At 43.4% G+C, this 72,089-nt stretch overlaps 2 protein-coding genes across 2 annotated transcripts; one reads left to right on the top strand and one right to left on the bottom strand.

Moving 5' to 3' along the window:
- Positions 1-39,052: 39,052 nt before the first annotated feature.
- Positions 39,053-41,016, bottom strand: LOC147904240 (uncharacterized). Its single transcript, XM_087394680.1, has 2 exons — positions 40,392-41,016; positions 39,053-40,235 (listed from the first exon to the last, which is right to left on the bottom strand). The coding sequence occupies exons 1-2, from the start codon at positions 40,928-40,930 to the stop codon at positions 39,257-39,259; spliced, it is 1,518 nt and encodes a 505-aa protein (XP_087250806.1). The 5' UTR covers positions 40,931-41,016; the 3' UTR covers positions 39,053-39,256.
- A 22,053-nt stretch (positions 41,017-63,069) lies between these two features.
- Positions 63,070-66,562, top strand: ATSPO22 (Tetratricopeptide repeat (TPR)-like superfamily protein). Its single transcript, XM_087398203.1, is given in 5 exon segments — positions 63,070-64,424; positions 64,660-64,894; positions 64,935-65,000; positions 65,137-65,742; positions 65,878-66,562. Coding segments are annotated over 5 exon segments (2,901 nt in total). The 3' UTR covers positions 66,517-66,562.
- The last annotated feature ends 5,527 nt before the right edge of the window (positions 66,563-72,089 follow it).

Below are 72,089 nucleotides of genomic sequence, written 5' to 3'. Positions count from 1 at the left end.
GGTTGCAAGGATGGCAACCGTAAGAGCAGTCATTGCTATGGCTGCATCAAAGGTATGGTCTTTACATCAGATGGATGTAAAGAATGCCTTCTTGCATGGTGATTTGCAAGAAGAGGTCTATATGGAGCAGCCACCAGGTTATGTGCATGCTGTTCATCCTGAGTTTGTTTGCAGGTTGAAGAAAGCCTTGTATGGCTTGAAGTAAGCACCCAGAGCATGGTCTGACAAGATAGGACAATATCTTGTCACTATTGGCTTTCAGATTTCCAAGGTAGATTTCTCACTTTATGTGAGAAAAACAGAGAAAGGCATTATGCTACTTGTCATTTATGTTGATGATTTGATCATCACAGGTGATAGTGATGAAGATATCCTTCATGTGAAAATGCTATTGAAGCAGAAGTTTGAGATAAAGGATTTGGGAGAGCTGCATTACTTCTTGGGCATTGAGGTGATTAGATCCACAAGTGGGATATGGCTCTTGCAGAGGCAGTATGGATTGGACATGCTATCCAAATATGGGATGACAGGCTGTAAGCCTATTTCAATTCCTTTGGAGCAGAATGTGAAGCTGAGCACAGATGCAGGTGAGCTTGTGGAAGACCAACAGGGATGCTTTGCAGTGGGAGCTGCATGGTCTTGATGATGTTTGTCAGATACTTGGTTGTTTCAATATGGAGAGGGGAAGTTACTAAGTACTCCATTGCCTATATTGGCTCCATACTTGAAACACTGCAGGTTTGACGATCACAGATCAGTTGAGCAGCAAGTTATGGTTGATATGGCAACCATAGTACTTCATGCATCCATGACTGTGTTGAGACTTGGTTCTCACATGTTTGCCATTGGGGCTACACTTCCGGTTCTTGCTTCCGTTGCAGTGGGAGTTGGTAGCATGATTATGGTAGATTTTGGCAGTAGGGAAGCGGTTGTGGACATCAGGTCCTTATGCTTCCAGGAGCAGCATGCAGGTGATAGAGGTTGGGTAGACCAGTAGAGGTCTATTGTAGGGCATGTGCTTATGGTCACAGGTGGTACAGAGACATTTTCTTTGCACAGTGACAGTTCGGGTGCTATGGACTTAGCACAGGAGCACGTGGTGGTGAGAGTTCACTCTCCCAATGAGATCTGGCATGAGATCTTGGTTGACAGGCATCTACAGCTTGTCATTTTCTATCCTGCAAACCTGATGTCTACTAGCAGCTTATCCTCTATGCACTTTGCACATTGTAAAGTGCCGATGGGCATAGGATGACGGTCTGGTCATCTTGTTTTTCAGCCTATGGATGATTGTATTATATGTGTACTATACTCCCTTAAAGGCACATTGCCTTTAAGTGGGAGGTTGTTGGGGTAAAGTGCAGTGTGCCCACCCACTTGTACAGTGCCCATGTATACTCATATATATATGATAGAGGAATAAGCTGGAGTAGCTTTTTCTCCACCACTTTTGGTGTCTCCCCTTATCCCTTTGTGTGTGCTCTCCTCTCCTACATAGACAGTCACTTGTTGCTTTCCATTCCACCCGTAATATAAAATACTCTTTGTGGATGATTCTTTTGTCAAATAGTGTCAAACCTTTAACAAAATTGTGAGCATAATACTTCTGCTATAGGACTATGCCTATTATCCATCATCCTATGCTTGGATCATCAACATCATTGGCAACTTTGATTTCAAAGTTGGTGGGGTACATGAACAGCGAGATTGCCAATGTTTTGGGGTTCATCTGGGACCCTCAAATGTATTCCAGACATAAATTTCTATAGATATTGTCACTCAAAAATCATAGAAAAGACTAATGAATAGATCATAAACATACTTTAGGGTAGTGAAAGTGGTTCTAAGGAAGCACAAATTGTCCTCGTTCATACGGAATCATATGGCAAGTAACCTCAGAAGGATAGCAACCTCCTGAATACGGAGACCATAACCTGTCTCACTACGCATCACATCCTGAGCTCTCATAACGGTATCAAACCTATGAAGCCAAGCTCGAGGGGATTGCTTCTGGCCATGGAGGCACTTATGAAGCAAACATATCAATGATTCCTGCCCATGCGCAATATGACCCGAGTCAATAACTGCAAAAACCACATCTGTCCTGGCATAACCAGCCATGGATCATACCGGGCATCATTAGCCAAGGTATCCTCCTCACCATGCATAGCCTCATCCTCATTTGCAAGAGGCACTCCGCAGCTTGGGAGTAAATTGTAACTGTCCATAGAAGATGCATCAATAATCTCCATAGGAGTATAAACCTATGGAATACTAGAGACATCTGACCGTCTCTAACCAAAATCAGGAAGTAATCGTGGCTGTCCCAACTTTATAACCTGCTCACTGTGGGAAAAACCTCCCACTCCAAGGGATATGGGCTGCCCCTGCAAAGAATTCGGAGGTATCAGTGCACTTACACCCTCCTGGAATACCACTCTCCTGCTATCCATAGTCTTGGGCTATCTAAACATAGCATCCTCTCTAAAATAGACATTATGGCTGCGTATCAACTCTCTAGTTGAAGAATCCCATAACCTGTAGTCCCTACTGTACTCACTATATCCAAGGAAGATACACCTCCTCGATCGGGAACCATGAGCATAAGCCTCACAACCAAACAATCTACATGTCAGACTTTACTGATCAGTCAAGACCCATCGTTTTGCATACGAGATTGCGATGACAGTAGCACCTGGAAGAGTGGGATATAGATACATGAACCATTGAGCCAATAATAAATGAAGAAGAACCCGCAAGGGTGGACAGAAGCACCCCCGGTGTCTCAGGATGACGATGATATGGCTCTATCCAAAGAGCAACTGCAACGTGATTTTTTCTCCGTAATCATGCTACGACATTGTCTAAGTGGCAAACCAAACATCAACTACTGTATGACTCACCAAGTCAGAGGATGAGGAAAATCATACACCATTAGCAAAAGGACTGGAACCCATATCCAAGGAGCTAGTAGAAGAATTTGACGAGGAACAACAATTTAGCAACACCCATAGTAGGCCATGGTATCCAAATCTAAAACACCTCAAGGAGTAGCCAGAACCATCACACTCCGAGAAGTGCTAGAATGCACCAACCAGAGACGTAAAGCCAAAGAGCCACAATTTTAGATGTACTCATTGCCTAAGGATTTAACAAGACCAAGCACAAAATTGAACCCATTTCGAGAATTCAATATTGGACAACCAAACATAGCAATTTCATTGAATCTAGCAAATTAAAAATATCTAGTAAGCCAATTAAATGCGACAACATACTTCAATCTAGTAAATCCAAGAATTTTGATAAGTCAACTAAATTCGATTGCCCCTTGGAATCTAGTAAGCCAATTGAATCCAAACACACAATTTAATTCAACAACTCAGCCAAACCTAGTAATGCAATCAACTCCAAAAGGATTAGTGAATCTAGTAGACTTGAAAGTACTACTAGTGTCGATAGTGCCACCAATGCCAAAAGAGCCAGAAGTGCCACCAGCTCCACCAGCCAACCTTATGAATCCAAATGTAGCTAGACTAAAGTGTAAATTTATGGAATTTAAGGGTCAGAAGAAGGATGATCTAGATAGCCATGTGGTGCAATTTGAAACCCAATGGGCAGGCAAGTGCCTTTGATAATATGTTTGGTGATCCAAAAAAGTGTAGCAATTTGCGGGTACCCTGAGTGGTAGGGCTATGAGTTGGTTCATCCCGTATGGTCTAGCATAGTTTACGAACTATCAGGAACTGAAGATAACTTTCCTACACAAGTTCCATAAGTAGAAGACACTAAATGACATTCGCAGGAAGTTGTAAGAGCTGTGTTAGAAGAAACTAATGGTGGAAGATTACACGTAGAAGTTTTAGAATCTCAATGCACTGTTAGATGTGACAGAAAGACCCACAATTGAGCTATTGGTAGAGTACTTCTTATAGGGGATTACGAAAAGAAATCCATAGTGCAATGAATGGGTATGTGGCTAGAATGCCTTTAATGACCTAGAGGATGGTGCAAAAAGAGAAAAAAGTAGGTGTGGATCGTTCAAAAGTTGATCCAAGGATGATGACTTTGATAGTGGGGTAGACTCGAACACATATGAATCCAACAGCAATGACATGAATGATGACACAGAATCAGATAGTGAAGAATCTGATAGTGATTTAGAAGATGAGGATAGTATGTCAAAGAAAATGAGGAAGCATAAGAAGAGGAAATTGACCAAGAAGGAGTCAAAGAAATCCAAAAGGAAAAGAAGAAAGCCAAGAAGAAGATCAGTACAATGGAGAAATTATTGGGAGAAAAACTACAAAGTTTGGGAACAACTAAGTCATTGTCCTAGATAAGATACCCCATACACGAGCAACAGGATCCAATCAAGTTATGATTGATCAATGCTCGCATAAAATATGGCACAGATTCAGTAGAGAAGTAACTAGAATCAGCAAAGCAATTGGAATCAAAGAGGTAATTGGCATCTGCAAACAGCGTGGGGTCAAAATTCTAGAATGGACTGTAACTATTGTTTAGAAATTGGGCACCGTCAAGGCCTAGATTTCCCATTGTATGTAAGCACAGAACAGAGCAAGGGCTGAAAATTATGCATTGGCCACCAAGACATAGCAGGAGCAGCCACTAGCACAAACAAATGTGATGCTGATTGAGGAATGGAGGGACACATCAATATGTTAGACCAAGTCAATAGCTCACCTGTACAAGTTGCAACAATGTGATTGCTTGACATGGGGGGTTTCCATTTTCCGAGCATAAACCCCTGAGCGACGAGCGGACAAAAGGTGGGAGGGTCCAAATATATAGGCTCAAGTCATTTTTGGAGAGCAAAAAAATCCAAATTATTTCAAGGAATATGTAAGTAAATATGAAATATTGATAAATAGATATAGATATAAATATACCTTTATATAATATACATATATAATGTCTAAGTGGTGACTTATTTACGACTTTCAAAAATCCTTTCTTTTCCTTTCACCATTGGTTGGATCATGAAATTTTGAGCAAATATCCTCTTTATAGTTCCTCAGGATAACCTAAGAAAAATATATAATACCTTTTTAATAGACCCTCTAAGTGTATTTTGCTAGAGGAATATGGTTTGAAGAGCTTGCCCCAACCCTATTCCGCCGGCGGAATATCCTTGGAGAGCCTACGCAGAAGGGGTCATAACTTTTGCTCCTTAGCTCAGATTGAGGAGCTGTAAAAGGGAAAAATGTTCAGAATCTCATGATCTATGCAATGGTAGGCTTAAAATTACACTTTTTATAGTTCTAAAAGAGAAAAATTAAAAATTTCAAGATATATATGAGAGTTACAACTTCTCCCTAATTCATATTATGGTAAGAAGCAGTTTAATAGAGACCACATTTCCTTAAAAGTACTTAGGTTTGGAGAATTGAGAATATTTTGAAAATCCCTCCCTTGCCTTCCCATATTTGATAATGTATTAGAGATTAATTTATGATCAATTATAATGGCTTCAAGTATGAGGTTTCCAATATCTTTTTCCTACTCATCCAAGGAATATGGTATACATTGTTACACGAGAGCTTCAAATATGGGATTGCTAAAGATTAGGGAAACTCTTTTAAATTGATTGAATTACCATAATCCTCAAAAGAGAGTATGGTAGGGAGGTATTTATAGGAGTTTCTAAAGTGTTCACTGTTTGTTCATATATAGATGATGTTCTCTAAAATGAGGGTTATAATGAAAAATAAGTAAGTATATGGTTCCATAAATGAGAAATTAAGAACGAATTATATATTCCTTTGAGAAATATACAAGCATGGTTGGTGTCAAAAATTATCGCTCGGACTTTTCTGCTCGTAGGTTTTTGCTCGAAAACTGTGCACATCCACTTGACATGCACTATGCAGGGAGAGGTACAATACACCTTGGCAAATCACTCAATAATATATGTGACTATAATGGGATTTAAACATAAGGGCATATTTAATTTCATTCTTTCTCACATTTTCACAGAAAAAAGGGTGTTGTGAAAAGGATTTTGGAAAACAAATTATAGATTGAATAGGAAAAGGGTGCATTTTATTAATGAAAAATTCATAGATAAGGGGTTTTATAAATAGGCCTTGAATGCACCTTGACCAAGAAAAAATGCATATCTCTATGTGCATCTATTGGTCTCATGATCTCCGACATACTCATTGTCACAATATCCATGTGACCTTGGATTACTTTCTTTGCATTCAACTCCAAACTGTCTTGTACCTCTCTGATGTATCTCAAGACTCTTTTGGTTGCATTCCAGTGAGACTGTTCATAAATTGTGCTAGTGAGTGTATTGCATAACAAATATATGGCTGTGTGATAGTCATATATATAAGAGATCCGATGAGTTGCCAATAGTACTTGTCATTGACTTTAGGCTTTTCTGAATCTTTTGTAGGTTTCAAACTTTGCTCCATTTGAGTGGCTACAATCTTGTAATCTGTCATATGAAACTTCTTCAAGAGGCTATCAACATATTTTAGCTCACTCATGAAGGTGTTGTCTAAATCTCTCCAGAATGTAATACCAAGACAATAGTGCATAAGTCCAAGATTTTTCATGTCAAACTTTGCAAATAATTCTTGTTTCAATTTCTTGATGAAGCTATCATTACTTCTGGTCACTATCAGATCATCTATGTACAAAAGTGAAATAGTAATGTCTTCCCCTTGAACTTTGTAGTAGAGAGTATGCTCTGCATTGGACTTCATATATCCCAAACTAGCAAAATATTTGTCGATTCTACTATACCAACTTTTGGGTGTGCTTGCTTTAAGCCGTAGAGACTTTTATTGAGATGGAAAACCTAAGTCTCTTTTCGTGGTTCAACGTAACCTTCTAGTTGTTGCATGTCAACTTCCTCATCTAGGTAGCCATTGAGAAAAGCATTCTTGATGTCTGCTATGGTCTTCTTTCCTGGTAGGTCGCATAATTCCCAAGTGTTGTTCTTGTATAATGAAGAGAGCAAAGCATACAAGCTATATGATCCCATCAACCGAAAGGTCATTATCTCCAGAGATGTAATCTTTGATGAAGAATCATAATGGAAGACATCAAATACACAGGAGATGGACACACCAATTACTTAGTCACCTACAAAAAAGGTTGATGAAGTAGAGTAAGAATTACGAAAGACACCTTGAGAAGAGCAATAGCAACTCTACCAGTGAATGCAGACCACTTGCCAAATTGACATATGCTCAGAAAGGCAAAGCAATTCAAGTTGAAACCACCAATTATGATCTTATGACTACCATCATGGCCACAAAAGAGCCAGTGTACTTCGAAGATGCAGTTGACAAGCCAGAATGGAAAACTGCTATGAATGAAAAAATGGAAGCTTTGTAGCTAACTATGATGCATTTACATGACTTTGCATCCAATTTTTTGCGATGATGATCATGTATGTGGGCATATGCTATTCGACCAAATATGTGGAGATTCCCAATGCATGGCTTGTGTCCAGTGAATGCTTCATAAGGAGTCATACCCTGAATTGGTTCTGTGGGAAGCCGATTAAGTAGTTTGCAGTGGCAACTGCTTCTACCCAATACTGATTCAAAAGATGCTTCTCACTTAGCATTGCTCTAGCACTGTCTGCTAAAGTATCATTCTTCCTTTCAGCTCTTGCATTCTTCTGAGGAGTATCTGCACATGTGAATTATTTTTGAATGCCATTACTTTTGCAGAAGTTCATGAATGTTGAAGACATGTATTCACCTACTCTGTCTGATCTCATGACTTTGATATTTCTGCCTGTTTGGTTTTCAACCATGGCTTTGAATTCTTGAAATTGGGAAAAGACTTTATATTTCTCTTCAGAAAGTAGATCCAACAATATCTGCTATAGTCATCGATGAAAGTCAAGTAGTAAAGTAAACCATTGATGCAATAGGTCTGGGCATAGCCCCATACATCTGTGTGATACAAATCAAGAATACCTCATGCTTGAGAGGTGCTTTTGTCGAAATTGGTTCGCACTTTTTTACTAATGCAGCATGCTTTGCAAACTTTTCCAAGAAACTATGGCTTAGGAATTCCAAGAGCCATATTCTGATTTCTGAGTTCTATCAAGCTTTTGAAATTGACATGTCCATATCTCTTGTGCAATATTGTGGAAAGTGGCATCTATTGTGGTTGAGCTGACATGGCATGCAAATCTGGTACTATAGCTAGCATTCTGAATAAGCGTCCTTCCTTGACTGCTTTTCCAACTAGTAGCTGATATCCTCTGGATTTGTCTCTGATAGGGCATTCATCTCCATCAAAGATGATTGGATAGTTGTGTTTCGTCATTTGACCAACTAATAAGAGGTTCTTGGTGAGCTTTGGAGCATAGAGTACATCTTTCATCAATCCTTTCGTATCAGTGAAATTTTTCATAGGGAGGACAATGCCTTTCCCTTGAACTCGATTTGGTGTATTATCTGCCATGTAGATGACATTATTTTGTCCTTCTAATGGTTTCATCTCTATGAACCATTCCTATGTTTTGTCATATGAGATGATGCGCTACTGTCAATGTACCAAGGATCCTGATATGCTTGATCGACTTGGTAATTGCATTCCTCTTTTGAATTGCAATCAATGTCAAGATACACTGTTTTTGTCTTTTGCATATCCTTGCTTGCAAGAAACATATTCTCAGTATCGCGCTGAGGCTCAAAAGTGTGTGATACTTGCACCAAAATGTGCGCATGATGTGACAAACATGTAGAGTATGAGAAATTGAGTTTTTTTCTTTTGGGAGTGCCCTCAAATTCTTCTTGGATCAAGAGTACAGCTTGATCTAGGTGGAGGGACAAAAGGATACAAATGGCACTCATAGTCACATGCAGGGGTGTGCCTACCAAGAGGTGTGCAAGTGGAGCAATGTGCTACGGTGGCAACTATGTTCACATGCAATGCCTATGAAGAGACTAGTGTCTTGGTAGGAGGTCAGTGTGCCACATGGCACTGGTGAGGTGTACATGATGACATGGTAGTCAATGCATAGATGGCAGTCAATACTGACATAGTAGTTGATGTGGCAAAGATGATGTGGTGTCGATGCTAATGTGGCATGTTGAGATGGCCCGCCAACATGGATAGATGACATGTCACGGATGATGTGGCACTATGACCTAGCTGTTGACATGGCAGTCGACTATCACATGGTAGATAAGAACCCTGATGACATGGTGGATAGGAGGCCTTTGCTGACATGGCCAAATAAGAGGGCCACATGTCACAAATGTAACCATCCCTTAGGATGTTTGGGTGATCGGCCACGTGTCACCATCCTTGCTGAAATCTTGAGATGAGTTGGAATCTTTAAATGATTCTGTCAAGCGTCGCGCGGGGTCATCTGTGGGTTGTTAGAGAAGCGAGTCCACCATGCGTGTTTGTTGATTTGAGCTTCATCAATCAATGGAGAGGATCGTTTAGTGGAAACTAGGGTTCATTCGATGGAGAGGCGTTCTCGGTCATTGCTATGAGGAGCTTCATTGTGGAGCAGTCCGTGAGCTCTCGAAAGCGTGGAGGCTGAGGCTAGGTCGTCGTTGTTGGCTGGAGAGCTGTGGGCACTGAAGGGAAGCCAAGGCTCGTAGGTGGCTGGTAGCTATGTGAAGGTTGTGTAGCAGTGCAGGTCATTGTGCCCAAGGATGTAGGAGCCATTGGCGGACTATGCCCATTGTTTGGGTGGCTGGAGGCACAGACCTAGTCGGTTGGAGCTCGGTTTATGTAGTCAACCATCGAGTGTGCTTGTCCCGTCGGGTGGACGATGATGAGATCTATGAACGCGGCTGTTGGAGTCGCTTGTGTTGCTGTATGCAGATAGGGCTCGAGCTGCCTTGCGTGTCTGTTTATTAGTCGCCTAGCTCATTGTTACTTTGTAGATGAGCTACTTACAGGTCGTTGGTGCCGTGAGCCTTTTCTAGTTGGAGCTTGATAGTTGTGATGTGGAGAGTGTGGCCTTGCTAAGTCGTAGGCCGTATGGAGTCATTGAAGTCGTGTCTGAGTGCTGCTTGTTCATGCTTGCCTTGTGTGTGTTCTATGGCTTGAGCGCTGTGGGCGTCTGTGCTAATTGTTGAAGTAGATAGTTGTAGAAGTCAATTGTAGGGCTCATTGAAGCTTTGATGGCTTGATATTTGATACTCTCTCAAGACATGCTCTCATGAACACTTCAAGGAACGCTCTCTCACACGAGAAGAAATGAAGAATTCTCACAACAAGATATGAATGGAAATCCTATGGAAGGAACTTATCTTTCATCAACGGAATGAAAGAATGCTCACTCAATCACTCTCAATCTCTCACACTCTCAAGGGACCCGATGCCTCAGCGGAAGGCAAGGGAGCTCTAACACCATGACAAAATATGAAGAGGGGAGAGGAGAAGCATGGAGATAAGGAGAGAGGGCATAACTAGAGAGCACACTACAAATGACTAAATGTACACTAGATTTAGTAAAAATGTAGAATATATGCTTTTAGGGTTAGGGTTAGGGTTAGGGAATCCAGCCCTTTCCTTTACAGCACTCTATTGGGTTAGTGCTATGCACATATCTAACACATGATGTTGAGATTGTTTCTCAACATGGGGTGTCAGTAGGATCAATGGTAAAAGTAATTTGAACATTTCTATACTGCTGAACTGAAGTAACAATAGTAGCTTGCTCAACTGAAATTTCTACATTGCAATGCTCAATTGAATCAATTCCTTTCTCTGCCACTTGTTCTTTCTCTTCCAAGATATGATAGTTTCCCTCAACAATATCTGTCATACTCGTATCAACAAATTGTTGCAAGTCAAATTTGTCCCCCACTTCTTCTCTAACCAATGTCTCCTAAGCTACTTGAACTAAGGCACAAGTAGCAATAGTCTTCTACTCTGGATGATCAATATTTGGTTTCTCCTATGTAACAACTTTTGGTCCTTTCTGTGTACCAATATCAGGTAATTTTTGAAGCACAACTTCTACTGCCTTTCTAGTACCAATTTCTGGTTCCATCTGAGTTTCCATTTCTGGAGCACTAATCACTTCTTGCTCCTTAGAGGTCCTAGGCTCTTCCTCTATGAAGGATGATTCTCCCAATATAGAACTGATGTAGCAAAAATAAGTTGCTTGGATCTTTCCTCCTGATAGATCTTCTTCTGCAATGCTTCTAGTTGTTCTTGCAAAATTGTGATTTTGATAGACTCTTTATCTTCCGGTGATTAGAGAATGGGTGATTTAATGTTAATATCAATTTCTCCTTAACTTGAATCCACATGTTCTTAATATAGTTATGTAACTATTTTTGCAACTCTTCAAAACTTATGCCACTCAAAAAACGCCTTCCACTTCTAAGGTAGTCTTCATCTGACATGGACTTGATCTGAGTTTCTACATCAATCAATGCATTTAACCTTTCATACTTTCTGTCCTCAATTTGGCATTTTCTTCCATTAGCTAATTTAATAGTTTTGATAAAGTTCCCTTCACTTTTGTCAGCCACTGTTGAACATCTTGCACAATCGTTGTTTTAGCTGTTACTAAATTTTGCAACCTCTGGGTCTTTTCATAAATTATTACATTTTGCTATTGAAGCCCCACCAAGGCCACGTCATTCTATTCTTCCTTCTTATGTGATTCCTCCTGACTCTGAAAACTTCTCCCTTTCTTGCATTCAATGTGTTTTTTCATTTGTCACCTACTTGACCTCTGTCTGCAATTTTGTCAGCTTTATTATCCATGTGTGTCTTGAACCTTTTATGTCCTTCTCTAAAGGCTTTGTGCATCTGCCTCTTAGTATCTAACTCTTCTATTAAAAACAATACATTTTGCAGTTTTCCCTTCTACTGCTGGTGATAACTTGAAAAAATGTTAAAGGAAGAAATTAACTGAGAGATGGACTTATTAGCTCGCTCCTCTAACACTTCAGTAATTTCCCCTGATGATGAAGGCATAGCTGGCTGAAGTGACACAATAATTTTCTTAGTGATTATTCTACTTACTAGTTCTTCTTTCTGGTGATGGTATTATGGTGAGTTCCTATGGCTTTTCTTCCGGCTTCTTATTTAGTTATGTTAGTAGCATTCACCACTTTTTTTACTGGGGTTGTCTTATTTTTGGATATTGCAGCAGCACTAGGTATTCTCTGCCGTGATGTCATTTTGTGATAGATCGTCTCGATTGATCCTTGCAAGAGGTATGTCCCCCTCTAAACTAGGTTCATATCTTCAACTTGGAGAGCTGCACTCATGGCTCAGGCTATGCGTAAACTCGTTGGACTCCTTAGAATGAACATGTTTTGTAGATGACTACTCAAAATCTTCTTGCCAGAACCTGAAAGTCACTTTTTGTTGAAGGCCTCAAGTTTCCCTGGATGACAATTTGGAATCCTCTCACTTGTAGTATTGGTTTGATAGTTAAAAGGCATCTCCCTCCTAGGTGGCCAAGTCTTTGTCTATCTCAAATGGTCCTCTGCTACCTTGTCATGGTCCCAATGTTCATCATGTACTTCTCAAAATTCATGGTAGCTTCTTAGTCTTCCATATTCTACCAACCCCTTTGCTTTGACGTAGCTATTCTTCTCTCCTTGCTGTGCCAATGTTTCTCTCCTCACTGAACATGTTACTTATTGTTTGGATGATACGAAGGGCTACCTGAGAGTGATTATCAATCTAAACATCAATCGCGTCAAACAAGTTTGCAAGATATTGAAATCCTCGTACTCTCCTAAAGAGATATTTTTGCCATAGCAAGTAACTACTCTCCAACTAATGCATCTCCACTCAGGTCAACAAATGCCGATGTTTGAGAATCCATGCAATAAATTCTATAGGCCCCTATATTCAAACCACTCAATTCCCCACTCAACTTTTCAACACATCTGTCCCCAGCAAGATCGCCAAATGTTAATGGATATTTTGCTCAAACCCCAAGTTTGGCTTGAATCCGTGCCCAACTCGGTGTAGTGCACAGCTTGATAAGAAGATGCTCACTCTTTCAGTCTTAAGGTGGCTTTAGTATGCTTCCTACTTCGTACGGGGTGCAAAAATAAAAATTACTAACAAATAGGGGTTAGTGTTGTCTGGGCAAACCGTAGAATAGGAATGGTCTTACATTCCATGTTTTGTGTATATACCTATGTAGAGAAATATCTTCATTTCCTACTATCTTGGAAGGGGTATTATCACCTAGAACTACATTCTCCCTTACATTTCTATTTAAATGTTAAGCACTGAAATCTAAGTTTCTTGTTCTAACTACTAGATATGGTCTTCTCCGAGTCTTGTCCTACACTTTTTTTGGGGGGGAGAAATGCAATTTTTTCATTTATAAGAGTATTATTTAAAAATTTAAAATAGTTATGTGGTCTGATTCCAAAATGATAGCATAACAAGAGTAGAAACTATATGATAGTCTATGAAGAGAGGTTACATCACACATCATGGCTTAAACAACACACAGCATGTTCCATACATCCTTGGTCCTATTGAGACTCTTTACTAGCCTTTTCAGCCAATTTTCATGGATTTGACATTCTTGCCAAAGTAAATGGGAAACAAGTGTATGCCACATTCATAAATGATGGGTTTGAAATTGTTATAAGCTTTCTCATGCATCAGCAGTTATTTGCATCATTGTAATATCCATATTTGGTCTTCTCCTAAAGTTTACTAGCCTTTTCAGCCATTTGGTGGATTTCACTTTAGTGTCCTTTGTTATGCCTAATGTATGAACATTTTTTGACATTGGACACAAGTATAGAAAATACTTTTATCTCAAGATTTTAATCATTATTTGGAATTGGACACAGGTATGGAAGATAATGTGATCAACTGGCATCTTTTGTATCTCTTTCACATGGGGAAAATTCTCTCCTTTACGAATTTACTTTTCATAAACAACCCTCCTATGGTAGTAGTAGATGATGAGATGCGCAAGGATGGTCATCTAGTAGATCAAGCATAGGTTGATTTTCACTATCGTTCCTACATCTTAAGGTGGGAAGCATGCATAAATGAGGTTGACATGGGAAAAAGGAGTGTGTGTGCCATTCATACATGATGGATTTAACATCAAGACAAGAATTAGTAAGCACCAATGTCCATTTTGATTTTCACTATAACAACCACATGGATTTCTCATGCCTAGGAGTCAATCTCACTTGCGAGACAACCTAGAGTGTGGGTAAACCTGAGGCACTTACTAAGCCACTAGTGCTGAAGTTCCAAACAACCTTGGATAGGAAGACCCTCATGAGCGCGAGAGCGACTTTGAAGGGAACCAAGATCTACCTGGATGATGACCTCGCAATTCTACAACAAAGAGCACTGCAGGGAAGGTATGGTACGAGTAATGGCAACGAGAGAAGCGGGAAAACGGTGCACACAACAGACTGAAAATAGCAGTATGGAATTGTTTGTAATGGCACACTATGGTCTAACCCAGGAGGTCTCTCGGAGACATACAGTAATAAAGATATGATGTTCTACACTGACACACATGGGAGTCAGCTCACAAGATAGAGTTGAGGAGAGATAGTGGAGTACGAGGCTCCGGAGGGGTGGCTGTCCTTTTCAAGTCACCCACTCATATCTATGGTTCGGAGATAGGAGCATGCACGACACATGTGGATACGAATTCAACTTCCAGATGCTCAACCTATCTTCATTGCGGTGTGCTACTTTCCTCCAAACACGTCATCATATGCATGACAGGTCACTACAAACGAACACAGCCCATATGAGACGATACAGGATGACATCACGGAGTTAGCCAGATAGGGAGACACCCTCCTACCAGGGGATTTCAATGCACGGACAGGAAAATAGGCAGGTAGGCTTGCTTGACTTCACCGATGATGATAGAGATCCATATATAGTCGCGAAGCAAGATATAGCTGAGCTCGGAATATTGAGGCATGCTGCAGATGCCCCACAGGTGGCAGGATATGGATGACATTTGCTTAAGCTAGGGGCAGTCCAAATGGTCTTCGGAGATGGCCATCATCTGGAGGATTCACTCGCTTCCCACATGGTGGTGGGTCTAGTACATTGGACTATCTACTAGGCCCACTAGATTTTGTTTCACGAATACACGACTTTGTCATCCCCCCCCCAACTTGGAGTTGACCACTAATACTTGGCCTTCCCTCTCTGCCACTATGCCAGCCACAAGGAGAACCCCCCCCAGTCACGCTTGCACGCATCCATATCCACTTTGACTGTGCCCTTGACCCAGTGTACGTGAGTCACTAAGCCAAGAAGCTCCCGGCTCTACTTGGAGATGATGTAGACCTTGCCAATGCCTCCAACGCCCTTGTCTCTCTGGTACAAGACGCTGCTACCAAATCATTTCCCATGAGCCGACCCATGCAGGTGCAAGAAGGGAAGATGCCCCAAAACCCTTGGTCACGACGTGTAGAGAGGCAAGAGCCCATGTGACACAAGAGCGAGCTTTGGATCATCTGACGCCACCTGAGGCACAGAGGATCTTTCAACAATTGACATGTCGTAAGAGGCGAGCCTTCCTCACACATAGGATGGATGAGATTGTCAAATCCTTTCAAGGAAGAGACTCGACCACTAGATGGAGGTTTCTATTGGAGGGGAAGCAACCTATTCCCATCACCAATCCAAATGTGTGGCACACGTGTGCATGTTCCTCTATGATGCCCAGATGCACACACCGCCAGATATTTCTATGCCCAAGCCCACCGCTTGCCACTTGTTCACCACAGAAAATCTACAGGCTGCACTTCAAAGATTACACAATCGGAGAGTGCAAGACCATGAGGGCCTATGGACAAAGCACTTTGCACATGGATAGGAGGTCCTAGCTCCGGTCCTAACACAGATGTTCAACCAAGCTGTGTGCCACAGTTTCCCACCTCCTTGGAGCACTTCCACTATTGTACCGAGATACACAAACCCGAAGACCCTATGGAGACTGGGAACTACCGCACCCTCATGATTGGCCACACTTGGCAAAGATTTATGGATCAGTTTTAGAGAGGGAGCTCAGCAGTAGGGCAGGTAAGATTCCGAAGACATTCTACCCTAGATCACATTTTCACTCTGAGGGCTATCATTGAGGAGGTGAGGTCCAAACACTAGAAGGTCTACACATGCTTTGTAGACTTTCAAAAGGCTTTTGACACTGTCTCACGATCCCGCATGATCAGGACACTACAATTGCAAATTATAGAGACATTGATATGGGGGGTGATGAGCATGTATGAGTCAGTAGGAGGCAAAGTTCATGCCCCAGTTGGTCTATCGGATTGGGTCGAGAGCACAATCGGAGTGAAGCAGGTCTGCCTCCTCTCACTGACCCACTTTGGGCTTTACATTGATGAGATCACTTCCTTCATAGACCGCCTAGGAGGTGAAGGATCACTACTGGCCGACCTCATGATAGCTATACGTTGATGACATAGTCCTTATCTCATCCTCAGCGGAGGAACTACCGAGACATTTGGAAGACCTAGAGGTGTTCTGTAGAGAGAGACCTAACAGTCCACCTTGGGAAGACCAAGGTTATGGTCTTCAACACCTCACATGCAGTGCTTCGTTGAATCAACTTCACTTATCAAGACGAGCCAGTGGAGATAGTGCAATCCTACACCTATTTAGGAGCAGTCTTCATAAGACCCCCTTTCACTATGACACATGCAACCCATGCACGACTCACATGGGGGCGAGGTGCTCTAGCCCGATTGGAGAGACAGTGCTTCTAGGTACACTTTCAAGATCCACTGATGAAGTGTTGGCTCTTCGATAAGCTAGTGCGACCGACTGCCATGTATGCAGCACCTTCTGGGGATGTGACCTACCGATAGCAGAGTGCAGGAGATTTGAGCAGCTATAGGTAACTATGGGATCTAAGATGATTCAAAGCAAGCCCTCAGTCCCGCATGAGATAGTATAGGCAGAGTTTGCCATGACACCACTACAAATTGATGCCATCTTCCAAATAGTGACATTCATTTATATAGTTAAGACTTACACTCACTCTGGAGTCATCCAGATGACTAGCTGAGAGCGGGGCGGACACATGGTATGCACGTATATCCACATGGTTTGCCATACACGAGATTCAGATGGACAGGCTCCCTCCCTTTCAGTGCAGTATGGATGCACCCCCTGAGTGATCCCGCGAGATGAGATTAACCGTATTTTACAATTATACCTTCTCGAGCTCCACACATCTCGGGCTTCGGGGGGAGATCAAGAGCTCCCTAGCAAGACCCAATTCTACCGTGACCATTTCCTAAGAGTCTCAAACAAGGGATTCATCATCAAACCCCAAAATCTCGAGGATAGAGGAGTCTCACATGCACTAAGGATCACCATTGGACAACTTCGAGTTTCATCCCATCATCTGAGGATTGAGACACGAAGAGCAGCATGTATACCCAGAGAGCAATAGATCTGCACGCTATGCACACTAGGAGAGATTGAGACAAAGGAGCACTTTCTATGCGCCTACCCAACTTACTATGAGATCCAAGCATGATATTGCTGCCTCTATCAGGATGGGAGTGGGTCACAATTGATCCACTTCCATGACCAGGTCTACATTGGGCTCTATATGCTTGAGATGTGCCGACACAAGGAGACCTTGCTACGACAAATCAAGGAGCAACAGACCACAAGATACAGAGGTTGACCAGACAGCGGCATATCACAGATTTCTATAGATTTGAGTCAACTCCAAGACACAGTGGGTGAAGGAGAAGCTAGCTAATATGCAAGAAGTATTAATTGTCGAGAGAGGATTGCAAAGGCTACCTGTGACACGAAGAGCAACCAGAGCACACTCAATTGAGGTTCGATCTATCACAACTTTCCTTAGAGGAGACCACCTGAGACAAGGAGTCCTCAAAGATCAAGGAGACCACGTCATCCTCTGCCACCACAATGTGAGAAAGCTCGATAGACACAGATACAAGACATTTTCGCCGCTCATAGACAAGCCACCATAGTGCCGAGTTTTGGATTCTGAGTTCCAATTCTAGTTCCAACTCTCGTCCTACTTCAAGTAGTACATGATATGATATGATGACATGTTTTGTACTTGACTTTGCTTAAGCTATTGAGCTCTTTATTTAAACATAGTACTCAACGAGAACCTTAGCGCACGCTTTGCTCATCCCTTTGTGGCTTGTATGAGATTTTTCCCTTTTGGTGTATTCTGCACTTTGTCCCATGGGCCCACAAGGCCTTCCATGGGCGTCTCTCTCTCTCTCTCTCTCTCTCTCTCTCTCTCACACACACACACACACACATCTACAAAGACCTTTTCATTTGTTTAACATGTAGAAGTTTTAAAGTTTTATCTTCTTATAGCCAACTTTGGAAATGAGTGAGCATGGCATTCATAAATGATGGTTTTGATATTGTGACAAGTTTGCTCAAGAATTTGCCTTGTCATAACTACCAAGTATGGTCTCCTTGTACTCTTTACCAACCTTTCATGGATCCAAAATTACAACCGAAGTAAATGAGTGCCTACAACATTCATAAATCATGGGTTTGACATTTTGACAAGTCTACTTAAGCATGAACATCCATTTGCCTTGTGATAATAACTAGATATGATCTAAGTTACTAGCCTTGTTAGCCATTCTAAGGGTTTAAGGAAATGAGGTCGCCATAGGAAAGGAGTGTGCATCGCATTCATACATGACCAATTGGACGATGTGACATTTGCCCCACCGTGACAACTAGAAATGGCCTTCTCCCACACTCTACCGATCATTTTGCATGGATTTAGGATTGCAACAAGGATAAATGATGTGGGCTTGGAAAGAGAGAGTGCATGTCATTAAGTTGGCTTAAGCATTCATAACCATTTGCCTTGTCTTAACCCTGAACCTTAACCAAGTATGATCTCCTATAATTTACTAGCCTTTTCAAGTATTTCATGCAATTGGGATTATGGAGGAATAAATAGGTGGCTCAAGAAATGCATGATGGAATAAATGGGTTTGACTCGAGAAATGTATAGCGGGCATTGTCACATTTGCCTCATTCTCTAATCTAGCCTTGTAACCCTTTTTCATGAATCTAGGATTATAGTAAGGGTAAACGAGGTTGACTTGTTAAACAAGTGTGCAAGGCAAGCATTCATTCATGATTTGTGAATATGTAAATGAGGTTGAGTTGAAGAATTTGACATTGTGACAAGTCTTTTCAAGCATTGGCATCCATTTACCTCATCGTTAACTACTAGATATGGTCTTCTCATACACTTTACTAGCTTTTTTGCAATAATTTGGGATTATCGCAATAATAAAATAAGGTGACTTGGGAAACAAGTGTATGAGAAATAGGTTTGACATTGTGACAAGTCTATTTACACATCTGGATCCATTTGCATCACCATAGCTAACAAATACAGCCATCTCCTATAGTTTACTATCTTTTCAACCATTTTTCACATATACGTGATGATGGAAGGGGTGAATGAGGTTAGCTTGGGAAGAGAGTGTGCGTGGAAGTAGGGAACTGCTGGGCTTGCAGGGTCCATAATAGATTAACAAATTACTCTGCATGTGCACGCTTCTCAGATTCAACATTTTTTATATGGAATTTTGGGCCGATTCTAAAAGCTTTGGAAAGCTTTTCAAAAGCAAGCTTGTCTAGCTTTCTAGAAGCCTCCGCCCAATATACGTACTACCAAAAAACATCAGTATGAACAGGAAGCAGTCGCAATCAGTTCCTATCAGGTATGCTTGCCAGTAATTCTGCACCTTTATGGTCATCATTATGCAAACCCATAAGCAGCGAATAACTATTACTGTACCAGCGATAGCAGACGAACAGTTGGCACACAGGTCTGTGACACCTGCGCACTTAACGACGAATTCAAAGCTACCCAGGTGTGTTTTGCAGCACTACCCCAACACCTAGCCTTAACTCACAACTAATCTAGGTGGATTTCTGCTTCAGCAACCGGTAATAACAACCAGTCACACTAGACAAACCCCATATTGGCCATGCGAACCGGTTTCAGCAAGTCACTGCCCTTTACAGATCTTCTATTTCAACAGTTTGTTACAGCAGTGATTGTCTCTGGTACCCAACAGACCAGCACAATAAAATTAATCCGCCAAACAATTCACAGGTCATCTAGTGCTTCCCCCCCGCACCCTTTGGAGGTTTCACATTCACACTACCTCGAATCCAACAACTACACCTAACTCCATTAATCGAAATAATTAACTTATGACAGCAACTCGCAAAAGCACCTCCAACAGATGATCACATACCTGTCACCTTTAAGGGCTCTTTTGATACCAATTATAGAGGTGGAAAAGTGCACAAGCCTACGTCAAGGGGGAGAGATAGAGAATCGACACAAATTAGAGGCAATGTGAGGCAATGGCAACTCTGTATTGCAAAAAGGGAACACCCAAATAGAGGAAAAAGAAAGAAAGAAAGAAAGTTTATTAAAGTCTTCGAAAGACCGATGGGTCTATGAGACTGAAAAACCTGATATAATGAGCTGTGGTAGTGGAGCTACTAAACGAGCATCCATACCAATGCAGAATGCAAAAAAATGCAAAATGGCAGTACTAAGTCCTTAGTACAACATAGTCATATCCCGACTATATATATATCCATCTCAGCATCATCGTCAGCATCACCATAACCACCATCATCATCGTCAGCAACAAGACATCAGGATGTATGAGGCTGTAGAAGTGGAGGCATGAGGTCAGCAATAGAACACTGTCACCCCCTCAAGGACGCAGTCCTGGTACATCTCCTGGTCGTAGCTCTGCATCTAACCAAGTCCACTGTGACCCCCTCGGTCGGGCTCCGACTCTAAACAAGGAGGGGATGTCTCCAAGTGTGATCTGTGAGTCAACCCTCTGTCTAAGCTATCGGGTCACAAGCTCCGGGTCACGGTCGTGTCAGGGTCTCGCCTCGAGGGAGTCTATGTGATCTAGCTGAAAGAACTCCGTGATAGAGCTCTGAGCAAAACAATAAGAGAATTAGCAAGCGACTCACCTCCCAACCACCACGAGCACATGGGCTAGAGATCAGACTCCCAAAAGCTCACGCCTATAGATCTAGAGTCCCATACCACCAGAACCCGCGCCCAAGGCACCTTCAGCACAGCATCTCATAATCTGCCACGTAGCACAACAGCCTTGGCCAATCTTATAAAGAAGAGCATCTTGCTTTATGGAAAGCATCATCTGGCCCTTTGCTATTGCCCAAGTCCTCTAGACCCATCCTGCTTCCCTTAATCCCACGACCCCTAACACTGCTGGATAAAGTCTAGTGTCTAGGTATAATAAGACTCACAGACAAGCTCTTATAACATGTGAGGTCAAGTGCTCGATGTAGCACCTGTACGCAGCAGAAATAAACATGATTTCTTTCCAAAAGACACCAAAAGTAGGATGTAAATGAACCAACCTAGAACACTGAGGTGCCGAAGATATAACAGCGAAAAAGGGCTCAATATATTCATCCAGAGAAGTCAAAAAGTGTAGCTCAAGGTAGAGCACAAACTCCAGCAGCTGCTGAGTAAAATACAGCCAAGGATGTTGTGTCAAAACTGAGGGAGATGGAGGCTGCTACTGCTCAGTGTACGCTCCTGCATGCCAAGGCAATAGGCAGGCCAACCCTAAACCTGGCCGACCAGGTTCAGCCAACCAACCAGATCCAGTAGGTGGCCGACCAGACCAGGTTCAGCCAACCTGCCGGACAACATTTTGACCCAACCAAGAGGTTAATTTTCTGTCAGGTCTGCCGATCAGGTCAAGCACATTTTGTGTCTGTTAGATGGCCCTTCCAGCTGCCTCTGTTTTGTCCCACATCTGGAACAGGTCTGACCTTGGCAGGGGTTGCAAACATCTGTCATCTCTACTTGTGTCCACATGTTGTGAGTGAGATCTGCGAGTTGGGAAACCTACCATTCTGCATGGGTATTGAGGTGCTCTCTCAGAATTTCAAGTCCAATGTTACAAATTAATTTTTTTATAAAACAAGAAAAAGTACAAGGGAAAGGGAGTTTGTAAACAACTCTGGACAAAATTATGAGTAAATGAGAAAGATAAAAAAGTAATAATAACTTAGTAAGAAAAGATGAGGCTTATGTTCTCATTAGTACCCAAGCATAAGCTGCCATCTGGGTTTCGAAAGATCCCTGAATATGAACCAACATATAACAATGATTTGCAGAAGGTAGAACAGAAAACAAGAACCCTCGAAAAGAACTCTGTACTGCAGATGCTCTAGATAGAACTCAAAAGCTCTAGCTAAGTGCTGGTCTGCGCCAGAACAGAAGGGGCTCATGCTGTTCACTGCTCACTCATGCTTGCCTCTGTGAAGGAGGTCTTCAGTTGGATGCAAACAGTCAAGAACGGCCTTATAGGGCAATGCAGACCCCAGATCTGCTGACAGGCTGGCCGACCAGATCCCCCACCGACCCAGCCAACCTGGTAGAGGGTTGACCCAACAAGCAGGTCACCTTTTCATCGGCTTTACTACCTTTGTCTATGCATGTCTAGGTGCCTCCATCTAGAGCTAATTTGCTCCTATTGTTGGTTGCAGACAGCAACCCTAGCCTGAATGTTAGAAAATACCCAACAGAGGGTACACGCAGCGGAAGACTAATAGTAATGCCCACGAGCTCACACAGTGTGGTGTGGGTGTGGAATCACAAACTTCTTTACTTATGTGCATACAATAGGTGTGCAGACTCATCAATAGACAATGAACCAACTAGATAGAGAACCCACCAAAATATATATTTCCGTCCACAACTATGGACACAATACAAAAGAGACAGATCCAGAGTCCCACCAATGGTGTGGTCCTCTGATCTAACCACAAGGTCCTTGTAGGCTATCTCATGGGCTATCCATAGATGCCACTTATACCTTGGTATGAGCCTTGTAGGCCTAGTTATAGTCAGTTAGGACTATTGGTACAATTAGTTTATGTACCATCTAGGTCAATTAGGACACTTAGTCCAAATAGGGCAATTAGCCCTAGGGTTTTGTTATGTTGGCTCTCCCTTGAGCCTCCACACTTCAGTTTTGCAACAATCTATTACAGCATCTCGTTTTTCTCCATTGTGCTTCCATTTTTGAGCTTCCATTGCTTCCAACACCCAACAGTGGTATCAGAGCAGGTCGGGAATCCATTCCCTCAGCCATTGACAACTTTCCCAAGCTGTTTGGCAGCCTCTGGAGCTCTCATTCTTGCTGGTCTTGCTGGTCTTCACACTCCCACGAGTGTTTGAGACCTTTCCAAGCAATTCTGTCACGAAAAACCTCATTTTGTCACGAGAAGACCGCACTTTGGATCAACTCTCGCGAAGGGAACTGTTTTTCGGTGCATTTTCCAGCCTGCTGCAGCAAAAAATGACCACACGCGACTATTTACAGCATCTGTACGGAATTCCAAACCTGTTTTTTTTTTTTAATTTAACATACAAGCGTCAAAAATTGTACGGAAATCCATACATGCATCAGAAATTGTACGAAAACCCATACATCTGTGAGGAATTGTACGAAAATCCGTACATCTGTCAGAAAATTTCATACTTCTATTCGGTTTGTCAGAATTTCAGTACATTCACTACAATACGGGCTGCCTCAAGGTGCGCGCCAGTCATTTCTCAGATTTTCCAGCATTTCAGAGCTGTCTCGAGCTGCGTGCCAGTATTTTGGAGCTACCTCCAGCTGCGTACCAGCATTTCGGAGCTGCCTCAAGCTACGTGCCAGCATTTTAGAGCTGCCACGAGCTGCGTGCTGACGTTTGGAGCCATTTGGAGCTGCTGAATTGATCCGGAGACCTCTCTTTGAGCCCTTCCCTCCTCATTTGGCATCCCTTTCCCTTGGGCTGCGAGCTTCTCTCCATTGGATCTCTTTCTCTCCATTTCTACGTGCTCTCCTCCTCGTGGAAGCACTTCTTTTGCTGTAATTCTCATTTCCAGCCCTCATTTGCTCGCTTTCAAACCCTTTCACTGCTGTTCATCATTGAGTAAGCTGTTGTTGCATTGGCTTTTTCCAATTTCTGCTTCATTTGCATTTTGGAAAGGCCTCGTGTTGCCTTTGGGGATTTTTCTTGAAACAGGTACACCTTGGGACAGCAGAGTCTTTTGCAGACATAAGCTTTGAAGCTTGGGCAAATTTTTTTTGGCACTTGATTCTAAGAGGTTGCCTTTCTCTCATTTGCTTTGCCAGTTGGTGGATTTGCCTCATGTCTAGTGGCAAGGATGATTTGTTTGGGCTGATTGGGGCCGATGACAAGCTTGATGGCACCAATTGCCCCATGTGGTCATACATGATGGGACATGTTTTGGTTGCCAAGAATCTATGGCATATTGTTTCAGGTTCTGAGGCCAGGCCTACACGCACTGTTATTGGTGCTACACTTGCAGCCTCTGCTTCTTCAGGTGATGGTTCTACTACTACAGCCAAGACTCTTGCACCTCCTGCTCCAGGTGCTTTGCCTCCTTCACTGGAGCAAATTCAATGGGATGGTCGTGATGCCAAAGCACATGCCTTGATTGCTCTTTCAGTGAAACGGGTTATTATCCCTCATATTCAGTCTTGCAAGACAGCTAAGCAAGCATGGGATCAGCTTGCATCTTTGTATCAGGTGTGGAATGAGGCGAGGGTTGCCTATCTCCGCAGACAATTGAAAGATTTAAAGCTTGATGAGGGTGGTAACATGGATGCCTATCTCACTAATGTGAAGGATTTGAAAGAGCAGTTGGCCAACATTGATGAGATTATGCATGATTCTCAGCTGGTTTCTAATACCCTTGATGGGTTGCCTGATTCATATCAAGGCTTTGCTACTACATTGAGGTTGGTTGCAGAGGGTGATGCCAATCATTTCTCATTTAACCAACTTGTTGCTCTTCTTCTTTAGGAGGAGCAAAGCCATGTGAATCGCAATGCTACTATGGCTAGTGATCAAGCATTTGCTGCCCATCATAAACACAAAGGTAAAGGCAAGGTTTCAACTGGAAAGCCCTCTCATTCCCATGCTGATCATTCACATGGTGCCTCTTCTTCAATGGATAACAAAAAGAAGAAGAGATGTAACTATTGCAAGAAACCTGAGCATGATATTTTTGAATGCACGAAGCGCATAGCCTCTGAAAAGAAAAAGAAAAGAGTCTAGTCTTGCAGTATCTGGTTCTTCTAGTGCTGAAGATCGACATGAGTCCGCTAATTTCGCACAAGACTACCATTGGGCTTTCTTGGTTACATGTCAGTATAATCCTGATGTTCATGATGCTTGTATGGCAGTTTCAGATGTTCGTGATGCCTGATTCTTTGATAGTGGTGCTAGCAGGCACATCACTTCCTGCAAGAAGTTATTCAACTCATTGGAGTTTACATCTAAGGGGAGCAGTGTCACATGTGCCAATAATGCATCATATACCGTGAAAGGTATTCAACAAGTTGCTCTTACTTCTGTCTCTGGTGGTATTGTCACTCTAGAGCATGTGCTTTATGTTCCAGGCACTCGTAAGCACCTCATTTCTATTTCAGCCATTGCTACATGTGGCTTTCAGGTTATTTTTGATGGTGTGAGGTATGCAATGCATGATGTTACACATGCCTCTACCCTGGTTTTGACTGGCACATTGTCTAGCGGTCTTTACAGACTTGATGCTTATGACAGATGTTCAGATGATGATGCTGCAATTGCCGATGTACATGCCTTTGCTATTGATTCTACCATGGCAGATACTCATTTGTGGCATGAGAGGTTTGGACACCTCAATTTTGGAGCCCTGGTGAAGTTATATAAGGAAGATATGGTTGTGGATCTTCCCAAAATGCATATGCCGACCAAACATGTTTGTGAACCATGCTTACTTGGTAAGATGCACCGTGCTACGTTTCCCAAGCATGGGAGAGTTGGTGCTTCACGTAAGCTTTATCTGGTTCATAGTGATGTTTGTGGACCCATGAGGGTTGCAGCTCTTGGGGGGTTCTACTATTTTGTTACTTTTATTGATGATTTCACCAGGTACACTTGGATTTTCGCATTGAAATCCAAGTCTGATGTTTCTTCATGCTTCAAGCACTTTATTGCCTTGGCTGAGAATGAGAGTCGGCTGCACATTGCTCACATTAATACAGACATGGGGGGTGAATACATGTCGAAGGAGTTTGCTGTTTTTTTGGCTTCCCGTGGCATTAATCATCGATGCACGGTGCCTTATACTCCTCAACAGAATCATGTGGCTGAGCGGAAGAATAGATCAACGATGGAAATGGCCAAATGCATATTGAAAGGCAAACATTTGCCTAATAAGTTGTGGTTGGATGCTGTCATGTGTGCAAATTACATCTTGAATAGATGTCCTACAAAGGCATTGCAGACTATCACACCTTATGAGGCTTGGACGGGTCGTAAGCCTCGCATTTCCCACCTGAGGACTTTTGGATGCTTAGCTTATGCTCATGTGCCTTCACAGAGACGCACTAAGTTGGATGATGAGCTGCACAGAATTCAGTTTTCCATGCTCGCACAAAGCACATTGAGGTTCACTATCACTATGTCAAAGAGCGATTATCAGCAGGTGATATTGAGTAGTCTTATGTTCCCACTGAAGACAACTTGGCAGATCTTTTTACGAAGGCTCTACCTCGACCTAAGTTTGAGGCTTTTCGACAAGCTTTAAACTTAGTACCTTTTGTAACTTGATCTGTTGTACTCTGTACAGTCATAGGTTGCTATATCCTACGGGACGAACATGTGCAACCATGACACTAGATATTTAGGTATCCTGAGCCATGTCCAAGATACTTCAGCCCATACCATGGAGGGGGGTTTGTAGGCTATCCATAGATGCCACTTATACCTTGGTATGAGCCTTGTAGGCCTAGTTATAGTCAGTTAGGACTATTGGTATAGTTAGTTTATGTTCCATCTAGGTCAGTTAGGACACTTAGTCCAATTAGGACAGTTAGCCCTAGGGTTTTGTTATGTTGGCTCTCCCTTGAGCCTCCACACTTCAATTTTGCAACAATCTATTACAGCATCTCGTTTTTCTCCATTGTGCTTTCATTTTTAAGCTTCCATTGCTTCCAACACCCAACACATCTGCTTACAAGAAAGAGCATTGGTGAATAAATCGACAGCATTTTCTTTGTTGGTAAGGCAGTAAGTCACCTCGATCAGCCCATCCATGATCAGCTCCCTATGAAGTGGTAGTAAACCTCAATGTGCTTCATCCGAGCATGTAACATTTGGTTCTTCGCAATTGCAATCCAACTCTCATTGTCTATCTTTGAGGATTCATCTGAGACATAAGGACTTGCATTGCCATGCATGCCGCTCTATACTCTGCCTCCATAGACAAAAGAGCACCATTGGTTGCTTCTTACTAAGCCAAGAAATGACCCCTAACCCAAGTAGAAAACAATAGCCAGTTGTGAAACACCGAGTGTCCCCATCTCTAGCCACATCAAAATCACAGTATCCAAAGAAATCATTCTCTATACCATGATATCCTACTATTACCGTATAACCTACAAGCAAGCTTGCCCAATGATTCTCTCGAGATTTTGATGAGAAATGGCAAAGTAGTCCACTGAGAATACAATGTCAAGACCATTGTTTGTGAGGTAGAGTAAGGTCTCCACAAGTTGGCAATACTTGGTCAAATCCACCAGCTCAGAAGTGTTTTCTTTACTGAGTTTATTCCCGACTTCCATGGGCGTCATCGCCTCCTTGCACTCTTCCATTTGGAACCGCTTTAGAATCTCCTGGTGATATTTTTCCTGAGAGATGATAGGCTTCTCTTCTTGCCATGTGAAACTAGCCTCAACAACGTAAAGGGTGGTAGGATCCACTTAATTACAGAATACACAGTAATTTGACAAATGAATATGCACCACAGAATAAATCACAGGGGAGCTAGAGCACTCCTACTCAAAAACAAGGACACCGATTGGCCCCAAACGTTGGCACCCCTTGCGGTATTTATTTAACATTCATGCCCACAGACTCCCGTCCAAACCACCCTTTAATTCCCTGCTCAACTTCAAACAGTGAATGGCATCCAATCACTAGATAATCCTATATCCTCAGCCAGCCAAAGCATGCAACAAAGACCCCAATGGCATCCACTGTCCAAGCCACACCTGCAATCGCACAACCAAGCGCCCAACCAGCCCAACACGGCTAAACAACTGCAAGACAAAGCCCTCAACACCTAAACTCTGGTGCAATCTACAACCGTAATTGAGGAAGGGTGATGCAACAGCTATGGCTTATACAACCCAAACTGACGAAACAGCACTGAGAGTGGAAAAACAGCAATAGCTTCACGTGTACGACGGAATTACATGCTCCAAAGGCTCTCCCTCACTCCCTCTCTCTGAACATACACTAGGGCCCAGGACAAATCGTCGGGCTGGACCCCCCCGAAGGTCTTTATTCATTTCAGAAAATTGATTACAGAAGTTCAGCTTCAAGCTGTCTCGTAAGTCTCTCCTCCCAAAACGTGAAAAGAAAAATCCTTTTACAAGAGCTTCAAGCCCCATTCAAATTGGCAACATGCCACTTGTCTAAAATCTAGACTAAAACCTATTACAAGCCTCTAAGGGCCATTCTGGAGTCTTCAAAGCTCTCGGTCACACGAACCGCTTCCTGGATGCTTGTCAGGCTCCCATTTCGCTTAGGAAAAATAATCCTTCCTAGTACCTGCAACAATTAATTAAAGCGCACCACCATGGTACCCATTAATTGTTAGCGCTTTGCATGCAAATAATACACTGTGGACTAATCCTAGTCACGGTGGGCGTCCCCACTGAACACATGTGCACATCTAAACAAATATATATACAAATAAATATATATATATTTTCTCTGGTTGACCGGAGTCAACACTCTTGATTATAATTAAAGAGCTTTGACTAAGGGTCAAGGCGCCTTAATTATAGCCAAGTCTCTCCAACCGGAGTTGGCACATCTTGGTTAACCGGGGTTAACCCTCTTGGCGCATGCCAAGTCTTGTTGACCGAAGTCAACACTCTCTGACCGCAGTCAGGTTTACTTGACTAGAGTCAAGTATCTTTGACCGTAGTCAATCCTTTGACCATTAAAATAACTCTTTGACCGTAATTAACACATATAAAACTCTTTAATTATGATCAAATAAATGGTCAACTGTACTTTGACTTAGGATATTTACATTGTGGTGACATCCCCTCGGCTTCTATTCAGTTGACCTCAACTGAAAAGCTTCCTTGTAAACATCCAAAAGCTGTGGATGATCGGATAACATGTCTTCGTCCATCCACTTGGCATCTAATGCCGTATAATTCTTGAATTTTACAAGATACCTGCAAAATTCCTTACCCTGAGAGCCTTTACGTACAGTATGGTACACAATTTGCTCTGGCTGAAGGACTTCCTCCAGCTCATCCACTTCTGGTGGATCTTCTGATACTGGTTCTGTACGCTCTGGTCCCTGAAATTTCTTTAGAAGACTCGCATGGAATGCATTGTGAATCCTCCAATGCTCTGGCAATGCTAATCTGTATGTAACCTCATTTATTCTCTCTGTAACCCTGAAAGGGCCATAATATCTGGGAGATAACTTTGCATACACTTTCTGTTTGCCTTTAAACTTGCGGAGCCTAGCTTTTTCAAACCTCAAAAGTATCCAGTCCCCTTCCTTGAGATCTAGCTGTCTCCTATGTTTATCTGCAGCCCTTTTATGTTTCTCTTGAGACCTTTCAATTGCTGTCCGGACTTGGCTGTAAGCTGTCTGGAGGTCTCTTACAAACTGATCAGCTGCAAATATTTCATCTTTAGTCCTCAATATAGGTGGCAAAATCACCTTCCCATATATGACTTCAAAAGGGGCTTTCCCTGTAGAGCTATGTACTGTATTATTGTAAGCAAACTCTACTAAGGGTAGGTACTTTTCCCAGTCTGAACTCTGGTCACCCACGTAGCATTTTAGCATATCCAAAATGGTAGAATTTGCTACTTCACTTTGACCATCTGTCTGGGGATGGAAAGAAGAAGAAAAATTCAGATTCGTCCCCATGTTATCAAATAAAGCTCTCCAGAATAGACTGGTCATTCTGGGATCTCGATCACTAACAATGGACTTAGGCATACCATGATGTTTAAAGATCTGTGTCATGAACAGCTTAGCCATATGATCTGCCTTTATGGTTTTGCGAACCGGAATGAAATGAGCTTGCTTGCTGAATCTATCAATGATAGTCCAAATCCCATCATTCCCTGATTTTGATCTCAGCAAATCAAAAATAAAGTCCATTGTAATATTTTCCCATGGTGCCTGAGGCACGGGAAGAGGCATAAGTAGGCCAGGTGCCTTCTGTCTATCATACTTCATTTTCTGACACGTAAGGCATTCAGTAACAAACTGATGTATATCTTTCCGCAATCCTGGCCAAAAGAAATACCTCTCTAGTGCTAGAGTTGTTGCTGTAATTCCTCTGTGTCCAGCATAGGGAGGTGCATAGCATTCCCCCAAAATCTTTTTCCTCATCTCCTGGGTGATGCATAGGCAATCATCTTTCATTAAATACCCATCTTTCAGGGAATAGTGACTGGTAGATTGTCCTTCTTGCATCTGCTGTAAAATTTCACCAAAATCAGAATCATGAGCATATTGTTCCCTCATGCCTTCCAGGTCCTGATGATATGCAATAGTTACATTATTGACCTGGGGTCTTCGGGACAAGGCATCTGCCACTCTGTTCCGAATTCCTGGGGTATGGACAATCTGAAAATGATACATTGACAGCATGTTTGCCCATTTCATATGCTTCTCTGAAAGCTTGGTCTGAGTCAAAAAGTATTTCAGACTTTGGTGATCTGTTTTGACAGTAAAATCTGCACCCAAAAGATAATGTTTCCATGTATGGATGGCATGAATTACAGCCAATAACTCTTTCTCATAGATTCCTAAATATCTTTCCGCATCCCGAAGTCGTCTGCTTTCATAGGCTACTACATGACCATTCTGATGCAATGCAGCCCCAACACATTCTCCACAAGCATCGCAATCCACATCAAAAGACTGATACAGATCCGGAACTACCAAAATAGGCTCTGTAGTCAACTTTTCCTTGAGTGTATTGAATGCTTTCTTCTGTGATAATCCCCATGTGAAGGCTGCATTTTTCTTAGTGAGGTCATGTAATGGAGCTGCGATATCAGCAAAATGTCTGATAAACCTTCTGTAGTAAGAACACAAGCCTAAAAAACTTCGAACTTCATGCACAGTTTTCAGCTCTGGCCATTCCTGAATGGCACTGATCTTCGCTGGATCCATTTGTATCCCATTCTTGGATATTATATGCCCCAGATAGTGGATTTCTTCCAAGAAGAACTCACTTTTCTTGCTGTTTGCATAGAGCTGATGATTTCTCAGCTCTTGAAACACTATAGCAAGATGTTCTCTGTGCTCTTCCTCTGTCTTAGAAAAAACTAAGATGTCATCAAAGAAAGTACCCGTAAAATGCCTGTACTTCCTGAAGATGCGATCCATCATTCTATTGAATGTGGCTGGAGCATTTGTCAACCCAAAAGGCATCACTAAGTATTCATACAACCCGAATGTAGTGCGGAATGCTGTCTTGTGCACATCCTGAGGCTGTATCCTCACTTGGTGGTAGCCACTCTTAAAGTCTATCCTGCTGAAAACTGAAGCTCCATTTAGCTGATCCAAGACATCATCAATACGCGGAATAGGGAATCTATTCTTGATGGTCATTTTGTTCAGTGCGCGATAATCGACGCACATACGGAATGAACCATCTTTCTTCTGTACTAACAGTACAGGGGAACAAAAAGGAGACGAGCTGGGCTGAATCAACCCTTTGGATAGCAAGTCCTGTACCTGAGCCATAATCTCCTCTCTCTGAGTCGCACTGACTCTATAAGGGGGTCTGTTTGGTGGCTCACTACCAGGCATTAACTCTATCTGATGATCTTCTGGTCTCTCTGGGGGTAACTCCCCTGGCAAAACATCAGAAAAGCAATCTTTAAAGTTTACAAGAAACTGGAACTTATTTTTGTCTGCATCATTCATTTCAGCATGCATATCATTCTCTTTTTCTTTTACAAACACCATGTACGCAGAAATTGCAGACTTTATTGCTTTACCGCATGAAACATCAGATACAATGGGGATAGTGTCCCCTTTATTCCTGGCAATTACACGCTGATTTTTCCCCCTATGTACAAATTCCAGCACTCTTTCAGGAAGAGTCAACTTCACTGCCTTGCGGTGAAACCAAGGCATCCCCAAAACTACATCATAATGTTTCAGTGGAGAAATGAAGAAGTCTTCCTGATCCACATAACTCTGAATATGAAGACGGAGCTTCCCTATCAAGGGAGTAACTGGCACAGGATTCCCACAAAACATTTGATCGGCATCCAAAGCCCTGCCTAGCTCTTCCGTCTTTATTCCCAGCCTCAGGGCTAGATCCTCTGATATGAAATTATCAGTAGCCCCTGGATCAAATAAAATTAGCGCTTGCTGGTCTCTAACTTTGCCCCATGATAGCAGCAATTCTCGTTCTTCTGGGTTCAAAGCATGACCCAGTATATCAGGAATTCCCCCCGCCATTGGCTTTTGCGGTCCTCGTGGCTTCTCTGCCTCTTTTCCCTTCGATGTTGAAGGCTTTTCTGGGCATTGGGCAGCCACATGCCCCTCTTTACCGCACCTGAAGCATTTCCCATCTCTACGGAATTCCGCTATCTGTTCAGGGGTAAATAGAGATTTGCCCTTATAGGTCTTCGAGAACTGAGTACCCCTCGGCTTCTGAGGCTGAAACCCTTTCTTTTCAGCCTTAGGGGACTCTTTCTTTTCTGATTTTTGAAAATCAGTTTTCTTTTTATCAGCACGTCCTGCATGCAAGGATGGCACTGTAGATGGATCTTGTAGCGGCACAAGACTCGCTACTGAGGCTGAATGCATAAGATCTTGAATATTCTTTGCCCCCAAAGCATTCACTACTGCCTGAATTCTTGGAGTGAGACCTGCTCTGTACTTCCTCATCTGGGTACCTTTGGAGATCTTTTTGAACGGTGCAACCTGCAAATAAGCATCCCAAAACTTTTGGTTGTACCCATCCACTGTATCTCCTGCATCCATGTGCAAGCTGTCCCAGTCTTGAAGAACATGGTCTCTAAACTGTTTAGGCATGAACTGCTGGTAGAAGGCTTTCTTGAAGCCCTTCCACTTTCTTGGGGCTGATCCATCTGTGGTCAGTGCACTCCACCATGCACTAGCCGTTGCTGTTAAGTGTAGGCTGACCATTCTTAACTTGGAGGATTCTGAAAATTTCTCAGTACCGAATGCAGCATCAAACTGTCTGATAAACTGCAATGCTTTGTCTGTATGACCATACTGTCCATTGTAGGTCATAAACTTAACAGATTTTCCTCCCTCTTTAAATTCCTTGGTCGCTTTGGAAGACTTTCTCTTCCCAGACTTCTCGTGTTTCCTTCTTTTCCTGGATGGTTTATCTGATAAGGAAGAAGAAGACACAGAAGTCGAACTCGAGGTAGACGGTGATGGACTAGGAGATCGGTGATGACGCCTCGATCTCTTTTTACTATGGGACCGTCTCCTATGAGATCTATGAGATCTCTCTCTCTCAGACTGTACACGAGAGTGTGCCTCTGGCATTGGCACGTCATATACTGGATTAGGCATAGCTTCTGCTGGAAACAAATGCTGAGCCCTGGGATCCCTTTTAAGATTTTCCAGCTCTTGTATACGAGTGCGTACCATTTGTTCAAATTCTTGTTGAGTTTGTGGCACATTCCTCTGTCTTGGATGCACATCCCTATCTTGAGAATCCCACTGGATAGGTGATTGATCCATATTCTGAGATCTGCAGATTTTTCTCACACTGTGCAAGTAACTAATGCACACTACCTTTGCTTTTCCAACAGAAAAGGTACCTCAACAAGAGGTGTTTTGCATTCACAATCTATGCCAGTACTGGCTGTCAGTTCAAGGCAGATACCCACACAATTTCCAAAGCATCAACAATTTATATTCCCCTTTTTTCTGGCTGCTGCAGATGGCTTCAAAAGGCATCTGTTTCCCCTTTTCTGTGCACAAAGGCATGCATCTCTTTTTTTTTCTGCTTTTCTCTGGTTCTCTGCTACTTTTCTGACAGTAAAAGTCTGACAGGCAGGAAAAAAATTGATAGCCAAAACTGTCTCTGCAACTGTCTTTTTTTTTTTTTTTTTTTTTTTTGAAAGAACAGTAACCAGATGGGTAACTACTGGTTACATTAACCAGATCAGTCCTGTTCTGGTCTGGTTAGATGACTGTAACTTGGCCACTAACTGAACCAAACTGGGTAACTGCACCAGTCCAGTCTGGTTAGGCTGTCCTCTGACCAAATCCCTGACCAGGGTCAGCTAACTGCAGTTAGCTTGAACAAGGTCACACTAACCACAGGTCTGCCAGCCTGGCTGCCACGTGTCAGAGTGCCACGTCAGTTCTGAGCTGGATGCCACGTGTACTGCCACGTCATCAGCCTGCACATGCTGCCACGTCAGCATTCACACGTGTCTGCCACGTCAGCTCTGTGCATGCCACATGTACACCTGTGCCACGTCATCTGCCCTACTGTTTGCCACGTAAGCCTAAGGTTAAACCTTGGCTGGCAAAAAAAAAAAACCGGGATTCATCGAGCACGCCCGTCAGCGTCGCGCACGTCCGTCAGTGTCGCGCACGTCCGTCTTCAGGATCTGCTCCTTCGCGCGTCTTGCATACGAGACCACGCCAGCAACACAGGCTCAAATTTATCTTCACGTGCTCACTTTCTCTGATTCACCTCGACGCTTCTTCTGCGCCATTATTTCATTCAGCTGGACAACGAGCAATACAACCGAAACTGGGTGTTCACGGCCTTCCTTGCTTGTAAAAATTGGGTGTGTCTGGTCGCTGGTGGAAGAAGATATGACAGTCAATCATCCGCTACCAACAATCCACACCTACGTGAAAATTCACGGACTCTTTCAGACTGCCGTCACAGGAGAAAGCTTCCGTCAATACGGTGGAGAGCGTCACCCATCCGTAGCCTCAGGGCTTCATTCTCGCCAGTCTCAGACGGGGACTTTCACCCGTACCAGCACTTACCAGCAAGTCTTCTCCCAACTGACCGGTGTAATATCTTCCGATCACTCAGAGACTTCATATCCGTTGGATCGTCACAGTTTGAGAAAGCTGTGAAACCATGCTCTGATACCAATACAACCGTAATTGAGGAAGGGTGATGCAACAGCTATGGCTTATACAACCCAAACTGACGAAACAGCACTGAGAGTGGAAAAACAGCAATAGCTTCACGTGTACGACGGAATTACATGCTCCAAAGGCTCTCCCTCACTCCCTCTCTCTGAACATACACTAGGGCCCAGGACAAATCGTCGGGCTGGACCCCCCCGAAGGTCTTTATTCATTTCAGAAAATTGATTACAGAAGTTCAGCTTCAAGCTGTCTCGTAAGTCTCTCCTCCCAAAACGTGAAAAGAAAAATCCTTTTACAAGAGCTTCAAGCCCCATTCAAATTGGCAACATGCCACTTGTCTAAAATCTAGACTAAAACCTATTACAAGCCTCTAAGGGCCATTCTGGAGTCTTCAAAGCTCTCGGTCACACGAACCGCTTCCTGGATGCTTGTCAGGCTCCCATTTCGCTTAGGAAAAATAATCCTTCCTAGTACCTGCAACAATTAATTAAAGCGCACCACCATGGTACCCATTAATTGTTAGCGCTTTGCATGCAAATAATACACTGTGGACTAATCCTAGTCACGGTGGGCGTCCCCACTGAACACATGTGCACATCTAAACAAATATATATACAAATAAATATATATATATTTTCTCTGGTTGACCGGAGTCAACACTCTTGATTATAATTAAAGAGCTTTGACTAAGGGTCAAGGCGCCTTAATTATAGCCAAGTCTCTCCAACCGGAGTTGGCACATCTTGGTTAACCGGGGTTAACCCTCTTGGCGCATGCCAAGTCTTGTTGACCGAAGTCAACACTCTCTGACCGCAGTCAGGTTTACTTGACTAGAGTCAAGTATCTTTGACCGTAGTCAATCCTTTGACCATTAAAATAACTCTTTGACCGTAATTAACACATATAAAACTCTTTAATTATGATCAAATAAATGGTCAACTGTACTTTGACTTAGGATATTTACATTGTGGTGACACAATCAATCGACAAAGCACTTCCAAACGGGTTGCCTCAATCTATAGCCTCCCTGGCCACTGCCCAGCAGCATAAATCAATCTTTCTTCGCGACGAAAGAAACCCAAACGCAACAACTAGCCAACAACCAATCAGGAAACAGAAAAAGCAAGCAAAGACAAGCCTCCTTCCACCCAATATCCACAGAAGAAAGGTCACCAGCACTGGAAAACTCTAGATCCTACAGAGAAAAGCTGATTCTACCCTGGCACAACCCCAAGAGCAGCTTAGAAGCGAACACCCATGCTTGGAAAGTTACCAAAATCAGCAACAACACCCAAAAGGCTCCAGAAATCAAATCGCAAGTTTCCTTGCAGAGCCTGGACAGCCTAGAAGCAAAATCACAATCTTCTGTAGCAACCTGGACAGCCTGGAAACATGTGGAACAGCCCTGGAACTAGACGTAGTCACCTGGGGTAGCCCGGAAGACCTGTAGATGAAATCACAATCTGGAAGAGACACCGTGGCTGAAATCGCAATCTGCAAACAACAAGCTCCTAGATCAGGTGCAATTTCCTCTGTGGCAGGCCCTGGATGCACTGGAACTGGCCCTGGCTAATGGCGATTTTCCTTGGCAGGCTCCGGAAGCTCCTGGCAGATGACGATTTGGCCCTAGCAGCACTTGGCAAGCTCTAGCAGCTCACAACTAATGGTCTAGCTTCTTTTGGAACTGATTTTGGCCTTCTAAGTCCAAAAGAAGGGCTCTCCCCCTCTTTTTAGAACCCTATGCTAAAAATAGCAATTTTTAATTGCACCACTCTTTTGGCCCCCTGTTGCACACTTTGGCCCTAGGAATTAATTGCCTAGTAACTGGGCGCACATTCACTATTTCCTCTTTGAATGGAGGCTCAAGTTTGAATCCAATGAACTTGGAGAAAGACCAATTTGTGAGTAGTAATCATTGATGTGTTTGGTAGCATGCTCACACACACACACACACACAGCAGATAAAGAATGTACATACATAGCTGGCCAAAGTGGAGCACCTACTAGAAGCAGTATCAAAACCTTCTAATTGGGCAAGAGGAAGCTCTCCAAAAGAATAGGATCCTAGAGAGACCGATACAGAGATGATCGCAAGTTAAAGAAAATGGCAGCTTCACTCTCATAGGTTGTTCTTCCAAGGCTTCTTCAAAAGCCTTCCTGATCACACGCACGCGCACACACACAAACACACACATGACTATGCACACCATGCTTTGCTTGGTCTGAAAGCCCTATGGCCCTCCACATAAACTACTACTACTACAAGTCTCGGCCACTTATAGTGAGCAGCAAAGCCATCAATATCCGAATTATTTCCATCCAAGCTGTTGGTGCAAAGGTCTCATCATAATCTAGGCCCTCATCCTATAAGTAACCCATGGCCACCAACCTTGCCTTGTACTTGTCAAGCGTACCTTCCGACTTATATCTGGCTCTGTAGATCCACTAGGTTCCAATCACCTTCCATTTTGCCGGTCTTGGCGCCAAATCCCACGTGAAGTTTTTACAATGGCATTTATCTCAGTCTCCATTGAGTGGCAAAGTCTCCATTGCTTCTTGCCACTCAGGGACGTCCTTCGTCTTTCGAAAGTCTTTGACGCATGAATCATCTTGATTAAGCCATTTCGTGTACTTTACTGTACTTCACCGTTAGAGCTTTCTAGGTCCATAGAGACATCCTCTCTCCATCTCAGTATATCAGTCACCCCTGAGTCTTCCAAAGTCTTCATGTACTACAGAGTTAATCTTTTCTCCTTCGCAGTATTTTCATCTTAAAGATGTGGTCTTGTATTGAGTTCCCCTCATCCATCTTCATGTTGTAAAGTTCTGCCTCGAAGTCGATGACTCTAGAATGGTCCATGCTTAAAGGGTCATATCCGCAAGCTCAATATGCAGGAGGATCTGCAGTTGCGCCAATGATCATGACTGCAGCTTCTGCATCACGCAGTATCCAATCTTTGTATGCATTGGGATCTGCTGGTGTCACCACTATCCTGGCAACATTGATGTCCTGGGGCCTTAGCTCCACTACTCCTGTGATCTCCCGAATCAGCCTCACCACTAGGTGGCTCCGGAGCTTCTTCTTCCAAAGTAGATAATGTGTACCATAGAGCTTTCTTGAGTCCCCAAAACTTGGGATGGGTATTCTCCTGAAAATAAGGTCTCCTCTTTCTCGTAAGGGGCTCCTCCTTTAGGGCAAGGCAGCACCCAGATCTGGTTGACCAAATCTCCTGACCACCCACCCGATCAGATCAACCACTAACCCAACCAACCTGGTCAGCTGGTTGACCCAACCAACACGTCACCTATCATGGGCTTTACTGCCCTTTGCCTGCGCTTGTCCTGTCACCTCCATCTGGAAGAAATCTGCTCACTGTTGGTTGTAGATGGCAACTCTAATCTGCTGCTAACAAAGCCAATCTGAGGTCTGTAACAACTGTGCCTACCTTGCCCATCCTACACATCTATTGCCACTATGTCCTCATATGGGGGTTCACAGGTGGGGTCAGTGCTCTCTCTCTCTCTCTCTCTCTCTCTCTCTCTCTCTCTCTGCTAAGGGCAGAGCACAAGACAACCCAACTCCAATCTCTCTCTCTCTCTCTCTCTCTCTCTCTCCTAACGCCAGCGCACAAGACAACCCAACTCCAATCTCAAGTTTCACTTATATTTTCTTTGAAATTTTTAAAGCCCAGTTAAAGAGTCAAGGGTAGTAATTGCACGCAAAACAAGAGATTTATTTCCAACTCCCCAATGTTTCTTGACATCACTTATTCGTGGGGACCCCCCATTATGTTATGTACTATTATAAATGAGATTATCTATTGGTCGCAGGGTTATCATTGGGTATCTTTGTGACATGCAAAACTTCAAACTGCGCTCTTCTCCGAGCATGTGCCATGAATTAAAGACACTATTTAATTTGCAGCCTTGCTGGGAGAGTTTGGGAGCATGCTCGGTAAAGTACTAAAAAATATGCGCCATAAATTTACATCAACTACTCCGTGCATCTGCTAGAGGAATACTTAGAGCTTCACAAAGGGAGTAAGCATTAGTTCGCAACTTTGGAATGGTTTTCAATTTCCTTCTCAAAATGCTCAAAATCCCCTGTCGTTGAGAGGTGCCAGATATAAAAGACAGCCTCTCACCTAAATCCTGAGCCACACTTACAGCCAGAGAGATGGATACAACTTCCTCACTTACTATACCTGCATTGCTGATACTCAAAGCTTCCAAAAATGACAAAGGTAGTTTACCAGAAATGGTCACGGCTGCTGAAGATCCTTCCTGTACGGACTTACACCAAGCTGCACTCATGCTCATTAGGTTGTCCTCTAAACTGGGAAGCAAACCGCGGAACCCTTGAGCAACCACAAATCGCTCCGAATTACAGACACGAGACGTGCACAGCCTCACTATATCTACCGACGAATATAATGATGCCAGGATGTAAATAATACTCGCAGTTGTCTCCGTAAAACAATCAAACAGTTTCAAGACAAAAGACCCCCCATGCGCTTGGAGACGAAGTGCTGCCACCATCTCAGAGTACACGAGACGTGCATGCCTTTGTTCCTGCACAGCAAAATCGTCAGACACATCGAATGCGCCATCCCCAGTGATCAGATGCATCTTCTCTCCTTTACTTTGTTCCAACACGTAATCTACAAATGATGAAATATTAGCTGGGTTCAGGATATCGCCGGATTGATCAGCGCCGTAGTGTATGTGACCTTTAACCGATTCACTCATGGAGTTTTGGAGATTCATCGTTCGCATCTTCAATGCATCGCCAGCATTGTCAGGCTTGGCTAAGGTAATCGCGAACCACAAATCGCTGTAGTTTTTAGCACGACTACCCTGACATCTATTCTCCATCACCTCCTTCCGTCCTTGAGCACTGTGTACTCTATGCGTAAGCACTGCTTGTACGAAACCTCCGGGACCCTCGCAAAGGTGGGCAGACAGTAGCCTTGGATTTACAGCCACAGAGGGGACAAGAGGAAACGTGTGAATGAGCTCCCACATTTTGAAGAATGCCCTATTAAGGACGCGAAGAGCAACGCAAGGAAGAATTTCATAGGGATTAACAATCTGGGCAGCTAGATTCCACACATCAATGCTGTACCTCATTCTAGCGGCCATGATTTTTAGCTTGGATTCCAGCAACTTCTGAGCGCAATCTGCAAAGCTTTCGTGGACCCGAAGTGGATCGTCGGAGCAGAGAAGCACTAGGTCTTGAGGACGGAGGGTAGAGGCAGCTGTTTCCAAGCCAGAAGAGTCGGTAGGCAGACGACAAGAAGGGAGGCGAAATCGGAGCATACCAGGAACAGGGGAAGCAAAGAAGGCTGAATAGTGAGACAGATCGACGAGGGGTTTGTGCTTGCGTTTCCTCTTCTTCTTGCTCCTGAGGTCACGAGGCCATTCCAATTGCTGCTGCTCATCTTGCTCCTGCTCCGTTTGCTCTTGCTCTTGCTCTTCTTCCTCCTCTTCCTGTTTCTTTCGCTCCCCCTTCTCCTGCACCTCTCCCTCTTCCTCCGCCTCTTGCTCTTGCTCTTGCTCTTGCTCTTGCTCCTGTGTCTTCTTCCCTTTCTCCTCCTCCTGTTTCAACTTTCTGCTGCTGCTGCTGCTGATGCTACTCCTTCTACTCCTCCTCCTGCTTGCCATGGTTATCCGTCTCCATCATCATCCTGCCATCTCCTCATCGTCTCGCCTCGCTTTGCTGCGGAGTCCACTCATCCAATTTTGTTTAGGGTTCTGCCTTTAGTGCTTACCCGGCTTGTATCTCCTCTATCTCTATATACTCTTCAAAAAAAGCCACGTGAAAAGCTGAAAATTTGAATTTGATAAGTAAATTTTTGGGGTAACGAAAGTTTGTATCAAAGGTAAAGTGAACTGTACGGAGACGGCAGCCTCATAAAGAGAGGCAAACACCTCTAGTTCAAGCTCCTACCAAAAAACTATACAGCCTTTCTTATATCATCAGTATAGCCGCAGCTAGCATTCTCCCAAGATGGGGTCTCTGATATACTAAGTCATTTCTCTGCTTCCAAATATGTTGAATCATGAACCCTCTAACCCACTGCCAAAAATCATATAAGGGGTCAGACAGTCCACCCCTGTCTCCTATGAGGGCCATTTTCTAGCTAACTTTGAGATGGATCTGAGCTCTGGCCAGACTGAATTGTCTACTTCCAAACCTCTCTGCTGAAGAAACAATCCCAGAATAAGTGCATATGGGTTTCCCTCCCTGAATTGCAGAGCAGGCAAGTAGGGCCAACATTGGGATTCCATTTGGCAATTCTTGCTCTCATAGGCATTTTCCCAACAATCACTCTCCAAAGGAGCAGATCCAATTTGTATGATGGAGTTGCCCCCCACGCCCTTCTAAGCCGTATTCCCCACACTATCAGGCTGTCATTAGGAGCCTAAAATTTCCATTGACCTCTTGCAGTCATAAGAACTATCGTAGTTGATCTCTCCTTTAAAGTCTTTCAAAGTAACTTTAGTAAATGGTTTCCCATTCGCCCAGAGGAAGCCCTTGAAGCCCACCTCTTCTTGAAGAATCTGGCTAGTTGGCCAGTCCTCTTTGATCCTCCTCAATAGGACAGCTAGCACCTCCTCTTCCCGTGCAGTTAGCCCGTATTTCTGCCCAATAGTTTCAGTTTCCATCCATTTCTTTCCATCAAGGTCCTAAACTTGAAAGAAAGTTCGAAGTCCTTTCTTGAACATTCTGGCAGCTAGTCTTGGGTGACTCTTAAGAAACAGGGCTCCACTGACAAACGGCCATTCAAACAGCCATAGTGATCTCCCAAGAGAAGCATCCCCATGTAGCGACCTCAATCCTCCCCAAGTGCAGCCTTTCACCTTTGATTTCCACACTTGGACCAGTCTTGTGAGTAGCTCCGATTGAGGTATTTTGACTGTACTAAGCATTCAGACAGATGAGGTCGCATTTCTCAAACGAGTAACGAATGATTCTTTGGTTTTTTCTGCTATTTTATGAACTGCATTGGTAGAGTAGCTGAAATCACTGCCCACGCTTGATTGCTGCCTAGCTGCAGTAGCCACTTCTTGTTACAACCAACATGGAAAAGGATTGGGACATAGTGGGAGAGCAAAGGGGAACAACACTTGGGCATTATATCAATTCCATCACTATGTCATAGCTCCATGCTTCTCATACATCTAGTGGTGAACCACACATGTTGATGCATGAATTGAAGGTAAGTGGTGAAGGTATTGTGCATTACCTGATCTAATCGTTTGCTCTTAGTCATGGAGCCACAAATTCCATGCAAAGAGCATAGTAGTAGGGAAGAGATGGTTTTCTCACATCTCACAACTTCCTTTTCCTTTTCTGTGGCCTTTCCCTTCCATCATCCCTTCACACTTGCTTGTGTTTCTTCCCCTTCTTCCCCTACCCTTGCCCCTTCGTCTAACCCCTATGACATCATCATCACCTCGGAGAGAGTGCCATAGTTGACGTGACCAAAGTGCTCATGCCATAATCTGGATCTTCCCTGGTCCCCGTGCACCAACAGAGCGTTGAGCCGATATAGCCCATGCTCCTCGACACCTTGAGCCATCACCTATCCGTTTTCCTTGGATGTAACAGTGACCTTGCCGTTGTCGAATAATACCGACATATTGTGCTTGTCCATCTGACTAACAGACAATAGGTTCTTGCACAAATTCAGTACATATAGTACACCAAAAATCAACTCCTCGTTTCCTGCAGTTGTAATGAACGGAATACTACCGACACCCTTCACAGCGCATGACCGGTTATCCCAACAGTGACCTTGGAATCAGGATGCGTACCGTCCATGGTTCTTGAGTTGGTTCACCCCAACATTTGCGGCCCAATGTCAATAAATTCATTCACAGGTTCACGGTATTCTCTCTTGCTTGTTGATGATTTCAGTCGCATGACATGGGTATTCTGCTTGGCCAAGAAATCTCAGGCTTTCGAGAAAACCAAACATTGGAAGGCTAGGTAGAGAAGGAGAGCGGGGAGATAATCAAAGCCTTCCTCACCGACAGAGGGGGAGAGTTCACTTCTACCAAGTTCAATAGATTCTGCAAGGAGCAAGGGATTAAGAGACAGCTCACTACAGCTCGCAGATCTCAGCAGAATGAAGTTGCTGAGAGGAAGCACAGGACCATCACAGAGACAGGGTTGACCATGTTGCGAGGGAGGAATCTCTCAAAAGCCTACTAGGGTGAAGCCGTGAACACTGTCGTTCACATCCTAAACCCAAGACCAAGGATGTTGATGGCAAGACTCCATACAAAGCTTATTATGGTAAGAAGCCCATCATATCTCATCTGAGGGTTTTCGGTTCTAAAGCATTTGTGCATGTACACAAAGATGAGCGAACAAAGTTGGATCCCAATAGCCGGAGCTGTATCTTTGTGGGATACAGCGAAGAGTCCAAGGCCTACTGCCTATCCGACCCGGACAAGAAGAAGACCCTTATCAACAGGGATGTGATCTTTGAAGAGACCGAGCCACAGCCTGCAGAAGAGGTTCCAGAACTTCCAACGTTACCCCTACCCAAAGTCACCATCCGAGAGGTGGAGCCGACTGAAGACCCCGAGGAGGAGGAGGAGGAGCATGCCATTCGAGAGCTAGCTCCCAAGTCAACTCCATCAAAAGCACCTCCATCTGAGAAGAAACTACCTTAATGGTATTTTAAGACATTAGTAGACTCACGGGGTCACGAACATTCCCGAGAGCAGTTTCGGAGCACGGCGGTCTCAAAGAAACTTGAAGGATGATTTTTAAGTGAGTTGCTCCTCTTCCCGTGAGCTGCTGCCCCCCCCTCTCCTCTCTCAGCCAGCCCCCTCTCCCTCTCCCTCACCCTCGCTGCCCCCCCTCCCGCTCCCCTTGCTGCTCCTCCTCTCCCTCTCTCCTCGCCAGCCCCCTCTCCCTCCTCCCTCACCCTCCCGCTCCCCTTGCTCCTCCCCGCCCTCCCTCTCCCCCACCCGCCAGCCCCCCACCCCCCTCCTCCACCCCCGCCCCCTCCCTCCTTCTCCCCCGCCCACCCTCTCCTTCCCCACCGGGCCCCTCCTCCACCCCCGCCCCCTCCCTCCTTCTCCCCCGCCCACCCTCTCCCCCCCCGCCTGCCTACCTGCCTTCCCTCTCCCCCCTGCCAGCCCCCTCGCCTGCTCTCCCACCCGCCCCCTCCCCCTCGTCCCGCGCCCTCCTTTCCTCTCCACCGCCCACCCTCTCCCTCCCCGCTAGCCCCCTCCCCCACCCTGCCCCCTCCCTTCCTAACCCGCAGCTCCCCTCCACCTCTCCCCACCCCCTCTCCCCCACCCCCCTCCTCCCCCCCCGCTGCTACCTTCCCCCGCTCTTCTACCCCCCCGCAGCCTTCCCTTGCCCCCTTCTACCCGCAGCCTACCTCCTTCTACCCCCCGCAACCTTCCCTGTCCGCCAATATCTGGGGAAACTCTTGGAAAAAATCTTCGTCCAACCACATTGCTTCATGGGTACCTCGATCACAGAACTTGGTGTAAAACTCCAGGATCCTGCGTCCTGACCCATGATTGAATTTATGAAGAAGGATCTGTTCTGGCTGCAAAACTTCAGCTTCTTCAAGAACTTCAGGTTGTTGCTCATCAGAAATCTCTAAGAGAGGAGGTCCAAAATATGGCTTCAACCAAGCTACATGAAACACATTGTGCATAGTCTAACTGTCTGGAAGGTGTAACTTCATTGAGACATCGTTGATCTTTTGAATAATAGGAAATGGTTTGACGCTCCTGAATGGCAACTTAGGGCAAATACATTATAACTCATTCCAAGCTTGTTCTCAAACATATCCATGCACAATGCAAATCATTGTCTACTGCTCCTCTACCATAACCACCACCTTGCGAGCTCTCCCTTCCCCTCCTTACCCTTATGTATCTATCATTGTCCCCATCAATGTCTTTGTCTCTCTATGTACACCTGTGTTAGTGTGTGTGTCTCTCTTAGGCGTCCTCTCTAGCCAAAGTTGCCCTCCCTTGGAGGTGCAGGAATTGACTCGCGGGTGCGCCCTCAGTAGCCCAGCTTTGCACAATGAAGACACATTCCATATCTTTCATGATGATGAATCCAATGGACATAATTTTTCAATTCATCATGCCTGGCGTGCCAATGGCTACAACCTACAGGTTAATATCTACACATGAAAGTGCAGGTTGATAGGTGGTGAGCTCTAGCTGTTAATGAAAATATTGACAATGCCCTCGAAGGAACCCACTATAGCTCTCAACGCTGTCCTCCGCACAAGACCATCATCAAAACTTTTCCTAGCCAAGAATGTCAGGAAAAGGTCGACAATTAATGAAAATTCTTCTTTTGTAGAGGGCGCAAGCTATACACTCAACAGGATGGCGTAGCTACATAAGCTTACTTGAATGCACTCATTTTTCATGCTACCCTTTCAAAGGTTGCATGCACCCATTTGATAAAGTTTGCACAAAAACATTAGGTAGCCCTGCCAATTCTAGGACCAGCTACAGCTTCTCTCCTCTATCTTCTTCACCCTACATGATGCAATCAAAAATGCATTATTGCCAATGTAGCCACTTGATTCAAGAGATCATTCGTGTTTGAGATTGAGGCCTCAGATCTTGTAGAAGGCAAATGGAGAGGTCGAGGTTGAGGGCTGAACCTCTCGCTGATACTCTCTTGGAGAAGCCATTCATGTAGGTAGTGTCTCTTCCATTCATTTGTGTCAGAGTTATCAACACATAAGACCGAAAACTACATGCAATGTTTGAGATCCAGGAGTTGATCCCTGCTCATGTGTCTAGTTTGTTGAGATTGTGCTATGTAACCTAGCCACAGTTTTTCCCATGTTAGCAGCCCGGCTCTTAAACACTTCTTCGGTGAATCTCTCTCTCTCTCTCTCTCTCTCTCTCTCTCTCTCTCTCTCTCTCTCCAAATAAATATAAATATATAAATATTAAATATATGCATATAAATGTGTAAAATATATAAATATATATGTATATATAGTTGTTTATGTCTATATATGTAATAGATATATATTTATAAATTGATTTTAAAATATATATTAATATATAAATCTACATATTTTTGCTCGTATAAATAAATATATAATTTATAATCTCTCTCTCTCTCTCCCTCTCTCCCTCTCTCTCTCTCTCTCTCTCTCTCTCTCTCTCTCTCCCTCTCCCTCTCTCTCTCTCTCTCTCTCTCTCTCTCTCCTTCACTCTTTTTCTTTCTCTTTCGCTACTCCTCTTTCTCTCTCTGCCACCCCCTTGCCTCCCTCCCTCCCTCCCTCCCTCTCTCTCTCTCTCTCTCTCTCTCTCTCTCTCTCTCTCTCTCTCTCCCCCCTTCACTCTTTCTCTTTCTCTTTCCCTACTCCTCTTTCTCTCTTTACCCCCCCCTCCCTCCCTGCCTCCCTCCCTCCCTCCCTCTCTCTCTCTCTCTCTCTCTCTCTCTCTCTACTTCACTCTTTCACTTTCTCTTTCGCTACTTCTCTTTCTCTCTCTGCCCCCCCTTCTCTCTCTCTCTCTCTCTCTCTCTCTCTCTCTCTCTCTCTCTACTTCACTCTTTCACTTTCTCTTTCGCTACTTCTCTTTCTCTCTCTGCCCCCTTCTCTTTCTCTCTCTCTCTCTCTCTCTCTCTACTTCACTCTTTCACTTTCTCTTTCGCTACTTCTCTTTCTCTCTCTGCCCCCCTTCTCTCTCTCTCTCTCTACTTCTCTCTCCCCCCTCTCTCTCTACTTCTCCTCCCCCCGTCTCTCTCTCTCTCTCTCTCTCTCTCTCTCACTCATTCACTCTCTCTCTCTCTCTCTCTCTCTCTCCTGCTCTCCCTCCCTCTCTCTCCGTCCCTCTCTCCGTCCCTCTCTCTCTCTCTCTCTCTCCCCCCCCTCTCCCTCTCTCCCTCCCTCCCTCTCTCTCTTCCCCCCCCTCCGTCTACTTCTCCCCCCCCCTCTCTCTCTCTCTCTTATCTTTTATCTCTCCCTTCCCCCCCTCTCTCTGTCTCTCTGTCTCTCTCTCCCTCTTTGTCTCTCTCTCTATATAATATATATATATATATATAATTTAACATATATAAAACATATATGCCATATATAATATAATATTATATCTCTCTCTTTCTTCCTCCTCTCTCTCTAACATATTTAGCCTCTCCTCTTGCCTCCCGCTGCGCCTCCGCCATGTGTCACAATCTGCGCCTTTGCCATGTGTCATGGTGTCACAATCCACGCGTGCCCTAGATGTGTGCCTTCACCACGTGCCCCCCTCGGCACTCAGCCCCATCTACCACATACTCTGTCTGCACTCTACCGGTCTGCGCTCTGCCCCCGTCTGCACTGTAGCCACTTTCTACGCACAGTCAGCATTTGTTAGCTCTGTCTCTGCTCGGGATCTGCCACCTCACCTCTGTCTCTGGTTCTTCACAGCTAGAGTCCAGCTCTACTGTATGCAGTGTGCTAGTTCAAACTGCCATCACGTCGCGTGACACGCCACCTCAGCATGTGCATTGGCTGTTTGTTCCCATGTACGTCCACACGCCATGTCATGCCCCATTGCGATCACATGGCTATCTATGCCAATTGGCACTCTGCGACATGCAGCTCTTTGACGACTCCAGTCTCGTGCCTTCTCCCGCCTTGTCTCGGACGACTGTTTTTGGCCCCTTTCGTGTGGCACTTTGCGAGGCATGCCATGTGGCACTCTATAGCTCGCGGCTTGCGCCCCCACGACTTCCTTCTACCCGCTACTATCGTCTATTGCCATGTGGCACTCTGTCTGCCCAAAGCACCATGTGGCACTCCCTCTGCTCGTAGCTCCTCAATTACCACTGCCCCCTTCTGCCTCCCTACCTCTGGCCATGTGGCCGCTCTCCCTCCACTCACCAGAACCTCTCCTTCTATCCCCGAGCCTCATCGTAGATGCTCTCTCCCCTGGAGCCTCTCCTCCGAACCTACATGATGCAACCTCTTTTTCCTCCAACAGTGCAGATGCCTCCACTCCTCCACTCCTTCCGAACCTCTACAATTCCTCCACCGGACCTCCCGTGAGCCTCCCTCCTCTCACGTACACGATTAGTCCCCATAAGGAATATAAGAGAAGAGAAGGAGTAGCATGACCCGTCTACGAAAATTTAGAGACAAGTTAGAGACCCACCCCACTGGGTCTCAAGGTGGGATCTTAAAATGTTTTCAAAACAAGTGAGTACAAGTACTCGTGAGCACTCCCTTCAATTGGTTCTGTCAAAAGGAAAACAATTGTCAAGATGAATGAATGATTAATTTGCAACACCTGTGATGGAAGCCCGTGTATAGGGAGTGAGTGAGTGAAAGAGAAAGAACCAAAATAGAATGGGGCTACGTGGCAAAAAATAGTGTGGGCTACTTTTTTAAGAAAAGTGTAACGATAGCGCTATCTGGAAGGCAGTGCTAATAAAATTTCAAGTTTCAAGAGCCCTCCATCTCTAAACATCAATTTGTAAGTCGAGAGTGTTGAGATTGTGCCAAAAATTTAGTATCAATCTCATTGTGGTGCTACTTAGAAAATAGAGGAAGAAAAAAGTTATTGCGACCTTTATTCCTCTAAAATGCTTGGAAGATTAATGTGTTATGCATCATGATTTAGTAGACTTTTGAATGACTCAAGTAGTAACCATGGGTTTCAAGCTTACTTTTCTATGCTATTGGATACAAGAAATTCATCATGTCTGGTGCAAAGCCATCATCCAATGGGAGAAAGAATACTAAATCGATTGGGAAGGGGGATAAGTGCTAAAAAATGGAAAATGTATTTAACATGTGTGTGTTCATTATTTGGACATACGTGAGTGAGTGCTTCTCTATGTATGTGTGCACGTGGTGTTGCTATACATGTGTCTCTATGCATGTGCATGTCTATGTTTACACGTGTGCATATGTGTGTGTGCATGCGTGTGCACAATTGTGCATGTGTTTACATGCATGGGGGACTCCTTGTTTCTATCATTTTACAGACATATGGCAAACTTAGTTCCAAATCCTACATCCTCCATCCTATTTGTGCAATTGATTGCACTTTGATCATGGAGGAGGACCTGCACTGTGAGCAAGACCATGCAGGCCATGTTGTAGCATCAAGTTTAGATCCAAGATGTGGGATTAGGCTGACAGAATGATCATAGACATAGATGGATTTGCAAGAGGTATCATGCAAGATTCTATGAGATGCTAACTAGAAAATCGTAGTTCTACTTTTATTTTCTTATGCTTTTCTCCTTTTAATATAAATTTCAACAATCTTTTGCAAAAAATAAAAAATAAAGCTCTCACCTCTTTCACATTATTTTGGTTACTTAAATTTACATACACAATTAGGATGTTCAATAATTCAAAGGAAAGAGGGAAAAATGTGTGTGTGTGTGTGTGTGTGTAGATTAAAAAGTCCCATCAATAATTAAGCCATACAATAATTCCATCAATTGGATAAAAAGTTAAAAAAGGAGAATATATAAGGAAAAAATGTTTGAGACATCTAAGTTGAAAAATGTAACAACTAGAGTTTGCAAAATTTTCCACCAAAATTAAGTATTTTTAATAATAGTGAGTTTGGCAAACACAATATTGAAAAAAGATTTCAAATCCTCAGGCTGTCTAGGTTTCGAGGTCAGGGTCCACTTACCTGTCACCATCCAAACAAACTAGGTGTAAGAACATAATAGTTACATTTGGGTAGACAAGTAATACTTATTTTTCCCAGCTTGCTATCGCTTTACCTAGGACTATAGACAACCATATGGATTCTTAGATAATTAAAAAAAGTTTAAGTTGCAAGTGGAGTAAGGAGCGAATGAGTGCATGGGATGAGACAGGATTAGAGATATGGGAGGATTAGAATGTTTGGTGTGTGGGGTGGTTAAAAAGAGAGTGTAAAGGGGATATTTCATGAGGGGTACATAAAAGAATAATTCATAGTTGGGAAAGTATACATGTGTGTGTGTGTGGGGGGGGGGCATGCGCACGTGTGTGTTTGCGTAAAGAAATAAGTGTCTGTGTGTGAGATACATAATTACATTTACTATCAAAATTGTTGTGTGTGTGTGTGTTTAGATTAAAAATTCTCATCAATAATTGAGCCATACAATTAATTCCATCTAAGTCGAAAAATGCAACTAGAGTTTGCAAAAATTGAGCCATACAATAATTGAGCCATATAATGTTTGAGACATACAATGTTTGAGACATCTAAGTTGAAAAATAATTGAGACATACAATGTTTGAGACATACAATGTTTAAGACATACATTCCATCAATAATTGAGCCATACAATGTTTGAGACATCTAAGTTGAAAAATGCAACTAGAGTTTGCAAAAATTTTGATCAAAATTAAGAATTTTTTAATAATATTTAGTTTGACAAACATAATATTGAAAAAGATGTCGAACCCTCAGGCAGTCCAGGTTTCGAGGTCACGGTCCACTTACAAAAATGTCAAATCCATCAGGTAGTCCAGGCTCCAAGGTCAGGGTCCACTTACCTAAGAGGTCACCATGACAAAGTATTGGATTGAAGTGTAGCGCGTCACGTCCAGGGCCTGAGCTTATAAGGTAGAGATCACAGCCAGTGAGAGAAGCAAGGGGGGTCATTGTTTGCTTAGGTGTAGCCATTTTTGGTGAGGTTCAGGGACTTTTCTATATATGGGTATCTTGCATGACCCATAACTTATGTATTGCTCAACAGAATTCGGTAAACTTTGTCTTCAAGTTGTAGTACACATTCTGAACATGAGAGCAAAAAATTTTGGAATGAGGATTTGGAACGAGATTGTTAAAGCATTACAAGTGCTATGTTACATGTGAATCATGCATCTTGAAGATATAGCAATTTATTCAAACACATCAAAATTTTGTTCTATACATACATGCAACCAAGTAATCATTCTAAGTACACTACATGAGCTTCTCCTCAACCCAAGGACACACCTAAATGAGATCATTATGCATGGGTTAATGGGCCTCCAATGTTGTGCTAAAGTAATGCATACCCATTTGAGGGCACGCTCCATAACTTTCTTTTGATTTGTTGAAAACCAAAACCGTTTGATATTTTGAAATCCAAACTATTGGGACTAGTGCATGGTGGTCTTAAAGCATTGATAGTTGTTGGTATTGGTATCTAGATTCACCCGAAATTGGAAGAAGTTGAAAAAGTGTAATTTGTGCATATGCAAAGATATTTTAATAAATCCAACACTATTTACAATTTTGAATTGTTTCTTTTTCCATGAACTTGCTTGCTATATGGCTCATAAGCATGCCAAAGGTCATTGCATTTAATAATACACAACATCAAACCCGTTAGCATGCCCTTTGGCCTATTTGTGTTTTGAAGCATTTTAGGCCACATTGCACTTGTTTGGGATATCCAAGTCTACTGACATGTATTGCTAGAGGGGGGAAAACCGACGCTGAAATTTCGCTACTCCCACGAATTTCAAATTTTCACACCTCCCTCCCATCAAATCTTGGAAGATTAAGTACCCGCAACTTGCCCCGCACCTCCCTCCCATCAAATCTTGGAAGATTAAGTATCTGCAACCTGCCCCCATCCTGTAAATGCCCTACAACCTCGACGTGACCTTGCGTAGACTTTGGTTTGCCATTGTCTTCTTTTGGGTAAGTTGTCTTCTATTCTTTGCTTGCCTCACTAGCTAGCTTCTCTGGGTCTATTCTGACTGATCGTAGTCACCATGGCTTGCAAGAGAAGCAGACAGAGGTTGCGAGATAGGAAAGCCAAAAAGCCAGGTCAAGGCATAAGGAACAGAGTGCAGGTTGAGGAAAGCATTGGCACGGTATCGAATCAGTAACGAAAGACACTTTTGCAACATCTGCGAAGGGAGAAACAACGAGAAGAAATAAGACTCCTTGCAGAGCAGCATCAGCAAGAAGCGGTTGCAAATGCACACATTCGATCATTGCCATCAGAGCGAAGAGCACGAGTTGTGGTGTCACGATTGGTGGGAGAATTCGAGGTAGCAACATCAGGCCATTTAGTTGATTACCAGTCTCGAGTCTTCACAAGCTTTAGCCTCCACCCTAAAGTTCATAGAGTAACAACCCTACCAACACTTCGGGAGATGCACGCCCAAGAGGCGATGCTCTCTAACTTGAAAAATAGCCTATAGAAAGTGAAAGGGGTGCACAGCTTAGATCAACTAGCTACAAAGAGGGCGACATTAGCTATGTTGGTGTTCCCTGAAACAAAGGAGAAATTGCTTGGGTGCACAATGTCGAAGATGTTGTCAATCAGAAGGACCAACATGGCTCCAGCGATTGAACGTAGAGTAGAAGCAATGCACGATCATCTCAATTCAAGAAGTCTGTGGGCTTCAACAAAATGCAAGAAAAGGAGAGACAGCCTAAGTGGAAAAGTCATTGCTACAGTGACGATGTTTTAGCACGAAAATATGAGAGTTTCTCCAAATAAAAAGGACATCTGTAAGAAGCAGACGGGATGCAAGGTGTTTGAGGAGCACATCATACACATGCTAGATACAACTCAGGTCAGTGGTACCTAAACCAGCCTGGTGGTTGTTTGTGATTGAGCTTTGGGATAGTTTACTTGTTTTATTTCTTAAACTAGGCTTGGACTAAATGTGATTGTCCTAAACCAGCCCAGTGGTTGGAACATCATGCAACCGTAGGCTAGTTCAGCTCAATCGCCAGTCATGTCATTGTCCAGAACCAGTGTGGTTGAACAGACATTAGTTGTTGTCCAACCCAGTGGCATCGTTAAGCATTTTGCAATATATTATTATTTTACTAAACCAGCCCGATGGTTGGAACATCATGCAACTGTGGCTGCTTCAACTCAATCACCAATTATGTGATTGTCCTAAACCAGCATGGTTGAATAGACATTAGTTATTGACCAGCTCGGTGGTTGAAATTATTGTGTTTCTTAGTACTTAAATTCATTAAATTTAATTTCCTGCTATTCGGGTCATATACCACTATTAAATTGTGGAATTCAGAAATGAAAAGCAATATATTGTCATTTTCTAATTGTGAAATTCAAAAATAAAAAGCAATATACTTGTTATTGTCTAATATGTGAAGTTGAGACCGCTGTCAAGCTAAACCATCCCGGTGGTTGAAACTATGACAATGTCCTAAACCATCCTGATGGTTGAAATTGTGACTATCCTAAACATGTCCTAAACCAGCCTAGTGGTTGGCTCTCCTAAACCAGCCTGGTGATTGAAATTGTGACTGTCCTAAACCAACGTGGTGGTTGAAAATTATTTTTCTTCATTATATACTTTAATTAGACTGTGTTTTGTATTCTTTTAGTAGTAGCAAAAAGGGGGCTCATTGTTCTGTTGTTCCCGCATGTTGGGTCAGCAGACGGAGTTGTATCTCAAGTTTGTGGATCAAAATCCAGACATTTCAATTGGGCAAAGGAGCTTTGAGCATTGTAAGCCTTGGTACATTAGGAAACTCAAAGACAGGAATGTTTGTTGTTGCAAAACACACATAGAATTTGACTTGGCCCGACAAACTATGAATGACCTGAGATCTGGTCGTGTTGGAGCATTGCTCCATGGGGATCGATGCCCATGCCTCCCCAATGAATGCACAGTCTTTAGGCCACCTAGATCCTCATCATGTGTTACAAGGGAGGGCAGGTTTTGTAGCCTGAGGTCTCTGTGGGAGCCAGTGGTTTGTCCAAAGGGAGACCGTGAGTGGCACAAGATTAAATGCATTCGCAACACATGCAAGCATTGCAGCTTAAAGCTGAAGAAAAAGACATTCAATGTTTGTCCAAATGAAATGAGGTAAGACAACCATGTTGCTCTAAAATGGAGGAGATTTGAAAATGTCAATGTTGAAGGATCCAATAAAAAGAGATGGCTACTTTCATATAAGAGCACCCAGCCAAGGGAGCTTATAGGTCACGTGGTTCAATTTATCCCAAAATATGCGCTTCACAATTTCATGAGCCAGCTAGCAGGATAAGTAGTTCAGGATGTGCCTTGCCAATTTTTCCTATGACACTTGTTTCTGTCATAGATTTTGCAAAAAAATTTCTTTTCAAGTACAAGAGATACAAAGTGCTCACTGGTACAACAAGTAGATAATAATTCTTGTGCATATCACATACAGTCATTTGCTTAATTCTTCCATGCCTAATGCCAATCTTCTTGCTGACTCACAGGAGTCCATGTTAGTGCAATGCACTTACCATTTCTACATTTCAGATGATAGGGAACATGACACCCTATTTGTGCAGCATGCTTTTCTACTGCATTGGGAATGGCTGAAAAAGGACAATCCCCATGCAAAAAATATAAAACAACATTGGGTGTGGTCAAATGGTGCTGCCTCTCAATTTAAATCAGCACATGGATTCTACTTCATCTCAAGGTTCAAATCCCTGACCGGTCTTGATATGATGTGGAAATTCTTTGGGTCTAGCCATGGCAAGGGTGAACATGATGGATGTGGTGTTGTTATTAAGCAAGCTCTGTTTAAACACCAACTAGCATGCCCTCAAGAAAAACTCAATGATGCACGTGATGCTGTAACATGGCTTACAACCAACCTCTCCATAAGCCCGCATTCAACATACAGTAAACAAAGCATTAAGAATACTGTAGTATGTAGAGTGTTCCATGAAGTGAAAGTGGATGAAGTGCAAGGGAGAAGTTGGCACGATTGCGAGAAAACTAAAGGAGTTTGTGGTCTGCACAACATATGGAGCTTTTCAAACAACCAACTGATTAGAATGAGAAAACTTTCTTGTTTCTGCAGTGCATGCATCATAGGGGATCATGATGATTGTGAGAACATTGCAACTGTGAGAAGACATGGGAACGAGTTCAAGTTTTCCCTCTATGGTTAGATGGAAAGACAAACAATGGAGAGACAAATGACTCGCCACAGTTTGGGGAGAGTTTCGATGACCTCACTGACTGAGGGGGAGATTCTGGGGAGAACGAGAAAGATGACCCATACTTTATGTTGCAGTGCACAAAACCTAAGTACAAGTTTGAGAAAACATTTAAGGATGATTGGGGAACAATCTATGAGAAGTGGGATGTAGTAGTCGGGGCTTTTTGCTACAAAAAAACATCCAAGAGAGGCCACAATTATGAACTGCTACATAAGAATCCACAAACATGTATTAAGTTCCAGATGCAACCTACAACGAAAGAAGGGCAAGAGTGTCTTCAAATTGGATTTAGACATGCATGAGCACATCTTGGGGTGTCTTGGAGTGGTGGACGAGGACGACTGAGATAGTACTAAGAAAATGTATGGTCTCATTCTAGGGAAACAATATGTCCACTTGTCCTACAAAATGGAATTTGTATTGAGACTACTATTTTTAGTATATCCCAAATAACCACCGTGCTGGTTTTCTTAAATTGTTTTTGTAAATCCCAAACGGTAAAACCTATGCTTGTTTTTAGTATATCCCAACAACCACTGCGCTAGTTTCCCATAACAAATCCACACATCCTACAAATCCATTCATCTTGTAATAATAGAAGCGAACCACCATGCTGGTGGTGGTTGTTCATATCCTAGTGCAAACCAACCACCGCGCTAGCAATAACTTATCCTGTACTACTACCATGCTATCCCTACACTACTGCCATGCTATCCTAAAATTTGTTGCATAGTGCTATACTAAAACAAAGTGCCCAAGTTTAGACTGTTTATCATTTTGTTAACCGTCAGATTTCATCCCATGCTTGCTTTTAGTATATCCCAACAACCACCATGTTGCTTTCCCATAACGAATGCATTCATCTTGTAATAATAGAGACAAACCACCACGTTGGTGGCTGTTCATATTCTAGTGCAACCAACCACTGCACTGGCGATAACTTATTCTGCACTAATCCTACACTACTACCATGCTATCCCTACACTACTGCCATGCTATCCTAAAATTTGTTGCACAGTGCTAGTGCCCTTTAGACTAGTTATAGTTAACCATCATATTTGAACCACCGGGCTACTTAAAACATTTAAGTACTAACATGGAAGTAGGTCGATACAAAATCAAGTATTACAAGCACCATGAGAATATCCACAAGTTCAAGAAATGTCTCCACAAAATTTTTATTATTTCAAAACACGACGACATTTTGCTTTTTCAAGGAAATTCTAGACTCCCAACTATCTTATCAACCTCTCTATAGCAAGCATCTCTCAGTTCTTGAGGCCCGTCTGCTGCACAATGGCAAACCTCTTCACACACTCGGATTACACACTGGTTGCTTGACTCTGCCGACTTATATGCCCATATTAACTCCTCCTTTCGCTAGGGGTCCTCTTCATCTTGGTCTTTGCAGTCTATACATCTTCGCACCTCTATCATGTCCTGCCAAAAGAAACCTACATCATGAGCTTGACAACAAGAGCCAGGGAAATTAATATTCACCATCTATGCGGACTCTAAGTTATACACCCACCACCAAATTTTTCTCCTTCTTCTCCAAGTTTGTTTTCATGAGGATTTCATCCAACATCGTTTTGAGATAGAACAAAAGCATTCCAAAGTCTTTTGGGTATGCCATAGATTCATAGTGGGTGGATCAGTGTACAGAGTTTGGATCGGTGTACAGAGTTTTGGGGCTAGATTTCGTAATGGGCTCTTAGTTGTATCTGCACTGCACTTAAATAGGGAGAGAGTTCATTGAGCCCGACCTTCTCATTCTTCAGTCTCATGTTAGTTGTCTAATCTAAATCTTTTGTCTCACATTAGTTGTCGAATCGAAATCTTTCGTCTCACATTGGTTGTCTGATCGAAATCTTTCGTCTCACATTAGTTCACTAATCGAAATCTTTCAGTCTCACATTAGTGATCTAATTGAAATCTTTCATCTCACATTACTTGTCAAATTGAAATCTTTCATCTCATTATTATCACCACACTGGCATGGATCAAAGGACACTATCTAGTCACATAGCTGAGAAAACATTGCCCAAGTAAACTCTGGAGAAGATTAACAATTCAATAGATTACACACAGATTACATAGATTACAATCTCAAACACTCCTTTACTTCATATTACATTTCAAGGACTGCTTGTTGACCTCGATGATTGCAGGCTCGGCCCTCCTTGCTCCTTTCCAGAATGGGGCTAGTTCCTTCCTGCAGGGGCCCGACCCTTCCCTTCATGCCGCTTCCTCTTTCCTTGATTTGAGCTTCCTGGTTGTAAGCTCGACCCTTCTTGCTCCTTTCCTGAAGGGGGCCGGTTCCTCCCTTCAGGCTTCTTTTCCTCGTAGTCAGGTCTTGGCCTTCTTCAATTTGAGCTCCTTGTCTTTAAGATCTTTTGCCCAAATGGCAAATTGAGCTATATCATCTAATTTCTTATCGTAGATAGTTATAGCAGGCAAGCACATTTGATCTGTCCATGACCTGGGCAATGGCAAATGGCATTCTCTATATAGCTAGATTTTGTATGCACAAACACTCCAAAGCAAAAAACGTGCATAGGGTGGTAGCATGCAGGCCATCGGATACAACAGTCATCTATGACGAAGGTATGGCAGACCATGCATTTCGGACCCTGCTGCATAGCAAGATAGGCATCCGATTTAACTTTTGTGACCGTCATACCACAGTCTTGCTCTGTACATGATGAAGTTGCTTCTTGATTCCTTCCTCCCTCATCCTAAGGCTGTGGATGTTCTCTTTCATCTCCTCCACTTTTTGCTCACTCTGTCTAATAGCTTCATCTGAATACCTCAGCATCTATTGAAGCTGTGCAAATTGCTAAAAAACATCTTCATGGGCAGTTTCCAAGACTTCCACTCTAGTTTGGAAATCTCACAGGACAACGGACTACTTTTCATAATTGTTGAAAGCCATGGCAAGCTCGTGCAAAAATCTATCCTGATCTTCTTGCAGGGTCTTGTAGCTTGCTCTTTGGACTTCCAACAATGTTTTGAAAAAATAACCCTCACCGTGGCTACTGCAAATTGCTCCACCGCTGTGGCTTGAACTTGCTCCACCATGGTGGTTGGAACTTGCTCCACTGTGGCTACTCTCTGCATCCTTCGTAGCCTGGGGAGCTGCTTGTTGTCTTCTCCACCCCGGGTGCTCTCTATCCCATCCTTCCTAGCCTTGAAGCTCTCTCGTAGTTCCTGCATCAACTTTCTGATTTATGCATTCTCCCTTTTTAGCTCCTCCATCATCTGGTCTTTTTCAATGTTCAATGTGTTCTGCATGTTGTAGAGCCATTTGTAAAGACCCTCCTTTTCGACTCTCTGATCTTCAAGGTTCTTTCGCATCTTTTCTAGCTCCTTGTCTGCCATGTCCCATCATTTCTCACTTCTTCAAGCCTATCTCAGAGATCCTTCATGAGCTTCTCTGCTTCTTCTCATCTATGCCTTTCCATGTCGACCAATTTTATAGCGGCCTTAGCTTGCTCTTGTGCCTGCAAGGCCCTCGCTTATGCCTCCTCTACCTTGGCTTCTACACCTTCCCTGAGACTTTTCTCAAGTTGCGCTGCCTTTGCTGCATCGGTGGCTTTCTCTTGTAGAGAAAAGTCACCTTCTGAGACATCTGCTTCTCATATTGCTCAAAAATCCCTTTGAGGGTAGATGCCATCGAGTGCATTGCAACTCTAGCAAACTGAGATGATAATTGGGATTTGCCATCTATGCAATTCGTCAGGTCAGCTAACACGCTCTTGGAGATCGCCCTCGAGAAAGATACATCACGTCCTTTCAGTTGGGCTACTACTGCTTGAACTTGCCAGAACTTGCAGGTTCCTCTCGTATCAGGAAAGAAGTGAATGGTCTTCTTCATCACATCTTGGAGGTCTGTTGGCAAGCTTGAAATCTTGACTCCACCATCTTTACTAATTTGAGCATTGGGATATACGTGTAGAATATCCTGTCTCTTCCACTTCTTCTTGAAAAAGTGTGCTTGCAAACTACCTCCCAAAATTCCTAGAGCATTTTCAATCATGCTTTCATTGATGGTAATCTTCTAACCTTAACAGACTAGTTGCCCCTCCTTCACGTTTACCTCCTGCACCATCCTAGTGAAGTTTTGGAGAGCATCTGAATTGGGCTTTTGAGGAGTGAGAGAGGAGCTACGATTTCAAGATCAGGGGAGGAGAGGCTCTTGCACTGTGCTATAGAGGGGGAGGAAAGATTGTGTGAGGAGCTGCAGGGTCCATTACAAGAGGGGATAGAAGGTGCAGGAAGAGTGCAAGGGAGAGGGATAGAAGATGATATAGTGAAGGAAATGGAATAGTCGAGGCTTGAATTTGCAATCCGATTGCAAGGGAGAAAGAAATGGTCGAGAGGGATAGAAGATGAAGCAGTGAAGGAAATGGAATAGTGGAGGCTTGAGATTGCAAGGGAGAACGAAACGTTCGAGAGGGATAGAAGAGGAAATAGTTAGGGAATGGAATAGCGGTTTGTAGCCCAACTACACTGTTAAGGTGAGAGCCACCACGGTGGTTGTAGCCCGACTACTGTCAAGGTGAAAGCCATTATGGTGGTTGGCCTGAATTTTGAATAATTCAAGGCGGCAATACTGACTTGCATGGTAATGATTGATTAGAGGTGGTGGCATGTAAGATTCCCACCCATGTCTGTGGTGGTAGCTAAGACGGGTGGCAGCTAATTACCAGCCACCGCAGTGGCCCGCAATTACTCAACTTCCAGTTACCACTACCGGGCTTGTATGCATGATTACTATGAGTGCAATAAATTATGGTAATGAGGGATTAGATGTGATTAGGCTTCATGATTTACTTTTGTGGGAATTACTGCTCGATGGTGGTGGTTGTCATCAGCCACGTCTGTCGTGGCTATGATTTCACTGTGCCATCGCTCACCCACTACCGTGCTTTAGCTTGCATGATCACCACCACACTTTAGCATGCATGATCACTACGAGTGCAGTAAAAGTTACCGGTCACTGGGCTCACATGCTTAGTAGAGAATTAGAGTGCATGATTAGACATGGTAATGAGAATTACTACCTAGTGGTGGGGTGGCTCTCATCAGCCATGTCTGTCGTGGCTACGATTCCACTGTGCCATCGCTCACCCACCATTTTAGCATGCGTGATCGCTACGAGTGTAGTAAAAATTACCAGTTTGCATGCTCAGTAGAGAACTAGAGTGCATGGTAATGAGTGATTAGACATGGTAATGAGAATTACTGCACGGTGGTGGTGGCTCTCATCAACCACGTCTATCGTGGCTACGATTCCATCATGCTACCGCTTACCCACCATTTTAGCATGCATAATCACTTTATAATATATATAAGATCTATGGCATTTGGCATTTTACTACATTGCTGTGATCTGCCCATGCTCTGCTACTTTGCCCCACACCCCTCCTCTAGCTCTTTTTCACCCCTGCTCTACAAGGACTTAAATACTAGGAAAGAAGGACTACAATTTCCTTAGTTTATGACCAAAATAGCACTAAAATAACTCCAACGACCCCACCATTGTGGTTGCATGGAGATACATCTAGAAAAATATAATTAAACTACAATTGATGATATGGCCCTTGAGGGGTCCCCTCTAGGGGCAAGGGCCATATCGAAGTGCATTATACAATATCTAGGATGCGACTGGACAGAAATGGCATGTCAATATGGCCCTTGCTCCTAAAGGGGAACCCTCAAGGGCTATATCGTCAATTGCATTTTGCTTGGTTACACAACGAAATACATTTTCCTTGGTACACAAATATATAACTCCAAGAACTAGCACAGTAGCTTTCATAGATCTCCTTCTATTTGCCAATGCGCTAGTCATCATAGACCTCCTCCTGTAATATGTAAAAATAGGTAACGAAGCTATAACTCCAAGAACCAACGTGGTGGTGTCTCCAAGACAACCTTGAATTCTAGGCAATGACAGGTGGTCAGGCTAGAGACTGCACTGAGGCGATGCTCAGAATGATAGATTGTGTCTCATTATTATAACAAAAACTAGTGCGGTGATCTCTCTAAGCCAACCTATGATTTGCATGAGTTGCGGACAAAGAAGCGGCAAAAGGTTGCATGATGACAAGTGGTCAGGCTAGAGACTACGTTGCGACGGTGTTCAGAATGATAGATTGCGTCTAATTATTACAACAAGAACCAGCGTAGTGGTCTCTCCAAGCCAATCTTCAATTTTAATGATCTCCATGGGTGCCTGCCCAGTGACAGGCAAAGCTGCAGCAAAAGGCTACGCGATGATAAGTGATCAAGCGATGTAGGCCAGAGACTGTGCTACATGAAGCAGTGCAGAGATGCGATGTGTCGAGCTATGCGGTGTTGTGAACAAATAGATTACGTCTCATTATTACGCCAGTGCGCCTTCATGACATCGAGAAAATTTTCACTGGCGAGAGTACGAGTCCACGCAAAATTCAAATATTCACCTCGCATCGTCGCCCCAAAATGGCCTCGAAAATAGTTTCGTGATTGGGTACACCCAAGCAAACGTTGACCTAGGAGGTGTAGAGAGTAAGGATGTCGAGAGAGCTTAGGTGTCAAAATGAAAAAATAATGCCAATAGTAATTGCATAAACCACTTCTGCAAAATAGATATAAAAGTTAGTAAAAATAAGGCGGATCACAAAATGACTAGGGATTATCCATGCTAAAGAATTATTCAATGTATGTGAATTAAATGTATGGCACTAGCCTGACCAAAGGCTAGTTGGAAAATCAAAGTGTGTGTTTAGATTAAAAAGTCCCATCAATAATTGAGCCATACAATAATTCCATCAATTGGATAAAAAGAAAAAAAAGGGGAATATATAAGGAAACAATCTTTGAGACATCTAAATTGAAAAATGCAACAACTAGAGTTTGCAAAATTTTCTACCAAAATTAAGTATTTTTAATAATATTGAGTTTGACAAACACAATATTGAAAAAAGATGTCGAATCCTCAAGCAGTCCAGGTTTCGAGGTCAGGGTTCACTTACTTGCCACCATTCAAACAAACTAGGTGTAAGAACATCATAACTGTTACATTAGGGTAGACAAGTAATGCCTATTTTTCTCGGCTTGTTATCGCTTTACCTAAGAATATAGACAACCATGTGGATTCTTAGATAATTTTAAAAAAAAGTTTAAGACATAAGTGGAGTAAGGAGAGAGTAAGGAGAGAATGAGTGCATGGGTTGAGAAGGGATTGAAGGAGGTATGGGAGGATTAGTGGGAGCCTTAGTGTGTGTAGGGTGGTTTAAAAGAGAATAAAGGGGAGATTTCATGAGAGGTACATAAAAGAATAATTCACAGTTGGGAAAGTATGCATGTGTGTGTGTGTGAGATACATTTGCTGATCAAAATTGTGTGTGTCTGTAAGCTCGAGTGCACACCTTAAGGAATGATTGTGGTATTTCCTTTAAAAAATGTGGCTAGCTTTTATTTATTGAGGAAAATCCTCCCGATGCCATTTCCCTTAGAACCTAAAATGGATGGCTTTTTGGGCAGCTCCAAATGCAGAAAATTAAGCCGCTTCAATACGATAATTCTCCTCTTTCTTTCTGCACATTGCACAAGATGAAAGAATAATGGAGGAGCTAGCGATCGTCTTCTCTCCATTCTTGTTGTTGATCTCTCTTTTGATCAGAAGAAGATGCGCACACGCTGCTGATATTTGAATTGTAACGGATAGCGTTGATCGAATTTGCTTCCAGATTAATGTTGTTAATTGAAGTAAAACATTTCAATCCGATACAGATTGCCTGTCTGTTTTTCTCTGATCAGACGGACTAGAGACGAGAGCTCGTTGATCCCAACAAGCCTCCTGGTCTTGGAATCCAACAAGATGCAAATCTACGAGGTTTCCAGCGGCGACTCTGCTGCCAGCGACATCAGCACTCAGTGTCCACAGATTCAAAAACTCGAAAAATTGGTGTTGGAAGTCGAGCAGACGGCTCCCATGATCAGTCCTGAAACAGTGCAGAATCTGAGAAGCCTCTTGCCTTCCTTCCCCGCTCAACTGAATGAGGATCAAAGATTTCGCCTTTGGAAGCTCAGCTACGATATTTGGAACACTTGCGTTGGGATGCTGAACACAGGTCAAGAGATCGATGAAGAGCACGCTAAGCTGCGTCACTTTGCAAGCGACTTGCTGGTGGTCGCGGGAAGCATTGGAGCAGTGCGCTCTAATTTGCTGAAGATGGCCATGTTCTACCACAGAACAGGCACCATATGGCACAAGAATATTGCAAATTATGGCATGGCAGCTATATGCTACGAGAAGGCAACAGAACTCGGCAACAAGGCTAGGGATCATCCGCTAGGAAAGGTTTCCGAGGCTGAAAGAAAGGAGGAAGAGGAGTTCTTGTTTGACTTGCATGTGGCCAGAGCTAGAACGGCGTGGGAGCTTTCTCAGAAAGCCCTTGCTTGTAGCCTCTTAGGCAGAGCACGAAGCATGCTGCAGGCTTCCTCTCCACCCGAACAACATGAGCGATTGGCTGAGGAATACCTGCATTATGGTAAATTGCTGCTTGCGAAATCTGATAAGCCATCGCATGCTGAGTCGATCAACTATATGGAGCAAGCTTTTGAGATCTGCTCGGAAGGATTGTCGGACAGAATGGATGAAGCAGGAGCGCGGAGGGAGGCGGGGACTAAGGAAGAAGGACCTTTGAACGACCTGAAGATCAGGATATTGCGCTATCTAGCGGCTGGCCATTTGCAGAACGACAACTTCGAGAGCGTATTGAAGTGTGTCGGGATCCTGAAGGGAGGTCCGGAGCATGCGAGTACGCAGTTCCTGGCGTTGAAGGCTTTCGTTGGCTTGAAACGCTTCGAGGAAGCCGAGAAGGAGGCCTACATTTTGGTAGCGCACAGAAATACGCCAGTGGAAGTGTCTGCCGGGGCGATCGATGTGCTGATCGAGAACTCCGGGCATGAGCACGGCCTGGAGGCAGTGAAGAAAGCCTTCTTCCTCGCGAATTCGCGGTTTCCGTCCAGCAAGGAGCTCATCCTGCGCGTGCAGGAGAAGCTCTTGACGCAACCCCTTGATCAGCACTCAAAGAAGAGGGTGGAAACGGCCTTGAGCATTGCGCTAGACGAGAAGATTGTCGCTGCGATGAAATCACGCGACTCCTTGCAGCAGCGAGACGAGCATTGCGCAAAGGTGGAAGAATGCTTATACGCCTTGCTATGGAACAGGTACGCGAAGACTTGCCTTCATGCGTCTTCCCGATCACAGCCTTCGATTCAGGCTTGCTTTCTCATCAGCGACAGAATAAGCAAATTCGGACAATATAGACGAACATCTGTAATCCCTAGTTCTGAATCTGTGTTCTGAACAGATATCTTCTTTCAGTAGTTTGATCCTTCTGAATAGTTTGACAAGCGCTTTGACATCGCTTGAATCTATCCACGGAAAATCTCTGTTCGGCAGTGGATCGGAGTTCTTTCACGCTAAGGAGTACACCGCCAGCATCCACCTGTTTGAAGCAGCACTCATGTACCTTCCTTCCGACCAGACCAGCATTGCACAACGTCGAGCCAAGAACCTCCGTGTGCTCTGCATTTGTCATCTGGCACTCGGTCAATACGATCGGGCCTCTGACTACATAGATGAAGCAGAGAAGGTGCGTTTGCATTACGGGACTCTGAAAGAGCATTGATCTGTTGCTGCGTATCTGTGTTCACAGCTTTTGCATGACCTTTCAGCTGACGTTCATGATCCCATTCTTGCTCTGGCAGCTGGAACTCAACATCGCTTGCGCCTTTTTGAAGGTTTCTCCTTTCCCAAACCTAAATTACCCCTTTTTCTGATCGTGCCAGTTCAGGCTTACCTTCGGACTAGTGCTAAATCTGTGCAAAATCGCTTTCCTCTCACCCCCGAACGCACTTTGTAAATTCGTTTGTCCAGTTCAAAGTTTGCCTGCAGACGAACGATGAAGATGGTGCTGCCAGGCAAGTAGAAAAGATGTTCAAATGCCCCGATTTCGAAGCAGATTTTTTGACACTGGCCTCCCACGAGGCCATATCGTGCAAAAGTATCAAAGTGGCCATTGGTGCGTTGTCACGTTTGCTAGAGCTGTATTCGTCTGCAAGGCTTGCAGGTGGCACAAAGGAAGTTGTGATCGTGAGGAACATCATATTACTTTCGAGCCAAGACTTAAACGATCCGGCAGCCACTATCAAATACTTCAAGCTTGCACGAAGTCACCTTGCCGAAATGGGATCTGAGCGGTTTTTTGGTTCTGGAAGCATGGGCGAGAAGGAAGCTCAGTGGTTTGCAGGCTCTTCATGGAATCAGGGTTTAGGCTTAGCCAAGACTCAAGAGTGGGGTCTTTGTGGAGAATTCTTTCTGTGTGCCGCGGATTTTTATGAATGTCTTCCCGATACGCTAGAAAATCTCAGGATGAGAAGAACATCCATGCTGCTGGCCGTCGCTGCAATGCTGGAATCACACAAAGAAGAGGAGACGCATATTCTCAGAGAGGCTGCAAAGTATTTGGATAAGTGTCGCAAGGTAGCTGAGCGTTTCATCGTTTCATCTCAGCCACGATTTCATCGTAGTTTATCTAATGCACAGGCTTTCTGAACTATCAGGCACGAATCAAGACTTCGTTCCTAAAATCTTCCCGAATCTCATTCTGTTTTCCAGGTACACGAAACTCTGAGGTCGAAAGCACATTTTGCCGCAGATACCGACCGCAACACAGACATATACCTAAACCTGTTATCATTTGAAGTGAAAGGCAAGACCAAAGATCACCAGGCGCAATTGGAAATCGTATATCATTGTGGCACTTTGCCAGGGTTTCAACCCAAATTCTTCTTCACCATGGCGTGGAACGCCTGCGAAGGGGCTGATTTCCAAAATGCGGAGGTGGCGATGGCTGCTTTTCACGCAGGATTGAACATGACCTTAGCCTCGGCATCGCCTGATTACGCATTGGTAGCTGCTACCATAAGGAAACTGATAGCTCTTGCAGACTGTGTAAGCCGAGATGGGCTCAAGGCACTAAGCCTGTACAAACAGGCGGAACAGATACTCCTGGGCCTCAACAACGGCGTGTATCCGAAGGAAGAAATTCAATGGCTGGTATCCACAGCCTGGAATCGAGCAGCTCTGCATGTGAGATTTTCGAGATTTGCAATGGCGGCGAAGTGGATGAACATTGCCTTAGATTTGCTGAAACATGCACCATTTATGGAGTCGCACAGACCCGCAATGTTGGAGAACCTGGACTCAGTTTTGAAAGCTAAAGCGGATGATGATCCTGCACCTATGGAACAATAGATACATCGCTTGCTCTGCGTCTACTAGGTATGCGCTATCTTCCACACACACATCTCTGCTCACTTTCTGAATACAAGTTTTACACTCTCATTTCTTCTATTCATTTCCCTCAGTCACTTGCCAAACTTTTGTAACCTTATAATGATAAAGCTCATGCTTTTGGATGTAATACAGAAAGCAAAAAACTTCTTAAAGGGAGTTAGGATATTAAAAGTCAATTTTTGTAGGATGATCTCCATAAATGGCACACAAATTAGTCAAATTTACAAGTGGAAATTCACAAATCCTCCACTATAGCACTACCTCTTAGGAATGCTAACAAAGCTTGATCTTTGCACTTCCTATGACCAAGGTTTAGATAAAAGGAGCCTCAACTTATCATTTAACCTCTTAAAATTTTCATTTTGCTAGTCTAATTGACATTTGTTCGAATTTTACACATTTTCGTTATGGGTTAGTTATATTCCCATTCAATATGTGATTCGGATTTCGAATTTGCCACTTTGATTACCATTTTACAGGAAACCAACCGTTACCATTTTTTTTTTCCCCTTGAATACATGATATAACTTTCTCTATGTTTTGATTTGAGATATTGCTTTATCCACGGAAAGATTTCGAAGGACAAAGTGCAATGACATGATAAGATCATCGATCTCATTCATGTCATGTCACGGAGTAAGATTTATTGGGGTGTTGGCTAGATGATGGGCATAGTGGGCTTAGGTTCAACACAAACTAAGATTTGTTGGGGCCTTGGCTGGCATAATGGGCTTAGGTTCAAGTCAGTCTATGGAGTTTGCAAGCTTATGGTTTTGAAGTGTATTCACAAATGCTCAATTTCGCTCATGCTCAGATCATTCATGTTACACTGTCCACAATGATAGGGGTCAAACATAACACAAGGCTCAAAGGATTTGCACCTCCATTAGAGCATGTTGTCCTTCAATCGCCCCACCAAGGAAAGAATCAGGGGCTAATGTCTCGTTAATGTTAGCTTGATTGGTGAATTTATCAAATTTAATAAATTCACCCAAAAATAATTGTGGGCTAATATCTAGACCTTCAAATTTGATAGGCTCACCTTAATGTTTGTAACTCTACATTGGTGAAAGATTCATCCAATGACCTATACTTCTATATTAACTAAGAAGCCCACTTATTTTTACTCTATTAGGCATTGAGAGATTTTTAGAATCTCTCAGATACCATTAAAAGGCAATGCAAGGATGTTGGAGGGAATAGGTTTTGGGATGGGCCCGTGATTGCTTGCCCCATTGCTTGCAAATGCCTCCTCTTGCTTGTTTGATAGATGATGAGAATAGGCTCTTACAACCTCAATTGCTTGAAAGTGGGCTAGGGCAAAGATGATAGGGAAAACAAGGTGGTAAATACCACTATAGCCCCCTACTAGAGGGAGAAGAAATTGGAGCAATTGAGGGTGTCAATTTCATGGATCAAGGGAGGGGGAAGACAAGAAGAGAGTAGGAAAAGGTAATCCAAATTGTGTTCTAATTCAAAATAGAAGGTAGAATGGGCAAAAAATAGTAGACTAAGTGGGCTTGACTTTCAAATAAATTGAAAAATGGGTGTTGACAATAGCATAATCCCTTAGACCTTGGCAAGGTCAAAAGGGAAAGAAAAAGATTATGTGCATATCAAGTCACTTGTGTAATGTGTCATGAAAACTTTGTGCTTGCACCGAATCCCACCCCCTTCCCCTTGTGCCCCCCCCCCTCTCTCTCTCTCTCCCTCCACAAACACACATACACACACACACACACACACACACACACACACACACACACATAAAACCTTACATACTTATCATAGAAATATAAATGCTCTATTCAACCACCACATGAATCATAGGATATCAAATCTGAACAAGAAATGGGTATCATGAACAAAATACAACTACCCTAATGCTTTACTTGAGTGATGAAATACAAACTGCTTGTTAGAATTCACTTCGACTGACGACAGACTTGTAGCTCGTGCTTACTAGCTTTGTTGCTACTTATACAATGACTCTCTACACTAAGGACTCTCTATAACAATCTATAATGCTAGCTTGTTGACATGACTCGAGCTCGAGGCCGTAGCAACAAAGAGACCCTCTCACACATCTTCAAAGACTATATGCAGTCGCCACGCCTTCGTGTAACCGCCATGCACCACTTGGAATTATTGCCAACTCTTGATGTCTCTCAATCCATTGCCACTTGCTTAGCATGAAGAGGTGCATCACCTAGTCTCAACCAATCACGATTCCAATATTGCATGGCCCAATCAGAGGTCACGATCTAGCATGGCAACTCGGTATTCACGTTCATGCCACCATGTGCATAGGATGACCCTTATGAAGATCTTTTCTCTAACACCCTCCCTTGATCTGAATAGGGAGTCATCAAATCACAACAACAAAAAATGGCTCATCCCTACCGGGCTTGTCACCAATACAATTAATCATAAAACAAAAGACATCAAATTCCACACAATACTTTTCTGAGCATCAGAGCTCAACAGCCTACCTGAGCGTCGTAGCTCACTGGACCCATACATAGAAAGTTTTCCAAGCATCGTAGCGAAACAAACTCCTCAGAAAACGCGATCTCAGAATGCCCAATCCTGATCAGGCATACTATCACATACTAGTCTAGCCATCTCCTCTGGTGTAGACTCCTCCACCATACAAGCCTTAGTCTTCTCTTTTTTTATCTCCTCATCCTTCTGCTTCTTGGCACATAATCTCTCAATATGTCCTGGTTTACCACAATAGTAGCATGCATGCTTATCTCTGATTGAAGTCCTTCTATCTTTCATAGCATATGCAGTGTCTCCAGTAAATGTACTCTCTTCTCGCTTTTCCTCTTCCACTAGCAAGCCCACGCAATCAATAAAATCTACTTCATCATCTAATAGGATCTAACCAAAGTACATGTGCTCTCTCGAAGTATCTCAAGGGTAGACTCTTCAATAAGGTCTTCATCCTCAATTTTTGAACCAAGATCTTGAAGTTGTTTTAGCAATGACTGCATGCGATTGAGGATGGTGGCCAGGTCCTCGTTGTCATCCATGTGTAGATCATACAATTGTTGTTTCAAATTAGCCTTTGAATGGTGCATCTTCACTCCAAACAACGATTCGAGAATAGTCCGGTTAGCAGGAGCTGACTTAGTAATTTCAAGACGATGAAAGTAATCCTCTCCAAGGGCTTGACCCATTATTCCAATTGCTTTATCGCTGTCCTTCCTCCACGCACATTTCTCAGCCTCTCCAAAAGTCGGCTCTTTCTCTGTCCCAGACACAATACCCCACAAGCCTTTTTGCATAAACCACAATCTAGTTGAGAGTTGCCAACTCACAAAATTCCAACCATTGAACTTGATTAACGTCACCTCTACCTTTGTCTTCCTCTCAGAATCCATGAAATAAGGAGCAGATACCTGAAGTCTCCTGAAAACAAGCCTCAGCTAATAAAACTATCCCTGACTTTCTTCTTCTTCTCAGTCTCCTGAGCTGGCAAGGAAAAGCAAGTGTTCCTTTCCTACAGAATTTCTTTGACATGCACACTAACTCCATTGTACTATTTTGCTCACAGGCTCACAGATTATTTGCTCTCATACCACTATTAGCATATGTGTTCAAAAATGCCAATGTTTCATACATTCTTCTCTTTCCATTTGGAGAAGTCCATGCACATTCTTCTTTGTGAAGCGCTTTAAAAAAATACATAGGGGATTTCAATATCCCCATGGGAACCCTAGATTTCATCATGATCCTTCCCTCATCGGATGAATACATGAGCATCTTAGTGGTTGGGTGCAGACTTACCAAATTTTCACACTTCATTCCTATAGTGCACCTTTGGATGCAGAAGCAATGGCCCGACTATTTTTCAAGTATATTGAGAAAAACCATGGTCTACCTAGAGAATTTTTTTCGGATAGGGATGGCGAATTTATAGGGCTTCTAGAGGACCTTATTTGCCCTTTGTGGGACTATGATGGAATTTAGTAGCTCATATCATACCCAGTAAAATGGGCAAACCGAACGCATGAACCAACTCATGGAAGATTATTTGCAAACAATATAATCATGTAGATCAAGACAACTAGGTTCTATACATAAATATAACTAACTTCAGCTATAACTCTCGGCAGCACTTGGCAATAGGCTTTTCACCATTTGAGTTAGCCTATGGCCATTGAAATTGTGCTAACCTCTCCTTACACCTCTATCTAGTTGGATCCAACACTTCTTAGAGCGTAAATGGTTTTGGATCCCCCTTGAGGTGTCCTAGATTTGGATACATCAGTTACTCTTGATCCTCATTGGAACTTCGGCTATGGGTTGCAATCCTTCTGCTACTACTGGCATACAATTTCCCTCATCCTCAAGTTTTGTGGCCAGATTCTTTTGTCCAGTCCCTCTGACTTGAAGCAGGTCATACCATAGTCGACAATTGGTTTGCCACTAAGACAATGCCATAGTTCCAATTATAGAAAATAGATAGGACTACAATCGTTCTCCTAGCAGAGCCGTACCAACATCATCCTGAGATGCCATTGAGACATTTCCCTCCACCCCTACATACATGGCTTCAGAGTTCTTTGATGGTTATCACTATGCCGCATATGATAATTGGTACAACAACCATATTGTACTTGCTGGAACACTTGATAGAGATCTATATTATCTTGACATACATACACAACATGCTACTATAGAAGCTAATGCCATGGTTGAATCTGTAATTTCTGATACACATCTATGGCATGAGAGATTAGGGATGTAGTTTTTTATGAGCATGTCCTTTGAAGGGCCTGACGGGGGAAGAAGAGCAAGAGAGAGAGTGAGAAAGAGAGAGGACTCCAAATGTGCGGGTGTGAAGTGATGAGCCACACCACAAACTCATTAGTTTTATTAGGATTAGGTTTTATCCTATGACTGTCTTAAGACAGTCATAGATGTCTTAACTTTAATAAGGGGTGGCAATGTGCCTTTACCCCAACAACCTCCCACCTAAAGGCCAATGTGCCTAAAGGGGAGAAAAGAATAAAAATTACAGCAATATACAATTACTGTATACAGGACCATAAAATAAGAATGGTCTCACCCTAATCCCATGATGTGGCGGCAATGTGCAAACCGCTCAGTAGGCAAGCTCTTAGTGAGCAAATCTGCAGGATTATCATCAGTATGCACTTTCACAAGCTCAAGTCGCTTGTCTTTCAGTACCTCCCTGATGAAATGATATTTCACATCTATGTGCTTGGTCTTCTGATGAAAGACCAGATTCTTTGCCAACATGATAGCACTCTGACTATCACAATGCAAAACCGGCATATCTCCTGTAATGCCCAAGTCTCCCACCAGCCGAGTAAGCCATATTGCTTCCTTGCAAGCCTCAGTGGCTGCAACATATTCAGCTTCAGTAGTTGACAGTGCAATGCATTTCTGCAACCGAGACACCCATGATATAGCACCTCCTGCAAATGTGAAAATATAACTGGTAGTAGACTTCCGGTTATCTGCATTCCCTGCATAGTCTGAATCTGTAAAACCAT

Source organism: Dipteris shenzhenensis, chromosome 2, assembly GCF_047967505.1.
Source record: "Dipteris shenzhenensis isolate YYH24624 ecotype China chromosome 2, Dip_SZ_1.0, whole genome shotgun sequence".
In the NCBI taxonomy this organism is placed as follows: domain Eukaryota; kingdom Viridiplantae; phylum Streptophyta; class Polypodiopsida; order Gleicheniales; family Dipteridaceae; genus Dipteris; species Dipteris shenzhenensis.
Note: the sequence above shows the minus strand (reverse complement) of the source record. Positions and strands in the feature narration are given on the sequence as shown.

What these genes read in the sequence shown, in the direction of transcription:
- LOC147904240 (XM_087394680.1), bottom strand. Translation starts at nt 40,930, where the DNA reads ATGGCAAGCAGGAGGAGGAGTAGAAGGAGTAGCATCAGCAGCAGCAGC. An exon ending in ATCATGGCCGCTAGAATGAG is followed by an intron (nt 40,236 to 40,391) that starts GTACAGCATTGA and finishes TGTAAATCCAAG; the next exon opens with GCTACTGTCTGCCCACCTTT.